The following is a 72,089-nucleotide window of genomic DNA, read 5'->3' on the forward strand; positions in this document are numbered from 1 at the left end:
AAGGTTCTTTTCTGACATCCTGAAAGGTCTTGTCTGGATGGCCCACACTGGTGACCACTGCAAGTAACCTCATGCTCTAAAGGGTGGGCATTCTCATTGATTTGTAAAAGTGACAGATGCAGCATATGATTGTAAATTAGCAATGTGAAGTTAGTCCCAAGAAATCTCCAAGCAGGCTCCACCAACCTCCTACCCCCAGAAATTATTTGGCTGCTTCTCAAGCTTTTAACATTTCCTCCGACTTACTGCAGTGAGTCCTTTGGGTTTTGGTATATCTCTTTCTTCCCTCTTTCTCCTTAATGTACAGTCATTCAAACCAAAAACAGTCTAACCATTGAAAATTATCTTACCATTATAAGTGTTCTTTTCTCTTTACCTTTTGTGGCCCTGAATAAATTTTTTGGATACTGTCCACATCATAAAGCTTCACAAATTTTAGTGTGTATAAAAATCATCTAGGGTACTTATTAAAAATGCAGATTTCTAAGTCTCCTGCCCAGAGATTCTGATCCAGCAGGTCTGGCAGGCAGCCTTGACTATCTGTACATTTCATGTACTCCCCATGTGACCTTTATGCAGGTGGTCTGTGGACTGCCTTTCAGAAGCATCTGATTCAATTCTTAATCTCTTTTCAAGCTTAAATTATGTGTTTCTTTCTATTTTTAGCTAGTTTACATTTTCCTTAGGCAACGATTTTAATAGTGAAGGGTGTCATCCTCACGTTCTGTGGTTCCACCATTTTGAAATAAGCTCCCCTGAAGTATGAAGCATTTCACAGTGTAATAGGGAGGAAACAAGAGTACAAGAGGCACAGACACTGATCACAGGCTCTGCACTTCATGCTCTCCCATTTTATGTCTATGGTGGAGTGTGTTTAGAATGCATTTCAGCCCACCCTTGATAACAGCAACATTTCACTCTTGAGAGATTTTCATTTAAATATTTCACATCAAATTAGATAGTACTCTACATAGGCACATTTTTTAAAAAGAGCATGTTCATATAAAATATTTAAATACTATTAAATTTATAAGGCAACTAATGTCATAGCACCTTAATCAAAAGCAAAATACCACATGATGAAATGTCATGACTCCAAAATGCATAGGGACAAACTTTGGCCCAGACTAAATGTCAGCAGTAAAATACTTGACAATGAAATGAGCAAGACCAAAGGTCAGGCTTCCATAAAAATTCCATTCTAGTTCCAGCTTCATTTTAAATCATTGCAGATTACGTATGGTAAGTTGTCTATATTTTCAAGTGAGATATTCTTCCTCTGAACTTCAGGCTGAGTGTTGCTTATGAGAGTGAAAGGCCCAGACTGGGAAGCTACACTTTGAGTGCTTTTCCTCTTCCTCTTCTTTTCAATCTATAAAAGTCTGCCTTGGTGACTATATCTCTTTTTTTTTTTTTAGATCTCTTTTTTTTTTTTTTTTTTTTTTTTTTTTTATATACACTATGTATTCAGCCACACATAGCTGTGTGTGTGTGTGTCTCTGTGTGTGTGCAGATACGGGCTGTGCACTCAGTCACAGTGGGAGGTGTGTTTCTTTGTGTGTGTTCTGGTATAGTCTGTGCTCTGAGTCACATTGAGTCGTGTGTGTGTGTGTGTGTGTGTGTGTGTGTGCTGTTTTAGGTGGTGTATTGTGTCGCAGTGAGCAAGTAGACTGTGTCTGTTTGTTTGTGTGCGTGTTGGTGTGCTGGCACAGGCTATGCACTAAGTCACATTGATCCATGTGTTTGGGGGGGGTGCTGCCCTATACTGAGCATTCACTCAGAGTGAGGTGTTTGTTCATGAGTGTGCTTGTATAGCCTGTGCATTGAAGCAGAATGAGCATTGTGTATATGTGTGTGTGTGTCTGCTGGTATAGTTTGTGCTTTGAGTGCCATTGAGCCTCATATGTGTGTGTGTGTGCTGGTATAGGATGTGCATTTAATCACAGTGAGCTGTGTGTATATTTGTGTGTGTGCTGATGTGGGCTCTGCTTTGAGTCAGAGTGAGACGTGTGTGTATGTGTGTGTGGTTTTACAGACGGTGCATTATGTCACAGTGACGTCTTTGTGTGTTTCGGTGTGCTGGAATGGGCTATAAATTTCCTGAAAGTGAGAGGTGGCTGTGTTTTTACTTGTGTGCTGGCATAGGCTGTGCACTGAGTCACAGGGATCCGTGTGAGTTTGTGTGTACTGTTATATGCAGTGCACTGAGTCAAACTGATGTGTGTATGTATGTGCTGGTATAGGCTGAGCATTGAGTCACAGTGAAGTGTGTGTGTGAGTGTGCTGCTCTAGACTCTACATAGAGTCCCAGTGAGCCATGGATGTGCGTGTCTGTCCTGATAAAGGTTGTGGACTGAGTTACAGTGAGCTGTGTTTATGTTTGTGTGTGCTTTTATGGTCTGTGCACCGAGTCTCAGTGCGCCGTGTGTGTGTGTGTTCTGGTATAGGCTGTGCACTGAGTCACACTGAGGCGTATGTGTGTGTGTGTGTGTGTTACATAGCCAGAGCAGGAGTCCCAGTGAAGTGTGTGTGTGCCCTGTTATAGGCTGGGCATTGAGTCTCCGTAAGATGTGTGTATATGTGTGTGTGTGTTTGTGTTCTGGTATAGGCTGTGCAATGAGTCACAGATAGATCTCTTTTTTATAAGAAGAGCCTATAATATCTTACAGGACAAATGAGTGGCTTATGGCCTCATATGTCCTGGTTTGTCCCAGAAAATCCCAAATTACAAACTGTTGTAGATAAATTATAACTGTTAATTATTTTAGTCCCCCTTTTAGTCTCAAAAATGCTCAAATTTAGAATATCATGTGGCCATTCTATTTATGGTTAATCTATAGAAGTCTTAAGATAAATGACCAAGTTAGATCATGACATCCTTTGGCTTAGAATCATCTAGTATAGTGCTTCTCCAACTTGAACGTGCATCCGAATCACTTGGAGCACTTATTAAAACAAAGTTTGCTGGTCTCCATCCCCAGAAATTTTGGGTTGGGGTGAGGCCTGAGAATTTGTATTTCTTACAATTTCCCAGATGATGCTGGTGCTGCTGGTCTGGGGACTATACTTTGAGAACCAATGACCTACTAGCTTCCTATTTTACTCAGAATAAAAGCCAAAATCCTTATAATGGCATAAAAACTTAAATGATCTGGCTGACAGCTACATTTTTGACCTACAACCCTCCAACCTGCTTTCCCCACTCCAGCCACACTGGCCTCCTTGCTGTAGCAGAAATAAGCAGGCAGTCTTCTGCCTTAGTGCTGTCCCTTCTGTCTGCAGAGATCTCCCCCAGATATTTCAGTGGTATACTTCCTCAATTCCTTCAAGTCTGAATCATGCTCTCAATAAGGCATGACCACTCTCATCAAAATTACAACCAACTGCCCCCCAGCTCTCTTACCCCAGCTCTCTCTTACCCCCAGGTTTTCCTTTTCTTTTGAGAGAGAACATAATAATTTATAACATTTTTATTCCACTCATTATCTGCATCTCCCACCCAGTGTAAGCTTTGCAAAGGGATCTTTTCTGCTTTATTGACTGATGTATCACAAATGCCTTGATGAGAACCTGGCATACAATGGGCATTTTACATGTTTATTGAATGAAAAAATGCATCATAATTTTTAATTGTGCTTTTTATGTAAACGAGTAAGGCTACAAGATTACCATAGAATCCTAAGACACTGTAAACACACATGTAAATAGTTGCATACATTTTTGTGTGTGTGTGTGTGGTATGCGGGCCTCTCACTGCTGTGGCCTCTCCCGCTGCGGAGCACAGGCTCCGGACGCGCAGGCTCAGCGGCCATGGCTCACGGGCCCAGCTGCTCCGCGGCATGCGGGATCCTCCCGGACCGGGGCACAAACCCGCGTCCCCTGCATCGGCAGGCGGACTCCCAACCACTGCGCCACCAGGGAAGCCCTGCATACATTTTTAAGATCAGAATGTAACGCCCAGACTTTTGACTTGCAACCTTATCATGTATAGTATAATCTATACTCATCAAGTTTATAAAACCTTATATGGCACCTATAAAATTTTTGTGCTTTTCACTTAGCAATTAAATGTCACACATCCTTAACTTTATTTTAACAGATTTGCTGGTCATTCATTCCCAAGCTATCTTCTTTGCTCTTCTACCCGTTACCACTAGTTTCAAAAGTCCAACATTAACTGTTTCTATGGAAACTATTAGAGATGTAACATCTATAATATACATGAAAAAGAGGTAATGGGACAAATTAGTGTCACTTGCATTATGTACTGTTTCATAGCTCTGCAAGAACTGATTCTACAAATAACACTCTTTCTGAAGACTGGACAGAATTAGGTTAGAAAGATCACTGTTGTATCAGAGGAAATGATTCACAAGTTTGTAACAAAATATACTCAATTCTTTTGTAAGATTCTTTGTAGTCACCATATTTTAAAAACCTGTTTTTTTGATTTGATTTTAAAAGTATTTCCTTTTTTTCTCAAAGTCTGTGTTTTGGTGGACACCCTCACAATCCCACCCTCACTCCCAAAAACCCTGAGCAAAAAGGGAATTTTCAATTTCTGACTCTCCTGTTGTGTACATGCATGAAGAGCAAAATTAAGGGTGTGATTTTTTGAAGTCAGTTTAGTTAATTTGGCAGCCTTTTAAAAGTATATAATTTTTTATCATTTCCATCAAAAATATGTCACTGGAGTTCCTCTTCATGTTTCTGAGGAAAGAAACTATTCCTGGGAGAATCTATATCCAATCAGAGAGAAAATAAGCTTAGCAATTAGAGGCATATAGGCTTCCTAGAGGAAAGAGACATTTTCCTTTAATAGTTCAGCTGCTGTCATCAATTATTCAAAGCCCAATTTAGATGTTGTTGTTCTTTAAACTCTACTGGTTAACTGATTTGGGATTAATGTGTTAACACTGGCCATAAGCTACTGCACCCTGTATTCACTGTAAACTGCTCTCTGCTCTATAGAACTCAGTTCCCCTGGCTCTTAATTAACTACTCTGACCATTCTGTAAGGCTAAGTAGACTGATTAGCCCCACAAGAGGAGCAGCAAACACACTGATGGCTCTTTCTTATTTGACACGAAGGTTTAGGGATCTCAGTGGGTATTTTTCTTCCAAGTCCATTTTGTAACAGTTAGAATACTTTCTAAATGACTATTTCTCCTAGAAGAATACTAGTACAAATATGTCAAAGCTGTCAAAATTGTTGATGCCTAAGACAATTATTCAATAGGAAGAAAATACATAAAGAGGAAAAATTTTAATTTAATCTTTTTAGAAAAGACTCATGAAATTCAGCAGCTCATGGCATCTATACAATTTTGTGGGATATTATGACTTCAGAACTAAAAAGACTTATTCATGATCTTTGAGCTGCACTAGGTGCCTGTCTAAAACCTTCCTTATTGTTTTACTGTCTGTTTTTGTCCTCAGCTTGGAAGTTAGCTCTTGTCTTATCTTAGCCTTTCCATATAGTTGTTTTGCTACAATCCCAAGTAGTAAACAAATTATTTAACTATAGTAATATTTTTAACTCATCCATCCATTATTAAAAGGTATTATTTTAACACATTCCAGTGGCCAGCCCAGTGCCTATCACGACATACTGCACAATAAATTTTCAGTGAATAAAGAATTCTTTATGTCTTTTTTCTTTCTTTGAAATTCCTTGTGACAATACAAAAAACTGAGTATGACTTTGGGGAATAAACCAGAGAAAATAATTAGTTTACTTCAAAATCAGTTATAGCGTGATTCTATGTAATACTGGAATGTTGTGGTATGAAATTATTTCAGTGATCCTTCTGATCAAAAAATCCTTTCAAAGAAATCATGAAGAAAACAAATTATAAGGAACTAAGTCAAGTCCCTCCTGTCCAGATATTTTCTGTAATATGTTCAGAGAAATGCTTCTTATTTTCTAGAGCAATTTGGAACTCACCGGCCCTTCACAGAAAAGGTCTGCACCTCTCTGGGTTTTCAGTTCCCCAGTACTTTGATTCTCTGGCTGGTTTCATACCAACATTCTTCCTTGAGTCTTTCCTAGTTGAATATTACCTCTTGACTGTTTTGGAGGGTTGGTAGTGATAAAGAGATGTTCACTATGCAGGAAGATAGGGGTGATTTGTTCGAAATTAAAGTATCTTTGAAAGTTTTAGGAGAAAAAGAATGATGCCATTCTTTCTCTCTGTTTTTTGTTTCTCTCACCAGGATGATATATTATCCTGGAAACAAAGAATCACCTTGTGCTCATCTGATTTTTTTTTTTATCATTTCTCCATTTTTGAGATTCATAAAGTAACTGTAAAGTGGATTTGTTCAGATGATTGGTTGCCATTATTGCATCTCCAACTCAGGACTCTGAAAGTTTTCTTCAAAACATGACTAGAATAAACTTCAGTTTTACTTAGTATCCATCCTTCTGAAGTCCACACCATAAGAACATCTGATAACATACTAAGAAACCACACATTTTCTGTCAATGAACTTTCCAAAGAGGCACTTGACGCTAACCAAATTCTTCTGCCCTCATTGTCTCTAATACTTTTGCTCTTTCCCTCCGTAAACTGATAAATGGCATTAAGGCCTAGGATTATTTTTTAATGATACTTTGTCTAAGACAAAAGGATTCAGTAAAATGAATTAAAACCCAATAAATGTTAAGTATTAATAAACTCTACAGAATCCCTGGATGGATATCTTATTTCATTTAGTAAGTTAGAGCTCAGAAGCCAAGCAACTCCTATATATAGCTAAAGAACTAAGCAGAAGTAGATAGTAATCTTAGCACAATTATGGACAGAGAATCAAAATTGATAGGAAATTGAGAGATATACTAATGTAGCATCTACTACATCCTTCATGTGAAGAGATAGAGATCAATTAGATTAACTTTAAATTCCTATCACTAAACATTACATGAGTCAAAGTTCCCCTAATTCATACACTAGTTAACTCTTGCTATTTTTTTCCTCAAATGGCTAACATTTATTGACCACTTATACTGTAGCAGGCACTATTCTCAGCTCTTTATATGAACTAATTAATTTAATCTTTATAACACTCAGTGCTACATATGTATACCTATTTTAAAGATAAGGTAACTTAGTCACAGAGAGTGTAAATAATTTGCTCAGGGTTACAGAACTGATAAACAGCTGAGCCAAGACTCAAACCCAGACAAGCCAGATCCAGAGTATGTGATCCTAACCTCTGCACTTCCTTTAATCATCATTAATGAATGTATTAGTCTCCCATTGCTACTGTAATAAATTACCCACAAATTTGGAGGCTTAAACAACACAGATTTATAATTTTATAGTGCTAGAGATCAGAAGTCCAAAAAGGCTTTCACTGGCTAAAATCAAATGTTGACAAGGCTGTGTTTCTTCTAGCGTTTCTGGGGGAGAAGTTGTTTCCTTGCCTTTTCCAGCTTCTGATGGTCATCTGCATTCTTTGGCTCATGGCCCCTTCCTCCATCTTCAAAGCCAGCAGGGTCTTTCTCTCTGTTTCAGTCATCACATCACCTGCTGTTTATCACTCTGATTCTGCTGTCTCACTTACAAGAGGGAGGACTCTTTTAATTATGTGGGGCCCACCCACAGAATCCAGGATAACTTCCCCATCACAAAATATTTAATTTAACCCCCACCTGAAAAGTCCCTTGTACCATGTTAGGCAACACATTCACAGGTCTTGGAGACTAGGACAGGGACATCTTTGGGGGACCATTATTCACCCTGCCAGAGTCAGTCACAGTTAATATGAAAGAGAAGTACCTGAATTGTATACGGGAATTAGAAGTGACTATCATGACTCTTCATTTCACTCTCTCAAACTTTTTCACATATGAATTATAAATTTTTTCTGAAATAAGACTAAATCAATATTATCTCTCTGCTTTATTCAGAAAAAAATTGCTTTGAGCTCTTCTTAGCTTGTATATACTTCTTGATTATGGCTGTAATTTTCAATAGACTATTTTTACTTGCTCTAGTCACACACAGACGCTAAATCAAAAGCTACACAGCCAAAAGGCCTGGCTGTACATGGAACGCTTCCAATGCAAAAATAATCTATTACCAGACCTGACTGCATTGATGTGGACTCAGGTGGCGCTGAACCTGCAAAGCCATAATTACAGATGGCAGGTGGATGGCGCTAAAGATAGCTTAAGATGGAAATTCCCCATTTATCTCCTTACCATTTTGTTCTATCAAAGGTAGAGAATTTGAAAGATAAGTTTGAGAGATGGGGTAGTATGTCAAATACTTAACAAACCTCTAATGAAATAAAAAACTAAATTCAAGTCTAAGCCAACAATTAGATATTATTAGAAATTTCTTCATACAAAAATTAAATGTGATAATCACCATCCTTCTTATTTCCCTCTGCAGGGAATGGAACTGTAACAGTTATCCAGGTTGGGGGGAGGGGATGGAGGTGATGAAGAGTCACACTGAGATATTGTCAGAAACATTTCCTGTCTGTGGCTTCTGCATAGACTTCTGTATTCTGAGCAGGGAGAACAAGAGAATTACAGCCAGCTCAATATTACCAGGTATTCTTCTTTACAAACATTTAAAAATGTGTACTGCACTTTAAAAGACTAACTTTGTATTTATATACTTGATATATGCACTGATCTCTTTGTTGTGCTTCAGGAACATATATCTGTTTTTCTCACATACTTAGCATTTCAAAACACTATTTTTTTAATTTTGGGGAGACTAGTCAATCATTTTAAGTAATGGTCAATTTGAGATTCCCCCTGATATTTTAACATGCCTCTTTAGAAAACTGTACACAATTGCAATCAGAGCAAACAAAGACAATTTGCCTTACAGTGAAGTAGCTTAATGCTTTCCCTTAAAGGTATAACTTGATTAATTTCTTTTATGAGGTTAAGCAGGATGATCCAAGAAGAAAGATGTCATGTAGCTGCAGACTATTATTATTCATTACAATAAAGGCCAGGATAATAACAACCCAATAATAGAATATGAATCGACTTCAGCAAAATGACACAATGGAATTTACAGAAGGCAGCAAGCAGCTTTAAAGAAAACAGGATTGGGACCTCTCATGACAAAAAAATGAATCTTGTTTATCCCAGTGAAAATGAAATAAAAACTGGTCATCTTTGGGTCTCTATTCTAGCTTTACATTTGCATTGGCAGAAGCAGCTCAGATCTACAGAAGAACACCCTTGCCCTTTTCCAATGGATGCAGGATGAAGTTCCTCCTATCAGCTTGTGTTTAATGCTATGAATCTGACTTCCCTGTCAGCATCATGATTCATGACAGCAAACAGAGAGAGTGTGAAGCCTGCATTTCTGTGGGTTGGGAATGGATTAGAGTATTTAGACAGCTTTCATGTCCAGTCTCAGCCAGTCATGCTGGACATAAAAGAAACTTCAGAAAATTCACCGTATCTACTACAGACTCAGAGTGAGATCCAGGGAGATGAATCATTACTTGCTGAAGGTTAAGTGTCATGATATATCATTGAAGCCTACACTAGCAACCTTAGGGGAAAATCCTGTTCTTGTGTGAGTAAAAAATGCACATTGATCCTAAATAAAATTAGCAATATGTGTTGAGAAAACTTCCTAGGTTTCTATCCTAATGGGCTAGTGAAAAACTACCTAAGGGAGAGAGCACATACACACTACGTGCATTACGCTTGCCAGTTGAATTAGGTGGCAATTTTTCTCTGTTCAACAGCAAATGTGTCCAGTGGTGGTTTGAATTCCACTCTTAGTGACTGTATATTATGACTTTGCCCCAGATTTGCTCCCTCTTTGGTTACTCAACACTTATTAGGAAGCTATTATGTACAAAGTACTGTACTATGTTATAGAAATATAAATTTAAATGACAATGTGAGCTCAAAAAAGCTCAGTCAAAAAAAAATATTTAGACATCCTCCCACAAAAGTGTTATCATAGGGACTTCCCTGGTGGTCCGGTGGTTAAGACTCCGTGCTTCCACTGCAGGAGGCATGGGTTTGATCCCTCTTTGGGGAACTAAGATCCCGCATGCCACATGGCATTGCCAAAAAATAATAAAATAAAATAAAATGCTGAGTTAAAAAGAAATGTTATCATAAAGTTGCATACAGAGTGCTTGGGAGAAAAGGAGGGCATTTCTGAGGAGGTCTGATGGTAAGAGGCACTGTTTCTTGAGGACATCACATATGAATTTGATTTTGTGGGACGATGATGTGCTTGACATTTGGAGAAAAGGGGGAAGGAAGAGGTATTTTGGTTAGAAGGAATAGTGTGTACAAAATCATGCAGCAAAAAATAAAGAATATGTTATGTTAGAAGAATAGCTTGTCTATCATAGTATTGGAATATAGGGCTTATTACTGCAGTCAGGGAGGAAGGGCAGATAAAAATGTGCTACATAGAAATTTCAATCTTTATTATATATTTTATTTTCTACTGTATTTAAGTTGATCTGTGAGTTAGAAATATAATGTTGATGAAAAGTGGCTTGAGGAGGTGTTAACAGAGGCAGGAAGAATCAATTGAGTGAGAGGCAGTAAGGGCAGTATGAGAGCAAAATGCAGAGGAAGAAATGAAATTGGTAAATATAGAGATGAAATGGAAAGAACTTGTAGACATGCAAACACATACCAAAAAAAGCTTGTGTTTATCTTGAGTTACTGTGCAAACATCAATGTTTATAGGGAGGAAGGTGGTGGAGTGGTGGAGAGAAGGTAAAGCACTTGGCCAGGAGCAGACTGAGAGGGTGTGTTCAGGAGATGTCCAGATCAAGCTGAGCTTGGATTGGATACATACTCTGAATGGAATGTAAGGATCTGGGAGTCAGCATGATGGTGGTGATCTCTCATATGCATGCGACAAAACAGACCACCTAGAAGCACACGCTGGCAGAGGAGAGAGTGGGACACAAAAACCAAGGCAATGCTAATGAGACATGTATTCATTTTGTTCCCCTCGTTAAGTTTCACCTCCAGCGAGTGTATCTGGAAAGAGAGAGGGCACAGATTTGGCCCACAGACAATGCAGAGTCCTCAAACTCTCTTAGGCTCCTCCAGATGTCTTCCCACTTATCAATTATACAAGTCACATGTGCATATCAGGCTTTACTGAATTGTTCCCCAATATAACAAGATCATAATATGTGAAGAAAAGATTGTGAACCTCTTCTCAGTCAAGTGAAAAGCAGTCTAGAACCTAAATCTTTCATGATGTGTGTTCCCATGACTGCACCCCAGATCCTAACTTTGCTTGTCATCCATTCCAAAAGATCCTCCTCTAAATCTGCTGTATGAATTGACAGACATCTTTTCATGATACATACCTACTTTCCAAAGGGTTTGATATTCTCCTAGGTTTCCTCATTCTCTAGCAAAACATGTCTGCACATTTATGTTACAGTCCATGGGGCTTTTATAAAAGAATCCAGGGTGGCTGTAACGATTTCAGATTTAGCCTCTTTAAGTTCTCCCTGTGAGTTTTGTGTGCAAATATATGTGTTTTATTTTTTGAGTGTCCATTGAATAACTGTTGGAGTACAAGTATACATCATTCTCTAGCATTCACACTATACCTGTGAAAAACTGATCTTGATTAAATACACCTGGGGTGCACACAGGGGTGATTCAGGTTAGGCTACCTGATGTTGGATTTGGGGGTTCAGTTATGCTTCCAACAGCTCTAATATGATGCTCCCTCACCCACAGACAAGATCATTAGCAACCGTACTCCACACAATGTGGAGCTAGAGGCTGAACCTGTGTCTATCCTGGTAAATGTTTCTGGTCTTGCCACACAGCCCAGCAGAACTGATTTCCTTCTGTTTCTTTAGAACAGATTTACCCACATGGAGTCTGTGCCAGATCTAGTTCTTCCATCCAAGCTTCTTGTTAAGACTTGTTAATCCAGTGAAAGCCAGATTATAATGGGGGTGAGGAGTGATCAAAACATGTAAATGTGGAGAAAGAAGTTGGCAGTGATGGGAAAGGGAGTGAAGGATTCATTGAGAGGAAGGATTTTTAGGATGAGAAAGATTTGAGAACATTTGTACTCTGAGAGAAAAGCATTAAGTGGGGAGGAAGAGATTGAAGACAGTAAAGAGATGGTATAACTAACAATTCAGGAGCTCAGAGGGGACAGGAGAGTTTGAAATAAAGGATTTAAGAAATGGAAGCATATAAAATTGTGGGTTCCTCTTTTCTGAGAATGGAAGAAATGGACAAGAACAATGAGAACATTGTTTGCCTATCAAAGATGTTTGTCTATCATAGGTCCCAGCGTGAGAGAAAAGCCATTTAAGGACAGAAGCCTATTTTATCCCCCCAGGGTCTGCCAGTCTGTCCCCTTGCTTGTATAAGTGCAAATCGAGGCTTGTGGGAAACAGAAGGCTTGTGGGAAACCTTTTTGGTGAAGTGCTTGCCAACAAGAAGCCAATGCTTCAGTGGGGAAGACAGAACAGTATGCAATTATGATAAATAAACACACATAATGTTGTAAGTTGTTAAAGCAATTCTGTAATATTTTCTAAATACGGTCATCTCTCTTTTGTACTAAAATAGGAAGGGACTGAGGGGTCACTTACAAATGTGTCAGCTTTTTACAAGAAAGAAAATGTTTAATGTAAAGAGATGGAACTAACCAGCAATCATCGTAGAATGGAAAACCTAATTTTGCAGGATTATAGAGTTAAAACTTTTTTGCTTCTGCTCTTATTTGGATCACTGCATATCAACTTTGTGAATCTGAGAGTTGTCAAAACCAGGAAAATAAACAATGCTAGAATGATTTTGGATTAAACTAACTTTGGAAATGAAAATTGATACTAGAATTAAACACAATGGTAAATATGGCAATTATACAAAAATCACAGGTATGAACCCATGAAACACCAACAGCGATTGGAGGATAGGAAGGGAGGAAAGAACAGTGGATTTGACACTAAAACTCAACAGATAAACCTTATTAAGAAATATTATATGTGGCCTATTCCTTCTCTCCCTATCTCTGTCTCTCTATCACTTATACACACACACACACACACACACACACACACACACAGAGCAAGAGGATTTGCTACAATTCCTCCCACAGAAGGAAACTGTGGGTTGTTTCCCATAGAACTGTGCGTTCAGTTCTAGTTCAGGCTGGAGAATCTGGGTTTCATTCCAGCCCCAACAGGACTCTGACTAGAAATTACCACACTGAGAAGTTGCCAAAATAAATATTATCTTTTAAAACTCTTAAAACTCTGTAAAGAAGTGTCTTAAAACTACTTAATGATATGTTACTCAAACTGGCAAACCAAAACAACAGCAATGCCATGAGGTGTATCATAGCAAAATAACAAGTGTTGGCCAAGAATGACATTGGGACATTTATGAGCATGAAACATTGTGATTATAGAACTTATTTGATAGGCAACCACACAACAGGTTTAAGACAAAATGAAGTAGATACGTGTTTCCTATTTTAACTGGGAAATATATATGTTTCCCATCTGTTTTTCAGATGGAAACAATCTCTATTCCTTCCTAAAAGAATTATGATTTTGTTCAGAGCAGCAAATTGCCTAGCCCTGGTGATGTATAAGCTATTCATGGCAATTAGGGGTGACCCTGTGACCTGTTTAGCCAATGAGATCTGAACAGAACTTAGCTGAGAAAGATAGCACCATAGAAAGCTTTCTTTGTAAAAGAGGATAGATGAGGAAGGTTTTATTCTTCACTGCTTCTTTCTGTCTCCCAAGCAGATACAATGGCTGGATCTGCAGCAGACACCTTGTGACTGTGAGATAACATTGGAGATGAAAATCAACATTCTGAGATGTCCAAGGAGAAAGAAAGATCCTAATTGAAAATAAACCAACACTACTAACAGTGAAACTCTGGATATCTTGTCATTCAAGAAAAAAATAAATCGCATTGTTTAAGCTATTTTTTGTTAGCATATTTTTGCTTGCAACCAAGTATATCCCTAACTGATACACCATTGGTTTCCCTGGTTAGTAAGACTTTTCTCACTGTCTGGCCACATTCTTTTCTTATTTTTCTCTGGCACTTAGTTTGCCAGAGAAGTCCAACCTAAAGTGCTTAAAACATTGTGCCTCCAAGTTTTCATCCATTTCCCTATCAATTGTTGTTATTAAATTCTATTGTCTACTGCTTGCCTACTGCTTCTGTCTTAGAAACCATTCTCATCCCCCTTAACCTCTAATTCACAAGTTGAAGTGTACTTAAATTAGTTCATCTTCATATTACCTCTGACTCCTACACAGTTCTCATCACAAAAAAGGCACTCCTTTATCCATGTCTACCACCACAGTCCCACCTCAGAGCCTTGTTCACACCCTAGGCCATGACTAATCCCACTTCCATTTAGTTATTCATCAATACTTACTGAGCCCATGCTGTATGCACATGTTGTGAGCAGGGCAGAAAAGATAATCGTTAAGTGTTTGGACTCTAAAAACAGACTACCTGGGTTCAAATCCTGTGATTTTGGACAGTTTATTAAACTCTCAGTACATCAATTTCCTCATCTATAAAATGGAGATAATAATATCACCTATACTTCTTAGGATTTTGTGAATATTAAGGGAGTTCATGCATGTAAAAGTATTTAGCACTGTGTCTGGCCCATCATAAGAACTCACTACACATTATTTATGAACCACAGCACTTACAAAGTTGTTTAACCTACCTTTACGCAATCAGGAACTTAAAATCACTATGGGGGAGGTAGGGTGGCTAGGAGATTGCAACATATATTACAATTTAAAATGAAATATTTATGCCAATAAAGGAGAGTTAAGACAAAGAAAAATTTATTTCTAGCTCAGGTGATAAAGGCTTCAGCAAAGGGAGATTTTGAGCTTCATTAGTCTTGAAACTAATGTATGCAGGACTCCTCCTTTCCCCATTCAGGCATCTTTCTTCAAGTCTTCCTTGGTCATAAATCCCCACAACTGAATCTGACTCCCTTTACTTAGGTAATATGAACACCACTCTACATAGTTTGGGGATGGAATGATGTTATGAGCCAGCGAAGATACTGGTGAATGTTGTGCACAGAGCACTAAGGAGGAGCTATGTCCTCTGCTCTGGCCAATTCCATGGGTCCCTGATGCAGCCAGGTCTCTGCAGCCCTTCAGGAGGAGTCTCTTTTAATTCCTTCTCCCAGACACTTCCTTGTCAACCAGGCTGATATACTTGATGGTAGAGATGGAATAATTTTGGTGTGAGTCATACAAAGGGTATGGGGCAGGGAAGAGCTGAGTTGCTATAAGTGTTCCACGTGCTGCTTGAGCACGAGGTGACCAGGAACTGGGCAGAGGCTGAGTCTGTCTGGGGAGGATTCACGCTACAGGGAAGGGCCATGATGCTCCAGCTGACTCGGGAAGGCTGGACCCACAGCTCCCTCAGTCTGACATGGTGCTCTGGCTCAGGATCCATGTGACAGCGAGCCCTTCTCTGATGGTGTCCCGAGAGGAGGAAATCCCTCTGTGTTGTGTTCTAGTATCTTGCCCCAGTGTTACAGTTCTGTCATTTTAATATATGGCCTCGAGCCAGGGAGCATCCCAAATCATGACTTGCTCCAGGATCCGTTACAGGCTCCCTTTGTTTTCTAGTCATTAATTCCCCCATTATGGCTAATTCCCCCATTTTGGAAATTTACATTAAATAAATGTATGTTTAATATGTAACATTTAATATTTAATATATTTTAATTTTTATTTTATATATTAAATATATTTAATATTTAATAATAACATATTTAATGTAAATTCCCCAAATATATGCATACCTATTATCTAGCTTCCACAATTATAATCAATAAAGCAGTTTCTAGAAAAGTCATTCAAAATACATATGTCTTGTTAGGCTACTTACCCAGGACAACTTGCTCTATATTTACATAACTATTTAAATATGCATATAAATAAACCTTATGAATATTATAAATATAAAAATGCAAATATTTATATAAATACTTGCTCTATACTTACATAAATAAGTATCCTAGTGGCCTTTCACAGAACAAGGAATGTTTATCTTAAGGTATTCTCTGTCTTCGTATCACCTAGAATCAGATAGTGACCTCTCTAGTTAAAGGAAACACACACACACACGCACACACAAATACACACACACACAAACAAAAATCTCACCTCTGGCAAAACACCCAGGTATGTTTTCATTTTTGTCTGATTGATCACATAGCTTTAGTATCTTTCCGTATCCATGGATTTATCTTACACTTAAAACTCCTAACCTCTTCCATCATGCTGCTCTCCTCCCCTCTCTACCCAAGCTGCTGTCAGGACCTGGAACTGAGAAGTTGTGCTTCGGCCCACATCAGAGCCCCAGGGCTGTACTGAGTAACTGTGAATGCTATTCCTTGCAGCTTCACCCTCCCTCTGCTCTTTTCCCTGCCCTCTGTCACCTTCTTGTGTTAGTTAAGTCCATATCTCTCACCCCCACAAGATTGGATGTAGGGGTCATGACCTGTTCATCGACAAATCACCTAGAATAAAATGCATACATACAGCAGCTAATCTATGTCCTAAAAAGCCTGATTCAAAAATTCACAATCTCTGCCACCCACGCTCCTACAGCACACTCTCGATAGACAGGCCACCCTTGCGGGCTGAATCATAATCGCTTCCTGTTGCCTAGGATATCAGATTGATACTGCTCAACTTGGTTATGGAGAGCTTCTGCCCAAACTCCTGCCTGTCTCTTAGCTGGTAGCACTTCTCTCACAGAGAATCTATGATCAACTGAAACTAGACCACTCCCTGCTCCTCATCCAGAACATGCCCCTTCCGCTGGGCCACAGCACATTCTATTCCCTCTCTCCTCTTCTCAACCAATAGTCTTGCAGCTTCTCCAAACATCCCTGCATAAAGAAGAAACCAATCACGTAACCTCTCATTCTCTGCTCCAGAGGGCTTTGGGCCTCACACACTTCCTTTAGCTTCCATCTCTCTTTTTTTAGCAAAGACTTCATTCAGGAAGGACTCACCTTCCTTGCCTGGGCTGTCTGTTTTCCTAACTGGACCCAGACCCTTGCAGGCTTATGCTTTTTCATCATCCCAGCTGGGCCTAGTGCAGAGTTCGTCATCAGGAACACACTCAATAAATGTCACTGATCAATATGCAGCAATTAAGATTTTGCTTTGTTTTTATGATAGCAACTTCTCCCACAAAAAGAAGATGGACTTCTTGACCACCAAGTTGTTGTTGTTATTGTTGTCGTTAAACATGCAGCACAATAATATATCCCTAAGCTTGTTTCCCTCCATGTTTCACACCACTTAGACTAATGAAAGAAATTCATCATTTCCGTGCTTGTTTCAATTGCGATGTACAATACTAGAAAGTGCTACAGGAAAAAAAAATCTATGGCTATAGACTGCTTCTTGAAATAAAAATATCTGCCCTTTCTTTATGATGGAAAAAAAAAGAAAAGAAAAATACTTTGCACTGGCAAGGGGCAAGTTCAGGCATCTAATGGATCTTTCTGTCATCTGTCATTTGTTTCTACCAAGTGCTATATACCCTTTACCAGAGATGAATACCACTTATGTCTACAGACAGACCTGGGGTGGCTTGGGGTGGGTTGTAGGCATTTCAAAGTCATTCTTCTCCTATATCTCTGCCTGTGTTGTTCCAATGCCTATTTTCAATTTGCAGTTGTGCTGGGAAAACGTTTTGATTCATGATTTAAAATGTGCTCTCCCAGAAGGTTCCAAAAGGGTTGCGGGCAGAGAGATAAAGCCTGTCTCTTTATGCTTCTATGCAGCGTGTGCTCTGTGGCAACAATACACACCCCACACTGTGCTCGAATCCCTGGTTTTATGAAAGTCACTCTGATTCCTATTTGGTGGGGTTTTTGACATGCAAGTACTGTTCCCTGATGCAGCACAGTGTCTCTCTCATCCTTTCTTTGTTTCCCATATTATACATGATTCTCAGGAAAATTGTAGCGTGAAAGGCACAGGAGAAACTGAAACTGCAATGAAAAAGCCAGCTGTAAACAGTATATCTGACACTGCTGACTACAGTTAAAAAACCCTGTTTTATGAAGATAATAAGGTTCAGGTCCTATGCTTTGAGCAGGGGTGAAACAAACATTCAGGCACCAACCAGACGAGTCCCAAACTACCTAGGCCAACTAAGGGCCCACAAACTCTCTTTCTCAGGTAATATAATCTGCAATTAGATCACATCCAAGAAGGCTGAGTGAAAGTTTAAATACATTATGAGCTAAGGCTGTTAAGCCAAGAACATACAATCAGACTCTGTCTGTAGCCAGAGGGGTTTGATCTCACCTCAGAAACATCCTTCCATCTAACAAAATACTAAAGAAGTTTCCAAAAATTTCACCATTGGAGCCAAAATGTATCTTTCATCGTGTTAGCAAAGTGCTATAAACTCCTTGGAGAGGAGATCCTATATTTATGCAGAATGTTGTCATCTAGATGCTGGTATTTACTAGATTTTATTTCATAACATTTTTTTCCCCCAATCAAACTAGCTGGATTGAATTTCAAAACTGAGCTTTCTTTTTGGTGGTAGTCATGGGGAATGGGGAGATTGAAGAGCATCAAATCAAAATCTAATGAAGTTTCTAATGATCAAATAAATAATCACTTGACATTTATTGCCATGCTTGGCAATCTGCAGAAATGGAATAGAGCAGAGATGCCTAAAGCCCCATTTCCCATAGATTTACATTATGCTACCACACAGAATTAAGCTGACATAAGCTCCTTAAGACCCACTAAAGCATCGGATTTTACACAACTTGTTTAGTTTTTTTTTTTTCCTTCTCCATGATCCCGTATTCCCTGAGTAACTCTTTCTATCCATTTTCGATTCCTTGTTCTTTTGCGAGGCCTGCTGGAGCCTTTTCTTCATGTCATTTTAGGCTATAACCCAGCAGTTTGAGTTTATCTTAGCTGTAAAATGCAACAGTAATTTATATGCTTCCTTACTCCAGCCTCCTCTGAGGAGCTGGCTGCCAGCTGTCTACCCAGCAGTTTGAAGAAAGAGCTGTAATGAGCGAGAGTGCATCGGGGAGGGGCGGCGCCACATCAGAGTGCTTTATTTCTGCTTCCTTAGTGAGCACTGGAGCCACATAAATGGCATTTTCTGGTGCTGAGTGACAGCGCCATAACCTCCTTCCTCCCCTCCAGCCCCCTCTCCCCATTCCTACCTCACACCAGCCTTATGGGGACAGGTTTTCTTGTTTCTTCCTCTCATTTCTGAGTCAAGGAGAACAGAGTGAAAAGATGAGAGGAAGCCTGGGGCAGCTGTGATGTGGTGTGCAGTGTGAGTTTCTAGTGCAAACCTTGCCCCTCTGTATCAAGAATATGCTCTCAGAGCTGTAAGACAAAGCTTCCCAGTAGCTTAATGCACTCCACACTGTTAGATTTTAGCTGGGCTATTGTGAGTATATTTTCTGATGTGATTCAATTGAGGTTTCTTTTCTTTTTAAAAATATTCCATCAGTTGGCTTATTTGCCTCATATTTTTTTAAAATAGGGCACACTCACTTTTGTCTCAAATCTAAAATATACTCCCTCGGCACACCATTTCTTCAATTTTGGGGGATAAAATATGTCCCCTTTCATGAACAGTAGCATATACAACAAGTTCAGGGAATGCAATTCAGCACAAAGCAGTCACAAAGGATTTTCCCCTTACACTGCTAAAATCATATGGCTCTTTTTTGCCAGTCCATTGAAAAAAATCCCACTGGACAAAAGGGAAAGAAACACACACACACACACACACACACACACACACACGTGTATCACTGGGCCAGATATAAAGACATGCCTTGGCAAGGGATCTGGTTCCTTCCCTGTGATATTTCTGAATCTGTTGACTATTAACATCTCCAAAGAAGACACTGTCACTTTAGGATTCATATTTCCCACATCTCCCTTTAGCTTTGTGTAATCTTGATTTTGTCCAAAACTGATATATTTCAGGAGACACTGGCAAAGCAAAAACAATGAGCTGTGTTGAGCAAGGTTGAGCTCCAGATCAGTGGAATGCAGTTTGAAGGAAGGGTGGAGCAGTAGTTAACTCTTCCAGGTACTGGTCCTTGATTCAGACACAACAGAAATGTCTTTTTGTATCATTTGCTTTACCTTAGTCAAGTCCATTGGCCACAACTGTACTTTCTACTGAGAAATGATTCCCCAGTCTGACAAAGACTTAAAATATCTTTTTGTGTGTGTGGTACTCATTACCTTTTCTTCTACAGCTGAAAAATGTAGGAAAGATTCCCATGTTTAGGAAATGTAAATTTACCGGAGGTTTCACAGTGCAGAGGGGAATAATAGCTTCTATCTGACTGCTTAACATGATAGCTTTGTGATGTTTCATTATAAGTGTAATTTGGGGGAATTTACAGAGAGAAAATAGGAGAAAGCTAACTGGAGGGTACGCTCTTTCTCTATTAATTGTTCTATGCTTTCAGTAAAAGATAAGTTAGAGTCTTTCCAACCTTTCTTCTCATTTCCCTTCCAATGGTACTAGATTTATGAAGAAGGAAAGTAGATCAGAAAGATCCATGCATTTCTGGTGTTTTCAAAATGCACAACATACAGCCATTTTACTGTTGCAGAATCGCAATGCAAATGTACTTCACTGGTTCTAAGGTCTTTGAAGGGTAGGGGAACAAAACTTGCCACCACAAAATGTCTATTTGGCATGAGGATTATTTCAAGCTGAAAACAATCAAGAGCCAAAAGACACAGGAAGAAACTTCAACTTTTCCCTTAGCTACCTGAAGAATTTAGATAGAGGGCCTATTCCCAGAATAGACCTATCACCCGAGGTATCTGCAAAGATCATGGGCTAGATGTGGTGGGGAAAGCTCTACGTAGTGCCTGGAGATAAGAGTTTACCGTGTGTCCTATTGTCTGTGCATGATGCAGCAAACATTTATTTACCAAACATTTGCTTTTCCATCTCCATGTCAATTGCCTTCTCCCCTACCCCTCTCAGTCCCAAACCACTATCCCTAACATCCTTTTTTGTCTTTACCTGAAGACAGTATTTAAGGTGAAGGCTTAGGCCATTTTGACGAGTTACTCAGTTTTCCTGGGTCTCTTCCGTGTATACATGTTATTAAACGTTGGTTTGATTTGCTCCTATTAATCTGTCTAATGTCAATTTAATTCTTATATCAGTCAGAAGAACCTAGAAGGGTGGGAAAAAATGTCTTCCTTCCCAACAGAAATATGAAGGTCCCAGAAGTTCTCTGAGAAATAAACACTTTGGAAAGCCCAAAGAAATATACCCTATCCTACTATATAAGCCTGAAATCAGAGCAGTTTTCCAGACCCAAAGCAACATAAAATACAGTTGACCCTTGAATAATGTGGGTTTGAACTGTGTGGGTCCACTTGCATGCAGATATTTTTCAATAGTAAATACTCAAGTACTGCACGGTCCATGGTTGGATGAACTCACAGATGTGGAGGAGCTGTAGATACAGAGGGCCAACTATAAATTATATGCAGATTAACCCCTGAGTTATTCAAAAGTCAACTGTACAGAGACTAGGAAAAGTGTAGGACAAGGCGAAGGCAGACTGGTCAGATCTACCACCTTTTGGAAAATTCTGAGCATAAACCATAAATCATGGGGCAATCACATCCCACTCTTTTGGTGTTGGTGGAAGTTTGGGGAAGTAAGACAATAACAGTTGTGGGCAATCATTTTTCATTTAAATGAAGGAAGCAGATGAATCAATGAAATCTATGTACATGATGATATATTGCAAGGGGCATTTTTAAAATGTGATGTTTTAAAACCTGGAATTGACTGTTCTTCCTTCTAAGTCAGCATTTGCTTTTCATTGATATTCAAGCATGGCTGATTTATTGTACTTCAAAGAAATTATCTTCATACTGAATTAATTGTGCTTTTCAGTATGTAAAAAAGTTTAATCCACTTTTATATTATAGATTTTGATACACTATAAAGTCTCTCCATTAAACAAAACCAAAACAAATAATCTTCAACCACCTCTAAAGGTGGAGATTAGCACAATCAGTGCTTTCTAGCAGGAGGACCTTGTGATAAGAGCAGAAGTTAAAAAATAAAAAAAAAAAGGAAAAATGATGCAGTAGGAATGATTTAAAAAGATGTCAGGTGTAGACTCCGCTGCAGAGTGACTAGCAGAATGCATGAATGTTAACATCTCTGAAGCATGTTCTCCCTTTTGGTTCAGAGCAGGATCCCTAGAGAAACTGAATAGATGAATCAAAGTAAATGGCATCAACGCTAGAAAATAATACATAAAGAATAATGGTGTAGAAGTTGGGCAATAATCAAGATGACTCATTTATGCACCTTTTAATTTAACGTCCTTTGCACTAACCGTGACTTGAGGCTACTCTTAGTGTTTAAAAAGAAACTCTACAGCAACGTGTAACAGGATATGAGCCAATTCTTTGCCCATTCTCAATCAGAAATTCCCCTTTAGATTAACAAGTCACTTTTTAGCACATTCTCACTATATTTAGTAGTGAATTCTCCATTGCAATTGCTGGCATAGTAAATGCTAGCATCTAGACCCTAGTTTCACATCACAGGGGTTGTTATCACCCTTCCCTAAATTACTAAGTACTAATTTGACCTGATGATGTGACATTCATTACAAGCACCTTTAAAAAAATCTACATTTTTAGGTTTTCTTAACCTAAATACATGTGCTCAGAATATTTACACACACACACGCACACACATAGACTACTTTGACTGAAAGTATTCTTCTTCAAGATGGAAATTTCATTTTGCACCTGAGTTAACTGAACAGCCACATGGAGCAATTGTTTTTCCTCCACACAGAAATGTAGCAGGTAATAAACCTGTCTTTGTAGTAAACTGAAACTCACTATGTAAAAAAGCACTAATTTGGTGACTATGTTAAACACATATTTGTATAAAACAGTTCTGGCCCTGGAGGAGCTTATAGCTAGTGAGATGGGGGCAGAAAGTATTTAAAAATTTGGAAAATCGCCAGCAACATTTAGCAGTAAGTGCCATGTGAGTGGTGCAGAGAATAAGGGCTCTCAAACTTCAGAGGAGGGAAGCATTGTTTGGGATTGGGGTGGCTCTGGAAACTTAGCTAGCTGCAAAGTTATGGGTTTAAACCTGGAAAAGGAAAGGGCTAGATATTTAAGAATAATGAAAAAGACATGCCAAGCAGGAGATGGGGATGAGAGTAGAGAATGCTATAGAAAAAAAACAGGAACATGAACATGGGAGAAAATACTTGAAGTGAAGGAGTGAATAAATGTTAATATATTAAGATACTACAGGTGCCAAGCACTGTCTTATTCACTGGGTATATAAAAGTGATAAGATCTTTGACATCTAAAGGTCCTTAATAACAAAGGCCAACCCTATTGGGCAGCATGATGTAATGGCCCTAGGTCCATCTTAGCTCTGTATAAAACAGAGCTATGGTTTCAACTCGTTGTGACTCACAAAATAATAAATACACACCCACATACATTAGAGGGACCAAAAAAACTCAACACAAATTCATTGAGGGCTTACTCTGTCCCAGGCACAATGCTACTTTAACTAGAGAATTGAGAACATGCCTGGTGATTAGAACACGGAGGCAGACCAGAAAGTGGCTAAGAGCATAAGCTTTAAAAAAATTTTTAACCTGGGTTCCAGCTCTTTCACTTAGTTTGCAACCATGGACAGTTGAACCTCTCTCAACCTCAGCTTCCTCATCTTTAAAATAACAGCAACACCTACTTCCTGGAGCTCTTGTGAGAAGTCTATCATAAAATTCATGGAAAGCGCATATAAGTGCTCAAAAAATGTTAGCTGTTATTAAGAATGCCCCATGAACCTAACCTCACTCTCTGCAACGCATACCCTCCTTTCTTCTCTCCCTTAAAGGTTAGGCAGACTGATTGCCAACTAGCTTTCCTCTTAAGTATGAGCAGGGGTTGGGGAGGGGGAGAAAATAACAAGAGTAACTCACATATTTTGAGAGCGTATTGTGTGTCAGGCCCCGTTCTGAGTACCTTACATGTATGAATTCATAATAAGGGATAAGTTATTTCAATAAAATATTTATTTGGACAGATTGTAATTTTAATAAATTGCTCTATGTCACTCAAAAAAATTTAACCCCAAATAATACCAGCAAAGAAAAAAATCTGGCTCTGGGCAGAAAGGGCAGGGCAAGAAAACGAAAAGTAGAATGTATCTGTTTTATGAAGTGATTTTGTTTCTCTTTAATCTGTGTGTGTGGTGGGGCAAAACAAGACTGCCACACATACCCTCACTGTGAGACAAACAGGAGCTGTATGACAATCTCAGCCAAGAGTTTACACATAGCGAACAGCACGGACATATAAACTGATAAATATACCCACAGTCCTAGTTTTAACACTTGGGCATTCTCCACATCATCATATGTAATTAGCTATAAATGAAACAACAACGAGGAGGGACATTTTGAAGCAACTGTGACATCTTTGAAGTTTAGGTGTTCGGTGTGCTGGGTAACGTTTACCTTCCTTAACAACTAATCAGAAATAAAAGAAAGCTTCATTCAGCAAACTGCATGACTGCTGTTCAAAACTAAATGTTTTTAAATTGAGGGGTTTTTTGCAAAATGGAAATAAGCACATTGAAGAAAATATTTCATTGCGTTGGTTAAGTATCTGGTTTTGCGGAAGAGTTTTCTGGACGACCATCATAATATTGCTTAGAAATAATGTAGCACTTTAGACATTTGGAATTATTCTCTTTTAAAAAGAACTTTATAAATTTAGACTCAGAATCCATACTGATTGTACAACTACTGTCCAAACTACAGGACAATTTCTTATTTCTTGAACCAGGATTTATGAAACCATCTGAAATATTTCTGGACTTCAAACAGTATTTACCAAAAAATCATATAAGAAGGTAAGAGCAAATACATGGGAAATACATGATGATATATTATAAACTTATAAAAGTAGTCCTTTTAACAACATGGAAAGCTTTTAAAAGAAGGGTCAATTTGTTTGGCAAAATAAGATTTGGTCCACACCAGCACCCTAAATCACAAAAGCCTGTTTTCTGATAATTGTGGGACTCAGAGAATAATTCTAATTCAATGCTTACCTTACTGTAGAGTGGCTTTTGGAAAATATACTCATTGAAAGATCTAAGTCTCACGGGCCCCAACACATTCTGTGTTTAACCATTTACTGCTGGCCACAAAAAAATGCAGTATCTATTCTCAGCAGGGAATTTTCTTTCTTGGCCAAAACTTAGAGCTCAGGGGCCAAACCAGAGATAATTCAATAAAAATCTGTTCATTAGAATTTCCTTGTTAGAGAGAAATAAATGGAGGCAAATGAGGTTTGGGATTTTCTTCCTTTTCTTCGTAACATTATCTTTTGATTTTTCTAGGCTGCCCCTTGCTTTTCTTCTTTTTCCTATTTTCCTAAATTTCCAAGTTCAACATCATGCCTAAAGCCTCTCCAATTTCATTAATTTTTGTTTCATCACGTTCTTCTTCAAATTCTCCTTTGAATCTTCTCCCTTTCTAGATTCCCAGATTCATTTGGGGACCTAATGGATATATGTAAGCATGTGTACATTTATACACATAAATACAGGTTTGCAATTAAGATAACTTCAAATGGCAGAAGTTTGAGGTAACCAGGGATAGGGAGGTCATAGTTATGGTGTCTAAGAGGCATAGTCTATTGATGAGAGACCTAGAGGGTCTGACTGGCCTCAAGTAATCCGGGGGCTAATTTCAAAGTCAGAAGCTGATCCCAGGCCTCTTGACTCCAAGGACCTGTCTGCTAAGTGATGCTACAGTCTTTTCAAAAAACGTCAGAAGAAGCATTAATAGAAAGCTCAAGATTAGTTTTCAATGCTGCACTTCTTCCAACACCAACTCACACATAGCATGAATGTCTAAAGGTAAATGAGTTTACGAAGTTTGACGCTCAAAAGAAAAACAAAGGAAAGGAAATGAATACTTCAGAAGGAAGTCAGATCATGTTACCCAGACTCTTAGCCTTAGGTTCAAGAAGTGAAATCAGGCAACACAGAGGAACCACTTGGTTTAGAATTCCTCTGAATTCCTTTAGTCCCTTAGGCCACTTAAAAGGAAATGATCTGACGGTTCTGCATCTGCTAGTGATTGAAGGCAAAGGGGAAGCATTGAGCTAGTTCCCCTTCAAGAAATATATAGTGCACATAGCTATTGTGAAAGTAAACACTGCAAATCGCAGCTGACCCAGTCTGACTAATAAACATGGAGACACCTCCGACATATGGGGAACGGATGCTTGAACAGACACAGAAGAAGTTACCAAAAACATACCAGAGAGAAAAAAACAAATAATTTATTGCAAAGATGTGTGTGTTAGTTCCCATATTATCCTCAATATTTAGTCTGTTATAGAGAGTTATATTCATGATGAAATGCTCTTGAGAACTTGCCTACCCTTCCCCCCGTTTCAGTTCTCTAAACATTCTTCCCAGGCAGTCTATGTGATGACATAATAGAAGTGTAATTAGCTAGGGAAACTTTACAGGCATTTAAACCAACATTACTGGCATGTAGCATTGAAAAGACTCCCATATGGACTTATAATGGGCTGTGATTAAGTAAAAAGAAAATTTGTGTTTATCAAGGGGTGCTATTCATAACAAAAGGAGGTAAAGTAAGGCCAAGCTACTTGCACTTACCCTGCTAGATTAAATCATAAGTTACTGCAAAATGGATGTTTACCCCTTCCCAGCACGCCCATTTTAATGATGCTTGCTCTTGACCTTTGTGAACTAGAAAGTCAGGCCCCTAAGAGGGGAACATAAGTGTGTAGGCGGCAGTGGTGTTTGTTTTGGTCCAGCAGGATTTCTATGATCCAAGGGCTGAATGGGAATATTCTTTCTAAGCCAAATGATTCGAAGCCAGAAATTTCTCAGGCTCAGTTCAAACCTAACTTCAAACTTGAGTTTTCCAGAGGAGTTAGAAAGACCCAGAAACAGGGAGAGGAGAGAGAGAGACCGAGAGAGGGAAAGGAAGAGGAAGAGGGAGAGGGAGAGAGAGAGAGAGAAACCTCCTTTAAGAAAAACAGGTTTAATGTAACAAGAATGAAGACATAAATTTCACTTTTTGCATTTCCCACATGCTCGGTAAAAATAGCAGATTTACTTACAATTTATTTTGGTATCCTCTCATTCACATGACTCTTCCCAAACCACCAAGGACCCAGCATACTCACACTGCCCTCTTAATGTCCAAAGACAGACCAAGTCCAATTTTCACTCTGATAGTCTATTGGTATTGTTATTATCTTCTCTGTGATTAACCCTGAAAAGCCTTTGTGCGTGGAAAAAATATTTGGCTCACCTTCAACTCTGAAATTAGGAACCTCTGAGAAATGACTTACGTGGCAAAATTCTATTGCAGGATGGCATTTTAGACTGTTAAGTGAATAATGCCAAAATCACGCTTTTTTCTGGAAAAATGCATATATTCTAATGTAAATCCAAGATAATAACAAATATTTGAATATTAACCATTGCAAACAGAGTTTTCAAAATGAATAAAGTGGCATCAACCTTAAAGAGAGCACAAAACTCTTACAGTATTCTGGAATATTTTTGCATTTGTTTCCTAAACAATTTGAAAAACCATGTCAAGCAAGTGAAGAAAGAGTATTAATAAAGGGATTTGTCACATTCATGTTCATGTCACATTCAAGAGCGTGTGAAATTATTTTGCACAGGAATCTAAAATGCTAGATCAGTTCTTGGCATAACTCAAAAATGAGCACTTACTTATTCACACTCCTTGGTCTCTTCTAGATATAAAAAGAGCAGCTTTGGAAACGCTTCTGCAAGCAAAATATCTTTGAGAGGAAAAATTCCTCAATTTAATTCTAGCTATAGGACTTAGATCAACTTGGAGATGTCTGTGTCTATTAATAACAGTATAGTTTTACATCTGAAATAGAAGTTTTATTTTGCGAAAAGCATCTGACAGAGAAGTTTTGTCTTATTTTTAAGAGAAAGCATAACTGAACAACCCTCTTTTACAGTTCAGGTTCTGCCATGTGTGAGCCGTGAAAAGAACCTCTGTAGCCAAGAAGGACCCAGGTGATGTGACCATGTCTTTCCTCCCTGTGAGTTTTAAGTTCCCCTTGGGGCTTCCCACCTTACTCACCCCTAGGAAGTCTGCTCTTCCCTAAGGCTCAGATAAAAGCCAACCATTTGTTTGACTTTTCTTAGCACAGTTGAGCCATGTTAGAAATCTCCAGTACCATATATTAAATATTAAGTGTTAAAAATAGTTAATTTAACAGTTAATAGTTAATAATAGCTAATTAGTAGTTAATAGTAAGGCTAGATAGGGCTTTGGTTACAGTACCCAAGGAAGCTGGGAAAGAGAGTTCTCAAGCTTCACACTTTGGCAGGTGGTACTTATAGGGCAGGAAGGGTACCAAACATAGGAAGCGTAGTCAGATGGTTCTGAGCAACTATATAGTCCATGCTTTGGCTTTGTCAACATTCATATATTCCCTTTTCTAGTCTTAAAAATCCCAATAACAACAACATGCTACTGCTTAACACAAATATACTCTTTCTTTCCCCATAGAGGAACAATCAAAAATCTTATCAGTTAATGTATCCAACATTCTTCCTCTAATTCTATCACTATATAATGATGGACTGTAAGTTGAGAGCTAAACTGTGATATTAATCATCTCTAATATACCCTACATAAGAGCAAGGGAACACATCAGTAAAGAAAACAATCTTTGTTTCTGAAATTGTTATGAGCTTACACCTGGCACTAATAAGTTCCTTCTTCCACTATCCAGTCTATACTCCATTTGTCTTCCTTCAGTAGCACCTCAGCTGATTCAGGGTTCTTTGCCTGGTTCTTTGCAAAACTTCACTCAAAAGCAGTATGCCTGAGTAGATATTATATAATCTTCTCTAGAAGAGGCAGTCCCATGGGCATCACCAGAAAATCTACAAACAACAAATGCTGGAGAGGGTGTGGAGAAAAGGGAACCCTCTTGCACTGTTGGTGGGAATGTAAATTAATACAGCCATTATGGAGAACAGTATGGAGGTTCCTTAAAAAACTAAAAATAGAACTACCATATGATCCAGCAATCCCACTACTGGGCATATACCCAGGGAAAACCATAATTCAAAAAGACACATGCACCCCAATGTTCATTGCAGCACTATTTACAATAGCCAGGTCATGGAAGCAACCTAAATGCCCACTGACAGATGAATGGATAAAGAAGTTGTGGTACATATATACAATGGAATGTTACTCAGCCATAAAAAGGAACGAAATTGGGTCATTTGTAGAGACATGGATGGATCTAGAGGCTGTCATACAGAGTGAAGTAACTCAGAAAGAGAAAAACAAATATCATATATTAACGCATGTATGTGGAACCTAGAAAAATGGTACAGATGAACTGGTTTGCAGGGCAGAAATTGAGACACAGATGTAGAGAACAAATGTATGAACACCAAGGGGGCAAAGCCAGGGGTGGGGTGGGATGAATTGGGAGATTGGGATTGACGTATATACATAATATGTATAAAATAGATAACCAATAACATGTTATATTAAAATAATTAATTAATTAAAATTTTTTAAAAAACAGAGGCAGTCCCCGTCCCAAGGGGATATTCCTCTCTGTTAACCATTGCTTAGCAGCAATCCTATTTCTCTTAATAACTAGGAAAAATAACCCCAGTAAGCATAAGGACCCTCTTTTTTGCTGATTTATTCAGGAACATGAGGTACCTATAATGGCCAAGAGCAGCTTCAGCTTCTAATTCAATGGAACAATTTTTATGTCCCCCCTGGTAAAAGCATTAATACACTGAGTCCTAATACCTCTAAATTCATAGAGTTTAGGGAAAAGTTCACGTGGAGCAAAAATTGGGGAAGTTGATCACGGGCTGCAAAAGTGAAGAAGCCATTCTCACTTCTGTCTCCTTATTGCCCAGACCCATGTTTTTGGCCATGGGAGAATGAACACAAAATAGTAGCCACTGGCTTGTTCTATACCCAATTCTATAGGACATATCCCAATCTCACAATGACCTCCAGCAATCGCAGAAGTTAAGGCTTCAATAGACCTATCATCTTTTCTTAATGCCAGATACTTCATATATGATGATGAACAAGGCATTTAATAAATCCACAGGTGGGGTCCTTGGCAGAAAATCATGGTAGACAAGGAGAGGGAATCTAAATACAGATAGTCATCTATTACAGAATAAGAAGGATATATTTGAACTCTCATTATAGGGTTGCTGACTCAGTAAGATATGGAACCATATCCCAGATTTGTCTCTGCTGCTAGAAACCTGGTTCCCTATGAGTGACGGTAATTAGGTTAGCCTTGGTGACAGTAAATATCTATTGGAAAGCTCATGCAAAATTTTATTCCTCATTCAATGACTACATTGCTCATGACCCCTGTGGAAAAGTATTGAGGTGGCTTCCATGCCAGGTAAGGAGGCTGACTGACATCCACACAGTAGGTCATATTATTTACCTGAGTGTTGAAAGTCTGTTCCACACCAGAGCCTCATTATGGTCACTCACATGGAAAACATATTTTCAAACTCTCAGAAGTTCATCCAAACAACTCTTACTGAATCTTCTTTGTCACAAAACATCAGCATCTCCCTCACCTAAAATCTTATTCCTTCCACAATTACACAATTAGCTGCTGCCTCTGTATCAGTGGAGATTGACAGCTTTAGACATCTCTTTGCCAAACAAAGTAGACAGTGAGATGTGCCATTTGGAATTATGACCAAAGAGAGTGGACACTATCCAGTGTTCTTCAGAACTCCAGAGCTACAAAGGTCACAGAAACCTACCTCTGGCTGATGTCAGCATATATTACAACACACTCTGTTATCCAGGTTTAAATGACATCCCCTTCAGGTCAGTGAAACTGCCCGTGAAGCCATAGGTGTTGACTGGAGCAGGAATGGTAATATGAGAGAACTGTGTCTAGTGGGAGTGCTCACATTACCTATTTGTGCTTTCTATAACTAACTATCTATCTATCTAGCTATCTATCTATCTACCTACCTACCTATCTATCCAGCTCTATATATTTATCACCTATAATTAATAATAAAGTGATGCCAGCCTTCTGACTTTATAGCTTCTTGAGAAGTTCAAAATGGACACCTCAGGTTACATGGTCAGCTGTTGCCTGATGACCAGGTATTCAGTATATATGTGTGTCCAGGGTAAAACCAGGAACCTTTCTCAAAAGGAAAAGAGCTATTAGGTGAAGAGGCATGGCTTTGCTACAAAATCCTAGGGTCTTCCTAATTCTACTGTTGTGTCTTTCCACCAATTCAGACAGTTTCCTAATCTGCTACCAACACTGCTGCACCGAGTACCCTGGTTCAGAGGAGATGGTGCCCTTGTTGCTACCTTGCAGCCCTGACCAGCAGGAAGTCTTTTCAAACTCTGATCATCTATCAAGTTTAAGCTGTTCCCAAACATCAAAGAGGTCTACCAAGCATTCTTTTGTGTGTTTGTTTTACAGGTAGGTGGTGTAAGATATAGCAACTAACTTTCAGTTTGAAAAGGCTATTTTGACATGAGTAGAGTCCAGAAACATCACTGAGGTTCCAGAACTCTATATTTTAATAGAATTTATTTTCTGGTCTCTGGCAGTCATGTTTTATGACTTCTAGAATACTCACTACTCTCTAGGTCTTATAAACATATCAGTATGTTTGTTGCAGCCTAGATGCAAGTTGATGAAGGTAAGTAGCTGTCTGTCAGGTAAAAGCAAATGGCTTCTGATGCTCTTTGCTTATTGACATAATAAAGAAAACAAAAAAGCATTTGTCAGCTCAATAGCTGCCTAACAGTTGCCGATACCTGAGCTGATTTGCACATATATGCAATAACAGCTGCAATGGAAGATGTTACTTAATTAAACCCACAATAATCACTGTCCTTGTTCCAGACCCACATGTCCTCTGTATATGTCCACCACATGAGTTAAAAGGGGTTGTGATAGAAATCTTCACTCAGGCATCTTCCATGCAAACCAATTCCACACACTCAAGCCAGGCCACTGATTCCATAATCTATTTTATGTGTACTTTCCAAAAACTTCAGACATAGAAATCATGTTCCTCCTTCCCTCACCTGACCCCTTCAGCAACACTTCTCACATACTTTTTCCAAATTTTTACTGATATGCAGAAAAGAAATCTCACAACTGTTTTGATGTGCAAGCCATCTTCTCCCAAGCTTGACCTTGTAATTGGCATTATAATTACAATCTCTTTTGAGCATTCTGTGTGATCTGACTTTTGATATAGGTCTGGAAGCAATGAGGACTGGTGGCAATGAGGACAAATACTGAGAAGTATTGGTTTCCTCTTCAAAGGTGATAACCCGGGGTAAGGTCAATCCAAGGGCTTCAGGCACAGAAAAGACAGCCTAAGCAATGTGGAGGAGGGGTGGAGGGCAAGAGGTTGCTGCTGCTTCTAACAAGGGATGATAATTAGGATATGGGGGCCTTGGGGTATTTTGAGATATCCAATACCCCCTCATATGGTTTCATTTCATTATTTAGGTTATACCATAGTTCATTAATCAATCAAAAGTAACACTGTAGAGAGAAGAAGGGAAGAGCTAGCCAACTGATCATTTACACGTATATCATTGAGGTGAGGGATAACAAAGAGTCACCAAATGTTATTTATAGGTGACAGAAAATCCAGTTCTACTGAATGGAAAATGATTCCTCTACACGTCAGACAAGTTTTCTAAAAACACATATGTAGTAGACAAAGCCCTCCTTTATTGTTCTGTTTGTATTTATGTAGCAAGTTTATAAATATATAACACATTCACAATAGGGAAGCTAAATTGTCCTGCTGACTTTTCACCCCTCATATGGCAAATTACTTTGAAAATTCTAACTGGGAAGAAACTATTTCATACAGAAGAAGAACAGAGAATATAAATTCATTGGCAAATAAGGTTTAAAAATAAAATTCCAAATTAAATAACCATTTTATAATGACACTAGGTGACTCTAGGGCATGCTTTACTGGGTTATTAATACATGACTCAAGCAGTTGAAGGCACCCAAGGCGAGCATTAATAGACACTAAAACACACCCTGTCATGCTTTAATGCTAAATTAATTAAGCAATAATGTGACCTGTGTGAAGGTCTTTCCTGGTCCAGCAATTACTGAATGGAAGAGATAAAGATATTTTCAGACATTGCTTGACCAAACAATTGTTAGTTTTCATAAACAAACAAACAAACAAAATTTTTATAAAGTACAGTTTGATTTTTTTTTGTCCAAAGTTAGTTTCAAAGTTAAGTTTAGGACAAAGAAAAGCAATTTTAGCACTTTTAGGCAATAGCCCTATCACTGTTTAAAGCATATTCCTTTTTAAGCTTACAAATATAAACACATATCTGATGACTTTGGTTTCATGCATTTTTCATTTGAATATTATTAGGCTGATCAGTGGGCCATAAAAGTAGACACAAGAAGGGCAAATTCAAAATACACATGTAGGGGCCTCCCTGGTGGCGCAGTGGTTAAGAGTCCGCCTGCCGATGCAGGGGATACGGGTTCGTGCCCCGGTCTGGGAGGATCCCATATGCCGCGGAGCAGCTGGGCCCGTGAGCCATGGCCGCTGGGCCTGCGCATCCGGAGCCTGTGCTCCGCAACGGGAGAGGCCACAACAGTGAGAGGCCCGCATACCGCAAAAAGAAAAAAAAAAAAATACACATGTACTTGCTACAGGAAGCAAGTTTGCACTCAACTGAGTTTCTCAATGCCCTTACAATCTCTCTATTAACTCTTGTGTTTATCTACTTCTTTTTTTTTTATTTATTTTTTCTTTTTTTTGCTGTATGCGGGCCTCTCACTGTTGTGGCCTCTCCCGTTGCGGAGCACAGGCTCCGGATGCGCAGGCCCAGCGGCCATGGCTCACAGGCCCAGCCGCTCCGCGGCATATGGGATCCTCCCAGACCGGGGCACGAACCCGTATCCCCTGCATCGGCAGGCGGACTCTTAACCACTGCGCCACCAGGGAGGCCCTATCTACTTCTTTTGAGGCTGAATTTTTCTAAATTTAACTTCAGAACTACTGCTGGTGTGAAAAGCTCTTAAAACATTTTCAGTGATAATTGCTTTGTAACTATAGACACCACTCTTCATGTGTAAAGAAGATAGGAAAAATACATTATGCATATGGTATAGATTATATAATTCAGCTTTTCCCGATTGTGAACCAGAATTTTGTCTATTTTGTACATTGATGTATCTCAAGTGCATAGAAAAATATTTGGTACACAGAAGATCTCAGTAAGCAATTGTTGTATGAATAAATAAATGAAAGAATACTTGCATGTACTGTGTATTAGGTTAAGAAAATCAAAGCAAAAATATGTGGTTCTTGCTCTCAAGTTGTTCACAACCTCCCAAGGAAAGAAATGAATGCTTTTGTAACTAGCTATGATACAATTTTGTTATTTATTTTTGTTTTTACTTTAAAATTCATTTTGAAGACTCTTTGGGAAGCATTCACTGTGCCCATTTTGAAAATGTGTTTTCCCTAGGCTGGATGGGGAACTCCGTTTCAGACAAAGAAAAAGATCACAAAGGAACAAATGCACAAAAGTATGTTGTGACAACAGTATTAGGGCTGCAATGTGAGTGGGGTGCCAGAGAAGGCAGGAGATGAAGACAGACCGGAAGTTTGGACACCAATGGTAGGGCCTTGAACACCTGCCAAGAGTTTTTTAAAAAGAAGAGAGAAGTTAACTTACATTCAATGTTGCTTAGGAATGCAATTTTAAAAATGTATAAAGCATCCACATTTCCTATTAGGGGTTTCTTGATGATTGCTTTAAAAACATGTTAAATAAAATGATAGCCAAAGAAGTCAGATCAGAGTGAATCAAAGAGTAAATGGAATGGCGAAGATAATTTTTAAGAAGGAAAAGCATGGAGGACCACTCCTCATAGTTAAAATCATAAATCTATACCAGTCAACTCACTGGGATATGGAAATTTGAGATGGAACTGAATTAAGAGCCAAGAAAAAGACACACATGTATCATGCATCAAAAGTGATATACGAAGGAAGTGGTATCACAAGTCACTTTGGAAAGAATGGACAATTAAGTAAGTGATGCTGGAATAATATAAAGCCATAACCATATCTCACTCTACAAATACATACACAAAAATATCAGAGGGGTTAAAAGCTTAATGCTAACAAGCAAAACTTTTAGAGAAAAATATATTTTTTATATCAGTAAAGAAAAAGATTTCTTAAACAAGACATACAAAGCACAAATTCATAGAAAAGACTATCATTTGACACAAAAAATTAAAATTAAAAAACTCTTCATGACAAAAGACACTATGAACCAAGTATAAAGATAAGTGATAGACTGGGAAAAGTTATTTTCAACCTAATTGACTTAGAGCTAGCATACAGAATACATAAACAAATCCTATACATCACCATAAAGAATCCAATAGAAAAGTGGGAATTATATGAAAAGGTAATTTATAGAAGAAACCTGGATATGCCAATAACCACATGAAGAGTTGCTCATCCTTACTGATTCTCAGTACAAATTAAAACAAGGAAATACCATTTCATATTGATCCAATTGGCAAAACTGAATGTGCTGACTGCTAACTAGAAGGTACAGCTACATCTGAGAGAAATTTGACAATACCTACTGAAGTAAAGATGTACAATCCACAGTACTCAGCAATTCCACTTGTAGATATATTCAATATGGAAAATCCAGCAAAAGTACACAATGAATCAAGTGTAAGGATGATCATTTTAGCACATGTTTAAATGAAAATTGGAAAGAACAGTTGTTACTGACAGAGGAATGAGTGAATAAACTACTGCTGATTCATCAAGGGGAATACCTTAAAGTAATTAAAACATATCAATATGGATAAACCCAAAACACAACACCAAAATAACAGAGTTAATTCATCAAAGACTATGTACAGTATGATAGTATTTAAGAAAAATTGTAACTGTAAACAAATACTATATATTTTTATGTCTACATATATGGAGTATAGAAAACTGTTTGAGTATAAAACTCTCTAAATTTAGGACAGTAGTTATCACTGGGGAGAGAGGGGATAGAAATGGGAATGTAGAAATATAGATGAGACTACCATTTTATGAAACAAAAATGTCAAAATGATAACATCTCTTAAACCTGTGGGAAGAATACATGAGAATCTGTCATAACATTTTTGGGTTAAATAATTCAAAAATAAAAATTAAAAATTAAATATACATAATTAGAGTTTAAAGTAATAAGTGCTATATCAGATGTCTGCAAAACATTTGTTGTAAGTAAACTTTTTTTTTTTTTACATCTTTATTGGAGTATAATTGCTTTACAATGGTGTGTTAGTTTCTGCTTTATAACAAACTGCATCGGTTATACATATACATATGTTCCCATATCTCCTCCCTCTTGGGTCTCCCTCCCACCCCTCTAGGTGGTCACAAAGCACCGAGCTGATCTCCCTGTGCTATGCGGCTGCTTCCCACTAGCTACCTACCTTACGTTTGGTAGTGTATGTGTGTCCATGCCACTCTCTCACTTTGTCTGTAAGTAAACATTTTATGATGTATATTACTTTGCAGGTATTTTAAACTCAATGAGGGAAAGGGCTACTCTCTTGGATTACTGAGTAGACAGGAGTTTTGCACAGTTATGTGTAGATAAGGGACCTGGCAAGATAACTACACTTGATCAATAGATATTTGGGGGAAAGACTCTGGATCTCATTCATTAATTCATTTAACAATTATTTGCTGAGTGTGTACCATGCTCTAGGCAACAATCTAGATGCTAAAGATCTAAGCAGACAAAAATCCTTGCTTTCATGGAACTTACCTATTAATAGGTGGAGATAGAAAACTGACATAATAAGTAAAATAGCAGATCATACACACATTCAGAAGAAAGAAAAGTTGGTCAAGGTTACCAATGTTGGGTGGTGGAAGAAGTTTGAGGTATAAAAGAGGGAGTGGTCTGGGTAGTCTCACTGAGAAGATGACTTCTGAGCAAAGACTTAAAGAGTTGAAGGGGAAAGCTACATAGGTACATGGAGAGGTAGCCAGGGGAAACAGTTAGTGCAAAGGTCCTGGAGCAGGAAGGTATCTAGTATATTCAAGGAACAGTAAGAAGGATAATGTAGCTGCAGAAAAGTGGAACAAAAACTAGGAGATGCAGATCATGTAGGGAGTTTTGGTTTAGTCTGGATGGTTTTGAGCAGAAAAATGATTAACTTTCACGTTAAAAGACATACTGGTCACTGTGTTGAAAAAAGACAGGATGGAGAGCAGGATGAAATCAGGTAGGAGGCTGTTGTAATAATACAGGCAAGAGGTGATGATGGTTCAGATCAATAGGAAGATAGATTATGGGTATATTCTGAAGTCAGAAGTGATAGGTAGGATTTGCTAAGGAAATACATGTGGAGAGTAAAAGCAAGATAGGATTCAAGAATGATTTTTGGCCTGAGCAACCAAAAGGAAGGACTGGCAATTTACTGAGTTGGAATTGACCAGGTAGAGCACATTTGTGAAGAGAGAAAAGGCATTCAGTGTGCAACACAGAAAGTTCAAAATGATACCAGGAGAAAGGGGCTAGTGGGGGGAAAGGAAATCCAAGAGCATGGTTGCCTAGAATCCAAAAGAAAGTCTGTCAAGGAGGACAGAGTGATAAACTTTATTAAATGCAAGAGCATTTCTATTCAACAGATGTGGGGAAAAGCCAGACCAGACTGGATTTAAGAGATCAATGGAAAAGGAGAATTAGAGAGGCTTAGCATAGAGAACTGTTTCAATGAGTTTTTTAAATTAATTTTTTAATTTTGTAAAGAGAAGCAGAGAAATGGAGTGATAGATGAAGTGGGGGTGGGAGGAGTTCCACCCTTAAGTGAATTCTACTTGCTCAAGTGAGGTCAAGAAAAGATTTTAAAGATGAGAGAAATACTGGTTTGCTCATATGTGGAAAGAATGATGGGTGTAGAGAGACAGAGAAAGGAGAAAGAGAAAGAGGTGAATGTGAATCCAAGTGGAGTGCCTGGCATTAGGTCAGAGAAAAGCTATTCAGTCTACAGTAGTATGAGGAAAGGTAGAATAGCTAGATGCAGATTCTGGTAGGAAAGTGTAGATGTGAGGATAGAATTTATGAATGTTCTCTTTCAACTGATTCCTTCTTAATGAAATAGAAAATGAGATCCTCAACTGTGAATAAGAATAGAGGGGGAAGAGTTAGAGATTTGAGGTGAGAGGAAATTGTAAGAATTATTTGTCTAGGATAGTAGGTGAGTGAATGGACTATGGAAAATATGACTGCTGGGCATTATTAAGGATTAACTTTTGAGTTAATGATCATGGATTTAAAGTGAAACCAGGCAACATGGTTCTTCAGTCATGCTTAGGTGTACAAGTACAGTTTATTTACTTAGGGTTGATGTTTGCTAAGAGATTATGATGAAACAAAATATAGAAAATGGAATTGTGGATGTTTGCAAGGAAGTAGTTAAAATGACTGAATTCAAGTTGGCTACATAGGAAAGATAGAAAATGAGATAGGCATGGGAGATGGAAAGGTGATAGGATCATGGGTTGTCAGGACTGGCAAGGGAGAAGGATTGTTAGAGTTAGGGTACCAGAGAAAGAGAGAGAGTGAAAGAAATATGGAGCATGTTCATGAGACAGTGGGTACTTGAAAATGAGATTGTGAAGGGGTATCAATTAATAGCAAAAACATGGCTAAGATATTGACTTGAGAATCACAAACATGTAGGTTGACTATGAAACTATGACAATAGGTTCCCAATAACAGCACAGATAAAGAGAATGGTAGAAAGATGTTTGTTTCCTTTAACATTTCCATCTGGAAAAATGTAAGCTACTCTACCCATCCTGATACTATTTCTAAGATCTCTCAGTTCACATTTTCTCCTCTTTTTGATGGTGGTAACAAAATAGATGCAATGAAGAAGACACTGTGATACTCAAAAGAATAACAGTTAAAGAATGAAAGAGAAGTAAAAAGACTACCATTGCCTTGTTTGTATTACCGCCTGCCCCTTCACTTTTAATCCTACAATTCTAGAAGACTGCTTTCAGAATCATTCTCTAACTTTATACTTAGAAAGAATCGGTAAAATTGGACTTGATACATAAAATTTCTCTTTACAGGTGTCTTTTTCAAGTACATTTATTAAAATGGTTATTAAAAAACCTTCGAATTCATGTACTGAGAAGAGACAATTGCTGCATCATTTGAACAATATTTGGTTTGGGGAGTTCAGACAAGCTTGTTTGAAACTATACAGCAATAATATTTCATTCTGGCTGATTAAATCCCCATTCTATTCTACACAGATATTGAGTAGCCTGAAGCATCTGAAAAGAAAGATTGTAGTCTTATCTGATATGACCACTACATTTGTGCACAAGCTTTAACCTTCCAATTTAAACTTTAGTTATAACTCCACTTTCTACAAGCATAGAAATGTCGGGTGCTGAGCTTTTGTTCATCTCTCTAGCATGCTCATTGAAGAGACACTTGGATATGTTTTGTTCAAAGTCAATGGGACTTCTGTCAGTGAAAGATTTCAGCAGTGTCTACAAACTGAACATTTGGTCTGATGTAGCATGCTGCGACCCACAGCTGTAACAACCAGCTGAGTCTGCTCAAACTTCAGCCATCAAGCAGCCCCATTCTGTAATGGAATCTTAGTCACAGAATGCCTACATAGCAATGGGCTTCACAAGGTCATTTTAGAGAAACTGGTTAGTATAAACAGTCCTAAAAATACAAAGTTTTAAGGGATTTTGAGTATAACAAAACCAAGAGATACTACTAAGGTTTTACACAGATTGAATGCAGATGAAGCATGAAAAAGTAACCTTACCTTACAGTTCAATCAAATACTAAATTTAACACACAAACCATGAACTAGCAAGTGGAATCACTACTGACCCAAGGACTAAAGATTGGGAATGTAAAGAACATTGATGATATGCATATAGACTCTATTGGTTGGGATCTCAATATTACACTAAGTGAATGAGATGTGTCACCCAAGGAAATGTCCAAGGATGTCACCAAAGAAGGGAAGATTCTGGAATACACTGGAAGATTTATTCATATTAGAAAATATGATTATGGAATCACTAAATGTTAAATGTATAATCTTTATATTTAGAGCTTATAATAAAGTATAAAGTAATTATGTTAATAACCAAAAAAAGGTTCTGATGTCAAATGGGTAAACCTAAAAAAGCATTGAATAGTACAAATTAATCAATATCCAAAGAAAGAGTGCTCCGATTCTAAATTACCAGTCTTGGTTTTTATAAAAAAATATTCCAGAAGTGGAGATACATTTTCTCATTGAAGTAGCACACCCAACCAGCCTATATATAATCAGATTGTTGAGAACTGACCAAAGCCAGTTTGTTCACATTTCGGCAGATACTGAATTCTTCAGTCGCAACAGATAAGTAAATACTACAGACCTCTTCTCCTAGAACCCTGATGCCAAGTAGAGAAATACAAGGAAATGAAGTCTTAGACCAAATGTGGCATTCATGTAAACATTTACTAGAAAAAAGACAACAGCATTTTTTTTAGACTCTCTGTTAGCAACTCTTAGGAAGGATTCACTGGAGGCAGATTTATCATGTATACCATCGATGTATTAGATCAATGTGTTCTGTAGGATATCCAAATGGTCCCAATCTCTTTGGATTATGTTATGGGAGAGAGCAGGAGAGTTAACACAGCACTGGAGCAAATTGTTGCCTCTTCCATGTGAACAGAAATTCTAATCCTACATTCTGATTAGAACAGATAAAAGTATTCACCAGTTATCAGCCTCAGACTTTGGACCTGAGGCCATGTTAATGGCCCTAGAAAAATACATCCAGAACAGAAGCTGCAATTAAGGATACTACTTAGTTTTTAGTAGCCTGCTACCATCTTTTAGCATTCAACAGGTTTCTGCAGAGGCCAAACCAGTGAGTTAAATGGAAACAAGATGGGGACCTCCACCCTTTAGATCTATGTTATCTACTAAGGTAGCCACTAGGTACATGCAGCTATTTAGATTTAAATATTTATTTGTTAAATAAAATTACACATCCATCTCCTCAGTCACACCAGCCATATTTTAAGTGCTTTGTAACCATTTCCATCATTACAGAAAGCTCTATCAGACAGCACTGCTTTAGATCCTTACAGATAGCACTATTTTCATCTACTCCCCCACTCTGGGATGCTTGTTTGATTTACTATTTTGACAGGAGGAGGGGATGTAGTTTCAGAGGCTTCTATTTGGACTTCCCCAGAATGAAAGCTCATAAACCACAGGCCAAAGACTCAATTTGGGGGTTAAGCCAATTATGACATGTGTCAACCCAACTGAACATTCAAACCAGGGAATTGACCACTGAGTTGGTTAGCTGACCCAGTGGACCCACTGTAAGCAAAATGTTGGTCAAGACTCCTTTTATTACTTGGTCCCTAAATGGGCTCCACTATAAGTGGGGAGTCATGACAACACTTTGCTTCTGAGGGTATTAATGTCAACTTGGACACCAAGTCCAACACTCCTAGACAAGCTTGGGTATTTCCCTTTCCTCCGTGTACAGCTACCCGAGTAAATTAATGTAGATTCTTTTAAGAAAGGATTAAAGGGATCACCACAGTGTATACTTTCTGTAATGTTGCAGCATCCTTTCTCAGGTTTCCTATCTGAAAACCAGTTTGATTCAGAAACTGGAGGCAGGATCATGATTCTTTATTAGGGCAAGAGCACTCAGCCTCTGCAACGTCCATCTTTGTGTTCTTCTGATGGCTCAGGGTGAGTAGTACCCATGTTGGCTACACAAATATTTTGCCTCTAGGAATACTTTATTACATCTACATAATTCTCTACAAGTCAGGCCCTCTTGTCTGTCACTCCAACCCTGCAACTCATTAAGATAATTGTATCCATGTTGTTTGCTGCATCTAAGAATTGCCATTTGGCCCTTATTGTTTCAGGGTTCTGTAGTACCTATCTGTTCCGTAATGCCTTTTCCTACCATCAGTCCTGGTTAACAGAAGAGAGCCACCATTCAGCTTTCTACTGATGTTTGTGCTTCTCTCACAAGTACATTCCTTATAGCCTTTCCATGGGACGCAACCACCTGGTGGGTCCTCTAGCTTTATGTACCACATATACTCTAGTGTGCCCACCATCTTGAGTCTTTCCATTTCTTTCTCTACCATATGTCAAGACACTCCTGACATTTCAGTGGCACTTACTGTGGGCCATCATTTCTCCATGCTTTTAGGAACCATCCTAGTCATTATTTCACCCATCTCCTGGGATCTTTCCCAGGATATTTCAATCCTGTGTATCTCAGGAAAGTGTTCCAATATAAACTCTTCTCTTTCCACTCTTACAGTATGCTCTCCTTAGCCAAGAACTCTCAGACTTTGGTCCTTTCCAATCCATGCCGACTACTTCTTACAGCTCCTTTGGAGAACTGTCCCCTTCTTTCCTTACTAGACTCATGTGAGCATTGCTGGATTATGCAGTGACTCAACCCAAGTTATAAACCTATTGGCCAAGAGGTAGTAAAGGGACAGATTCTGAGGTTGGTAAGGTCCTCAAGTAAGGAGGAGAGTGCTAGGACTTTCTCTCACCCAAAGACAACTCCCGTGCCCAAAGGAATGCCCTCCTGCATTTGATGGCTGGTTAAGTAAGGTATACCTGTAAGCGGTCAGCATAGTGCCTGAGCTCTCTGTGGATTGTCTCAATTCTCAGCTAAAGTTGCATTGCAGTTTAACTTCTCCTTCTGCCCAATCCTGGCTCCCTTATGCTCTCATAGGTGCTGTTCTCTAGGACATTCTCCAATAATCTTCCTGCAAGCACTTTTTTTGTCTCAGAGTCTATTTTCCAGGGAAATGTGAGCTAAGGAAACGTGTACATTTTATTTGTACCCTCATGTCCCATTGTGTACCCCTTTCATACAACCCACCCAAATTATAGGTGAAAATGCTGAAATTCATTTGCAAGTAATAATATCAAAGGCCAAATAGAATAATAAATTAATGCATCTGTAAAATACTGAAAATGAGAAGAAGAGTTATATAACGTTTCCAAGGAGAGTAACTAGCAGGGTGTATTTGTTTGCAGATGATGAAGGAGGGATTTCTAGGCAGACAGTGAAGGAAATAAAAAGAAGAGGGGAAGAAATTTGGCATCAGAAAGGTTTATGTGAAAGAACAATATTTAAAGTGATGAGAATGCAATGGGAAGCCTGATTAGGGGAGTAGCACCCTATTAGAGGTTACTCAGGTGGCAACATGTGAAGAGACTGCCAGTCAGGAAAGCTTATAAGTGCTGCTCTGCAGTATCCTCAGCCTATACCAGAACTGTTAGAACACCTGGTGCTTTATACTCTTGGCTAAGCCACATCGCACCTCATTAATGGTGTATCTATTCCCTTTCTTCCCTCAGCAAAACATTAAAAACTTGAGATGAAAGCATGTCATTCTAAAACATATTTGGCTCAAAGAAAAAGATGCTTCCCAGAACTACAAAAGATCTTTCTGTAATGAAACTTTAATTAAACTTCTCTTTAATTTGGATCACAATGAAGAAAATAAGGGACTTTTCATCTTGCCCCAAGTGGAAAGTGTCAGTGTGTGTCATGAATAAAATGCTGGCATTGAAATCTCTTGCAATCTTCTAGCTCTGTGAGTGCCACTGAAAACTATGACAACAAACCAATTGTTTGCAATTTCATCTACAAATAGGTATATCTTTAGGATGAATACACGTACCAGAAATATATTTTTTGCATGCTCTCTAATGTGCTAATAAGAACAATGGTAATTTGGAGGAACAAAGGCTGGGAAATATAATTTAGAGGCGCTCCATCCTTTAGGGTTAATGAAACAATAGTTGACATCATTTAGTCCCCCTCAAAAGAAGCAGCCAAATGGCAACATACAATTAGCAAGCAACATTACCATTCAGAACAATACTATTCAGAACAATTCTTAGGTGCTAAATATTTTAAATTATCTATAAAGAACACATATTTGGAAAATGTCAACCTTAGAAAAGACTCAAGTTCAGCATTTGAATGTGTCACGTTTAGAATCTGGTCTGTTTCAAAGAGAATGTTCTTGCTGTCAATAGTAGTGTCTGTTACTTCTTTACTGAGAAGTAGTCCATATGTCTCAGATTTGCCCTGGACTAGAGACACTTGCCAAGAAGAGGCAGGAAATGTGTCCTCATTTGTCAAGTAGGAGAAAAAAGTTCATCTTTTTTTTAAGGAACCGAAATGCGTCCTATGTACTGAACATCATGACAGACATGTGGGTTACAGAGTGGAACAAGAGAGATGCAGCCTGGCCTTGAGAATTGAGAGGTGTTGTTAATGGGTATATTTTCCTCAACGACACCTTTCTTAATCATTTCGTTCCAGCAGGACAAAAATTGGGAAAGGACTGCTTTCAAAACTAGGGAAAGGTCTGTAAATGATGATCACTGGGCCAAAGCCAGCCCCCTGTTTTTGGAAATAAAGTTTTATTGAAACAGAGTCATGTTCAATTTTTTATGTATTGTCTAGGGCTGCTTTTATGTTACAAAGGCAGAGCTGAATTGATGTGACAGAGACAGCATGTTTTACAAAGCCTAAAATATTTACTGTCTGGCCTTTTACAAAACAAGTTTGTAAACCCTTGATCTAGGGGAAGGAAAGCACATTTGAAAGCAGATTCTATCTGTCCAGCAGCCACTACCAGTAGCAAAGCAGGGTAATACCCAGAGCAGTCACTAAAAGGCCTAGGCACACATTTCTTGTAATACAGCTTAAATTTATGAATGCCTGTGCTACAGAGTAATTCCTTTAAATGCATGTCCCATTCCTTTTGGTTTGGTTGTTACATATATATGCTGAATAAATAATTATAACTTGTAGTGAGATTAGCACACAATTACCATACTCTCACCACACTATTAATTTCCCACACTTTCTATTGACTCTCTTAATGGTAGCCACATTAGTTCTCTCCTATGCACTAAGTAATTTGTTGAGCTTCAATACAATGAACATCCGGCTACATGGGAGAAAAAAGAAGTTTCTAATAAAAGAGCACAAGGTAAGGCAAGACATCACCCATCATCCTCATGGGTGATGTCTCTCAAGGTGTCTAGAGCTCATAAAGGAATGAGAGGGATCCTGTAAGACAAAGGGTCCTCACAATGGTAAGTAAATTTATGTCTATATTGCTTTTTAATAGGATATTATCTTGAGATATTTATCAGGAAAATGCAGAATGTGTGGACCTGAGACTTGAGAACTGGGAATTACAGCATGAAAATGAGGACCAGAAGAGGTGAGTTATATCTCAATGATGTCCAGGTCTCCAGAGGGTGACTAGGAGCAGCCCCTCACCTGGAGGTGGCGATACACATGCACCTTCTACTCTCCTTTCTGAACTCAGAGGCCACCACAGACAGAAGGAAGGGAGGGGGAAGAATTATGTTGTTGCTGAATATAAGCCCAGAAAAGCTTTTAAAATTCTGAATTGACTGCGTTTAAATGTGTGTTTAAATGAATTTGAATGAGTTTAAGCTTACTCCAAATTGAACAAAATTATGTTCTCCACCATTAGCTGAAACGACCTCAGAGCTAAATTAAATTAGAGAAATTTTAAAAGGTACAATTTTACACTTATGTTTGTGACTGGAAATTCATGCCAACCCAGAGATAATATATCTAAAATCCTCCCTTCACTTTTCCCCTCTTGTCATACTATGTGAGTTGCTCTAACACATGTCAGACTTAGAGCAGGTTATTTGAGAATAGATCTCGCGGTGACACTGTTGCAGTGGGGAACTGTTGACTGAGGCATATGAATCATGGTCCCAGTTGTAGTCTCCTCAACTAGCTGAGGTCCTGGGTTGCTGTACTCAAGGGGCTCTTCACTGCACACAGACAGTAAACATCTTCAAAGGTGCCCAGCCTTATCTTTTTTAAGCTTTCAGGTCCCCAAAGTCCATGACGAGAAAGAGAACCCAAAGTAACTTTTTAAAGTATGCAAGGTAACGCGGTTTGTCCGCAGTACCTGTGGGTTATGCATCCACGCATTCAACAAACCACGGATCTAATTTCCATTGGTTGAATGGTGAACTCAGGGATGCGGAGGGCTGGGCGTACTATGCCATTTTATGGCCTTGGGTATACCTGGATTTTGGTATCCACAGGGGTCCTGGAACTAATACCCCACAGATACCAAGGAAGACTGTATATTATTTTAGACAAAGGAAATAAGATGTCTTTTCTCCCATGCAATAGTTTTGTGCTTACTACTATAGTAACACCACTTAAACCTCATTTTAACTGTCTCTGTTTATCCCCCACCTCCAATGGAATATGAACTCCTTGAAGATAGAGGTAGAAGCAGGTTCTTTCATTGCTGTAGCCCCAGTACTAAACCAGCCCCTGGAACCATGCACACAAATAAATGACTCCTCATTACCCTTCATGAGTCCTCCAAAGTCAGTCAGCCTCTCTCTCTTAATCTCTCTCTCTCTCTATTTCATTCTCTCTGTGTAATTTTTCCAGGGCACTGGGTATTCCCACAATGCAATCTACTACTTTAATCAGTATAGTAACAGAAAAATATTGTTTTCCAATGGGGAAAAATCAAATTCACACCTCTACTTCCTTGTGTGAACAAGGTAAAATGGTTTGGCTAAGAAAGGACATAGTTCTGAGAGTGAATGAGCAGTTTCTCCTCACAGGGTTGGAGTTACCATACCAAAGAATATGAAGCAAGAGCTCCCAAACTTGTTAAGCTGCTAATATTTGGCAGATGTGCAACTTATAACCCTCTCAGCCCTTGGATGCCTGGGTAGTGAAGTAGGAGATAGGTGGGCCCCTGGGCCAGACAGCTGGTGTTTTTCAAATGAAGCAAAACTGAAGTTTTGTCCTCAGCCAGACAAGAACGATACCCCTTTCCCTTCCTCCATTGAAATGGAGGGAATGAACTAGCAGCGGGGAATCTGTTGCAGCAAAAATAGAAATGAGACTTTTCTTTTCTGATAAACGAGGAAAATAAGGAAACAATGAACAGGTTGGGAAAACAGCATGAACAGGCCTGAAAGAGTTAAGCAATCTTGGTTACACTTTAGCTGTCACTACTAACAAACACTTGTAGCTAGACCTGTCCTTCACAAAGCTAATTACTCTCTGACTCCATATGACTTATACTCTGCAGTTGGCATTCTTCTCTCCCTACACTCCCTTGTAGCACTCTTCATTTCAGAAAGAAGGACATGGGCCGATAACTTCAGGGACACCAGACCCAGTTGCTGAGCCACCTGATGCCAGCTTTGGCTGTGAATTTACAGAAGAAAAATAAATGCAAGACTTTCATTACTTTGAGCTTTATCACCTACCCCAGACCACAAGCTCTGGCTATAAAAACCTTTCCCTATTCCCCAGGGAAGGGGGGGGGGGGCGGTCATAGTCCTTGAGGCACTAGCCTGCTGTGTTCCCTCTTTGCCTGGCAAAGAATAAAGCTACTCTCTCTTTCCTCCAAGATTCTGTCTCCATATTTCTGTCCAGCATCAGTGCGCAGAAAGCCAGTATTTTGGCATCAGTAGGACACTTGAACTGGTGTCCTCTGGCTAAGAGTGGCCTTTTAGGTTCAGTGTGTTATATTCTACATGAGTTATGACATGAGAAAGGACAAGAAGCACTGAAAAGTGAGGAAGTTCCCACAAGCTTTGAAGCTGCTACATGGGTATTGATAGGAATCTGTGGCATTTGAGAAATGGGCTCCTGGTTCATGATAAAAGGCTGCAGACTCCAGCCTGGGTGGAGGCAATGGCCCCAGAGAAAATACTTCCCTCTGCTTCTCCTTCTCAGCACAGACTTCCTCTGTTGGGTATGTGGCTCCAGTGAAGAGAATTCTTGCTACACTGTTTCCTGATGTGGTCATTGCATGTTGTGAACTTGCTTGTAAAAGGCATTCCATCACTCTTAATATAACCTCATGGGCTTTATAACCCAAGGGCTCTGATACAAATCTTCTTGTGCAGGAAGAGTTAACAGGCTTGGGTTGTTCAAACCCTGTACATTCCCAAGACTGACCTGTTTTCGGGATCAGCTCTTGGCCAGCTTCTGGGAGATGAGCTCTGAGCCTTGGAATATTCTGCCTTGTAATAGTCTTTTTGTATGCCTTAGACTTGGGCCACAATTTACCAACTGGTTTGATAGTTTATACTAACAATTTTACGGGATTTACGGTGAATGCCTGCCTTTGCTGTGAGGGAGGGGCTGGAGTCTGAGTAGCTGAGGTCAGTCAATCCTGTGTGACTGACATCCAGTAAAAATCCTGAACACAAAGGCAAGCATTTCAGGGGAATATCCTTGGTTGGCAACATTTTGTTTTGCTACATTTTAACACAGATTGAACATCTAACTTGACATAACTTGAATTTTCTCCAAGCATCTCCTTTATTACCTTCAGCTTTGGAATTATAAATCTAATTTCCTAGATTTTTATTTTCATCCCTTAATTTTATGTTTAAAATTTTCGCCCCAATGTCCCCTAATCAGTTTGAGAGGTCTCATTTTCCTTTGGTTCTGCCCAGTCCCTCTTCATCAACCTTCTTTTCCCTTGAGCCTTTCACCTGCCCAGGCATTGTGTGCAAGCCCATGAGTCTTTCCTGATTAACTTGACTCTGACCTGTTAATATGCTCAGTCATCCCTTAAGCAAGTTCCATTGTCAAACCAGTACTTCAAATGTGTTCTTTTCATTTCTACCCCCTATATAATTCACGTATTATCAACCGGTGCACAGTGTTTGTTCTCAAGATATCTGCTTTTCTATCATAAGGAAACAAACAAAAACTCACCACAACATTCTAAGACCTCAAATATATTTCAGAATAAATTTTGTGGTTTTTTTCCCCAAGACTATGGCTACTTTATACTCAAAAGAAAATCCAACATGTTTTTTCCAATATTGCAGTATATTTGGGTATAAAACCAGTATTATATTCATCAAGACACTTTTGTTTAGAAAAACCCCAAATTCTCCTTAGTAGCTATATTAGTTTTCTATTGCTGCTATAGCTAGTTACCATGAACTTAGCAGCTTAAAGCAACACATATTTATTGTCTCACATTTATGTAGGTCAAAAGGCTGGATTGTCTTGACTAGTATCTCTGCTCTAGGTCTCACAAGGCCAAAATCAAGGTGTCAAGCAGCCTAACTGTCACTGGAAGGCACTTCAAAGCTGAGTCAGACTGTTAACAGAATATTCCTTGTGGTTATATGATTGAGGTCCTTAATTTTTTTGTTAGCTCTCAGCTAGGAGCCATCCTTAATTCCCAGCAGCCTCACTAGTTCTTGCATGTGGGCCCCTACATTAGCAACTGAATTCTTCTTGCTTTTGGAATGTCTCCAACTTCCCCCTCCTGTTGCATGAATCTTTGGACCCTAGCCAGAGAAGGTACTTGGCTTTCAAGGGCTCATGTGATTACATTAGATCCACATAAAATTCAGAATATCTTCCTATTTTAAGATCTGTTCTCTTAATTACACCTGCAAAGTCCCTTTTGCCACATCGGCATTTTTGAGGGGCCATTATTCTGCCTACCATGGTAATTGTAACTACAACTGTGGGATGGAAAATGTCTAGTAAGTAGATTAAGTTTTAGGGAGAGCTGAATCTATTAGCTCAAAATACCCACAGGACTCTGTGACTCTCCATCCTGGTAACACTTTTCTCTGATTTAGCTTCATTCTTAGGTACTCCCCATAAAGTGGGGAAGATGGCCACCGCAAGATATCAGCTTACACAGGTTCAGTTAAGAGGTACATGTGCTGAGTGTTTGTGAAATGAACATGGGGGTCATATTTTTAGTTCTATTCCCAGCAGGATGTGATTGCCTATCACAGGAGTTGAAATATCCATCTCATCACCAAACAACAGAACTGGATATATGATATTAGGGCTATAATTCTTTAAGAGGACAGGAATTGTAAGAGTCTAGAAAGTGACATGTGTAGTTGGAAACAAAACAGAGCACAGGTATGATATTGAAAATGATCTATCTTGTCGTTTACCTTCCACACAACCTAGGAAGTAAAAGCTTAGGATAAGCAAGTAATCTCAGTTCTTACACTGACACCAAATGATCAAGTAAAAATTAATTTCTTTTGAGTTCAAAATTGGGCTGATTTAATCTTAGTCATGACATTCATTATATTTTGAAAACTTAAATATCTTTAAAGAAAGATAGGTGAATTAGAATATATTTTGGCAACACGCCACAGAAAACATAGCAAGCAAAGTAAACAGTATGTATATGTATTATCTCACATAACAAATGCATGGAAGGAGGGTAACTCCAGGGCTGGGTAAGCAAACATGTCTTCAAAGACAGATTCTTTCTATGTCTTATATACTTCCCCAGAGTTTTGACTTGTTGCTTTAAGTTTCTTCTCTTCAGGGTCCTCAGATGGCTATCTCAGTTCCCAGAATCACACACTGAAACAACGTCAAGATGAAGAAAACGAAATATCTCTTCATTTGTCTCTTTTACAAGTGAGAAAAATCTTTCCAGAATTGCTCGAACATCTCATTGGCCAGAATTATGTCACATGATCACAACCTAACCAATTAACTATAATGGGAAATGAAGCTACTAAGTGTCTAGGACCAGTCAAGATTCTCCCTCAGAGCTGCTTTTCCAAAAGTACTTGGATACTCTTTAATGATGAACAAAGTCAGCATTTTGAAAGTGAGGAATAAGGGGGAAATAGCTACTGGTTAGATGACAACTTGTGTCTTTCACAGAGTGTGAGAAATATTTATGCTTTCAAAAGCTTCATGGATCATAAAATATTGAAAAACACTAGATTAGAGACCCAGAGCAGCCAGTATTCATCTGTCGGTAATCACTTAACCGGTTTTTTTTTTCGTGTATTTGAAGAGTTAATGTGTTTCTTTGCAATCAAATGACAAAGTCTTAGTTTTTTAAACAAATACAAAGAAGGCCTTGGAGCAAGAAGTGACCATCCTAACAAAATGTGATGGGATAAAAGGTGTGGACACATAAGATCCAAACAGCAGAGATATTATTGCCATACATGTTCTGCTAAGGGTTTATCACCAGGTCCACAGGGAGAATAAACTGCATATTAGTATCAGAATGCATGTGTGGGGGGTCTTTTTGAAAGGAAGAGTAATAAAATATATGTATTATTCTCATGGCAGAGTCTGGTTCAGTCATGTTCTATACATTTTTAGAGTCCATATAAACTTGGTGGTTAAAGAATCCTTCTAAGTAATGATTTTTATATGTATAACCACTTTCATTGTTGGTAAATACTTAGAAAATATGAGACCATAGGCTCAAGAAGCACAGAGATGTTATCTGTTTCATTCACTATTTTAATCCAGAGCTTAATACAGTGGAGATAGATAGATAGATAGATAGACCTCTGAGTCTATCTATCAAAAACCAGGAAGCATACCTGGTTTTTTACAACTGACTTAACAAGCATATTTCTGATAGGAAATGTTTTAACTTGCCCTTACAACAAACTGATGAGGTAGACATTTTCAAGACTAACATTCATTTTGCCGTAACTGATAATGAGTTATCTGATTTCAAACAGTTTCAGAATAAAATTTAAGCACTATTTTTATTACAAGGGCACAATTCTTAGATTTATATCTTTGCATATATCCCTGACTCGTTTCTTTTTTTTAAAGTAAAGTTATTTGACATAGAATCAAAAAAACAATACCTTCAATGTTCTACTTTCCTCAGTCATTGTATACTACCATTATTTTCCATGTGTTATGCCTGGATTACATTCAATAAAAGTTGAGATTAAAAAAACCATAAAGCATATGTAAGTTCCAACCAACATAATAAAATCAATGAAATTCCAAGCATGTCTGTGGCTGCATCCTGAATCCATCTCAGATCCCAAGTGATACAGTACAAATGAAATGGAACACTTCACCCCATTCTACAAATTCCCTCTGCAGCCTTTACAGCAGGATGAGTTATGGACCAGCTGAAAGAGTCAGAAGCTCAGTGCTTTGTACTGTGCTTGTTTTGTTACATGTGACACATTGGGTCTGTGAGAGTCTGGACTAAATTATGGTTAGCTCTAGGTTTGCAACAGCAAGCATTTACATAGATCAGTTCTTCCTTGGGTGGTGGGGGTGGGCAGACTGTGAATCTTTTCACGAGCAGTATCATCCTACCAGGACCCAGGCAGAGGCTACACTGTGCCTGTTGACATACTGGGCACATTGCCTGCATCCATTTCATAAATGTTCTCTTGGCCCACTTCCTCACAAGCTGAATGCTGGGAAGTTGACAGGTGCATGAGTAGACCAGGCTGGCGCAGTGTATGACTGTTTGAATGGCTGGGACTTTCCATCTGACAGGATTTACCCAATCATGATGGATAGTAGCTAGAGTACAGGAAAGAGAAGGGGAAGCTAGAAACTAACTGTACTACAGCACAGGGTTCTGTAAAATGCCCACCTATGAAACGATATGAGGAGCTCAATATCTGACAAGAGTTGAGGGAATTAAGAGTAATTTGATTACAGGTGCTCAACTGGCATTCATTTTCCTCTTATTATCTGAGAACCCTCCCTCGAGGGAGAGTACTAACCTTCAAAAGGAGCAGATGAATGGCTCTATTAAAAGCTCTGTAGTTCTTTCGTGGCTCTGTAGCATCTGACCATTTTATGAGCCCAGTGGTATTGTAAATAGGAAACAGAAGAGAGGAAATGTCCTCCTCAAAGAGTGTACAGATGACTCTCTCTTTAGTGATTTGTAATCCTGAAAGAGAGTCTGCACATGGACAGAATGATGTGAAATAGTGATATCTTCTCCCACTCCACAGAGCCCCCAACCCTGAGTATATCTCTTAAAGGTCAGATATTGCAATACTGTGTTACGTCAAGCTGTGATGGTTTCTTATAGAAAACAAATGAATAAAATACCTAAGTTAGATGTGCTTGGTTTTAAATAATTTGTTGTTGGTATTTTATATATTTGGTTCATTTTAATCTCGGTTAAAAATAAATCTCTAGGGGGCTTCCCTGGTGGCGCAGTGGTTGAAGTCCACCTGCTGATGCAGGGGACACAGGTTCGTGCCCTGGTCCGGGAGGGTCTCACATGCGGCGGAGCGGCTAGGCCCATGAGCCATGGCCGCTGAGCCTGCGCTTCGGAGCCTGTGCTCCGCAACGGAGAGGCCACAACAGTGGGAGGCCTGTGTACCGCAAAAAAAAAAAAAAAAAAAAAATACTCTAGATATTTTTTGATATCTACTTTCAAATACAATTTCTGCAATAGTGACAACTATGAATGGAAAATATCTTACCTGAATGATTCATAAATAAATAAACCTCACCATAAATATGGTTTACCTATAATGAAACCATATGACAACACCTACTTTCCCCCCTCTAGTAAAAAGCAGAATAAATGAAATTTATTTAAAACCTTGTTTCCAATATTGGTATTACTCTTAGCTTATGTAATCTTAATTTAGAAAAAAAAGTAAATATTTCATTGGTGTTACAACTTGTTTAATAGCTTCCTTCTGGTGTGTCACTGAGGAAGATAAACATCTATATCTATATAGATAAGATATAATATCTATATCTTATCAACAGGAATAAGAACTTGGACACTAATCTGTAACATATAGAAGAGTGCTCTAAGATTCAAGAAATCCAGGGCTAATAATTTATGTGAGATATAAATAACTGTGTAAGTTCATTTACTCTCTTAAATCTGGGATGGGGATAAAATCTAATATCTTGAAGTCCTGGTAATAGAAGTATGAAAGCAAAGTTTCCCTCTTTTAACAAAATGCATTAACTGTACCTAAACTATAAAATATTATTTAAATACATGAACCATATAACCTGCTATAAAATTCTTCACATCTTCAGTCCCTAAAAGGTTGGTGGCACATATAAAAGTTAGATGACTCCTCATAAGCTCAGGGCTGAAACTACAGTAGAAATATCCAAATGTTGCATTATATTTTTTTAGGTGGCAAATAAAGTTTTGGTGTTCTGAAACGTCCACTTAATTGCTCATTTAAAGGACAGAACGTTCAACTTTGCCCCGCAAATGGAATCATTCTTGCCTTTGCCCGGTACCTAAAAATTCAAAGTCATCAACAAGTTGAAGGGCACACTCGGATGTGAGTTTCCCTTGTGTGACTCCAGGACCACACTTTCCATACCTGTGCTCCACTGACTCTTTTATGACAGTATGATCAGTTAGTCATTTCTGGTCCAACTTCAGAGTAAAGATAACACCTAGAAAGAGCAAATAACTGGCCATTTTTATCCACTTATGAAGTGATGATACATGGATTTCAGCCCAGCTCTTGAGGACTCTTACTACCCTACCACCACCTCTGATTACCAATCTGATTATTAGGGAATTGACAGTCATTTGGTGTCTATTATGTACTAAGCTTTGTGTTATATATTTTACACAGAGTGTTTGTATCTGTTAAAAAAACAAAACAAAAACCCTTGGGGAAGTTATTGTCAAGGAGAAAGAAAATTTTCTCTACTATTCTAGTTTCTTTTGGTTGGTCTAAGAATTAGATTGACATGAGACAGATGAACAGGAAAAAATGAAACGAAAGTTTAATAACATGTATACGTGGGAGACACCAGGAAAGCTGTGTAACTTCCCAAAACAGCTGAAACACTCACCTTAAACATTATCTCCAGCTAATGACAAAGAAGGATGTTGGGATCGGGATTTGGGACTTCAAAAAGGAGCAAGGCAATTCACATGGAGATGGAAAAGCAAATGTTTGGTAAACAAATGTGTGTTAGGCCATGCAAAGACAAAGAGACACAGAGAGGAATTTTAACAAACAGACTTTGCTAAGTGCCTCCCTGTCTGCAGACCTAGTTCACACCTCATACTATAGTAATCTATGGTAATAGTTCTCTTGCTGGAACAGGTCCTCTATCTTCATTCATTTAGGCAGTTAGGGAGAAGATGAAAGTTTCTTCCTGTGTCTTTTGGGCCTTGATTGTTCTCAGCTCAAAATAATCCACATGTCAATGAGACATTTTGGGGTGGCAAGTTTTTCTCTCCTACATTATTATAAACTTCATTTTACATTAAAGGAAACTGAGAATCAGAGATAAGTTAAGAAATTTTTCAAGGTCACTTAGCTAAAATAATAAAGCCATATTATGAAAACAATTCAGAGGACAAAACAGGTTACTGTCTAACTACCCAAAATTTTTGCTTTGCCTTACAACACACCACAACTCCTAGCACAGTACCTCCAGAATGAAAAGCAAAATTAAACAAAACTAAACAAAAATGTATACAAAATGAAAAGCTAAAATAGCAGTAAAATCTCAAAACAATAGAAAACTCATGACTAAGAAAGTATAAATAAGAAAAATCTATGGAATTTTCAAGAATGCCTCAATTTTAAAATTCAGGGAAATGTAACAAGATATCAAACAATAGATAACATTATGATCACTCTGACACATCCCTTGGAAAATCTCAGAAAATCTAAGAGACTTAAGTTTGAGACTTAGTTTTATCTATGCTTTAGTAACTTGTTCTGGAAGGTAAATGAATAAGTAGAGAATTAGTCTGGGATATTACACACACAGATACAGAGCAGATGTGCACACAAATTCATGCATGCATTTGGTTATATTTTGCTCAATATTTACTTGAAATATCTAAATGTAAAGGATTAGTGAATAATTTACTTTAAGAAAGATTACTATGGCAGAGACATTTTTGACTCAACAAATATCCATGTGCTCCTTAAGACTGCCTAAATCTCCAGCAGTTGTATGGACTCATGTGACCAGTTTCAGCCGATGAACTATGAGCAGAATTGATGAGTGTCATTTCTAAGTCAAAGCATGGAAGAGCAGGTACAATAGCTCCATGTTCTCTCTTCTGCTATAGCCAGAGGAAAGGTTCCCGATGGCAGAGTCTCAGTCAGTCTGAATTCCTTACTAACTATGTGGAGCAGAGCCTCCTCCATCAAACAGCATTAGAAATACAGCACGAGTGAAAAATGAACTTTTTAGCTTTAGGCCATTGACATTCTGGCGTCAATATGTTATTGCAGCATAACTTGGCCTGTGTTGACCTAGAGATTTAAGAGCTGCCAATGAACATAAAACTTCTTACTTATGGTGATTCCAAATAAATTCCAAAAATGTCCATGTTGTGGTGAAAATGTAAAATGAGGTGTATGCCAAAATTAAACCTTGTCTTTTTCAGCACATTCTGAATTGCCAAAATAATCTTATAGGTACTTCCTCTTTGAGATCATGAAAATAGAGGTCACTAGTTCAGTATGAGGTGTATTGAATGAGACACAGGACTATTAAGAAGGAATCCATTTATGTAAAAATATTGATTAAATACCTACTATATGGCAAGCACTCATCTCAGTATTGTAAATACAATGATGAGCAAAACCAGACATGGTCCCTTCTCTCAGTCTACTGGTTAAGAGACATAAATAAAAATAAGCTACACAGAGGTTTCGAGGTTTGGATCAAGGTGGCAAAGAGGATGTGGAGCTCACCTTCCTCCACGGACACATCAAAAATATACCTAAATGTGGAACAATTCTCACTGAAAACTAACTGGAAGCTAGCAGAAGGACTCCTATATAACCAAGGCTATAACAAAGTTACACACTTTACTGGGTAGGAAGGAAAGAAAAGCACTCAGGTTGGGAGCTGTGCCCCTGGGAGGGGATTCAGAGAAAAAGGGAGATTACACCTATGGACACTTGCCCTGGATAGTGAGCAGTTTGAGCTACAGTCCTGGGGTCCCATGCAAGAGAGATTAGCCCCCTTGGCTGGTTGGAAGAGAGCTGGGTCTAATAGAAGGGCTGTGGGAAGCCAGGACTCTGTTCATGAGGAGCACATATGAGTGAGCTTGTCCCCAAGGCAGGGTGGAGAGGGTGGACAGAGGTCTGCTCTAGTGGATGGCGGGTCTTCTGCAACTCCCTCACCACATGCCCCAGCCCTAATCAAGCAAATGCTCTGGCCCTGCTCACTCCACATCACAGTGTGGCAATGGATCTGGGGCAGTCATGACCAGTGAAAAGATGTGACCATGGGACACAGAAGTGACCCAGTCCTGGGGTGGAGTCTGGGTGGAGCAGTGGTGTCCATTATAGTGCTTACTCAAGCAGCAACTCAGAAGCAGCCCAGATCACTGATGGTGGCCACTCCACCACAGCTCACCCTGACATATGTCCAGAGTCCACACATGTCCTGCCAGCCGTACTGAGTGGTTCCACAACAGGACAGGGGCAGCGGAGGCTGGGGGCAGTGATCAGCTGTGAGGGACAAAGGGGACTTGCACACAAGGCAGTGTCTGACCAGAGCCGTGTGTGCCTGCACAGGTAGTGCACTGAACCGCTGGTCCACAGCCGACATAAGCCAAGAGCCTGCATGGACCCCACTTACTTCAGCACTCCTCCCACTCTGAGGCAAGGTTCCTTGTGCTAAAGGAGAAAAAAACACACACTTAAAGGGAAAAGAGCCAGCTCGAGTCTGACCTTCAGGGCTTCTGCCCTAGCAGCTTAGGATAAGATCTTGTCCCTACTAGATCAGTGACAGCCACTGAGCAGAAGGAAATTCCTGCCTCACACTCAGCACCAGCTCTAGCCCCTCCATCTCCAGCCCCAATCCCTACCAAGGTGATAGCTGCCAGCACACCCTGAGGAGAGACATGATTTGCATCCATATCGAATCCTCCTTTTCCATCAAAGGCATTAGGCACCCAGTCTACATAGGAAACCTCCCATATAAGAACACCCCTTCAAGGCTGCAATAGGCAACTATTTCACCAAAATTCACAGAGGCAGAGAAAGTTAAGCAAAAAGAAAAGACAGAGAGGCTACTCTCAATCGAAAGAGCAAGAAAACCCCTGAAAAAAATAAGGAAACAGAAATAAACAATTTACCATGTAAAGAATTCAAAGCATTGAGAATAAAAATGTTAATTGGATTAGGGAAAAGAATTGATGCACACAGTGAAAATTTTAACAAGGCACTAGAAAATATAAAAAGCACCCAATCAAAAATGAAGAATTCAATAATTGAAATAAAAACCACACTAGAAGGAATGAATAGCAGACTAAATGATACAAAAGAATGCATAGGTGTTCTGGAAGACAGAATAATGGAAATCACCCAATCAGAACAGGAAAAATAAAAATTTTTTTAAAATGAAAACAATTTAAGAAATCACTGAGATAACACTAAGCATACCAACATTCACGTTATAGGGGTCTATAAGGAGAAGAGAGGGAGAAAGGGATCAAAAATGTGTTTGAGGAAACTATGGCTAAAAACTTCTCAAACCTGAAGAAAGAAACAGATACCCAGGTACAGGAAGCAAAAAGGTTCCCCAAAAAGAGGCAGCCAAACAGACCCACACCAAGATATATCATAATTAAAATAGCAAAAGTTAAAGAGAGAATTCTAAAGATAGTAAGAGAAAAATAAAGTAATATAGAAGGTAACCCCCATGAGGCTATGAGATGATTTCTCTGCAGAAACTGTGAAGGCCAGAAGGGAACAACATGGTATATTTGAAGAGCTGAAAGGGAAAAACCTGCAACCTAGGATAGTCTACCCAGGAAGACTATCATTTAGAATTGAAGGAAAGATAAAGAACTCCTCAGACAAGCAATAACTAAAAGAGTTCATCAATACCAAGCCTATCCTAAAAGAAATGTTAAAGGATCTTCTCTAAGTGGAAAAAAAAGTAAGAATCTACAGGAAAGAGAAAATCCCACTAAGAAAGAAAAATATATAGTAAGGACTTAGGATCAACAAATTAAATAAGTCTGTACAAAGATTAAAAGACAAAAACTTGTAAAAGCAACCTCAAAAAATAGTTGAAGGACAAGCATGAAGATGTAAAAAAGGACATGAAAAACATAAAATGTGAGAAAGGAGAGTAAAAACTGTAGATATTTTAGAATGTCTTTGGACTTAAATGACTACCAGTTTAAAACAAGTAGATATAGTAATAGGCCAACACATATGAACCCTATGGTAACCACAAATCAAAAACCTACAATGGGTGCACAAAAACTAAAAAAAAAAGGAACACAAGCATACTACTAGAGATAATCATCAAACTACAAAGGGAAGAAACAAAAGGAAGGAATGAACAGAGAAGAACTACACAAGCAACCAGAAAACAAGTAATAAAATGGCAATTAGTACATAACTATCAATAATTACTTTAAATGTCAATGGACTAAATGTTCCAATCAAAAGACATAGGGTTGGGCTTCCCTGGTGGCACAGTGGTTGAGAGTCTGCCTGCCGATACAGGGGACACGGGTTCATGCCCTGGTCCAGGAAGATCCCATATGCCGCAGAGCGGCTGGGCCTGTGAGCCATGGCCGCTGAGCCTGTGTGTCCGGAGCCTGTGCTCTGCAATGGGAGAGGCCACAACAGTGAGAGGCCTGCGTACCAGAAAAAAAAAAAAAAAAAGACATAGGGTAGCTCACTGGATCAAAAAACAAGACCCTTCTATATGCTGCCTAAAAGAGACAAATTTCATAGCTAAAGACACACACAGACTGAAAGTGAAAAGACAGAAAAAGATATTTCATGCAAATGGAAATGACAAGTAAGCAGGGATGGCAACATTTATATCAGCCATAATAGACTTTAACACAAAATTCATAGCAAAAAACTAAGAAGGGCTTATATAATGATAAAGGGATCAGTACAAGAAGGGGATATTACACTCATTAACATACATGCACCCAATACAGAAACACCTAAATATATAAAGCAAATACTAACAGATGTAAAAGGAGAAATTAACAATAATACAATAATAGTAAGGGACTTTAACACTCCACTTACATCAATAAGAAGATCATCCAGACAGAAAATCAGTAAGGCAATAGTTGTCTTAAATGACACAATAGATGGGTTGCACTTTACTGATTATCTACAAGACATTCCATCCAAAAAACAGTAGAATACACATTCTTTTCAAGTATACATGTAATGTTCGCTAGAACAGAACTGGAATTTGTACATTGAGTTAGAGTAAGTTGACCATAAGGGTACAAATGGGATCATCAAAAAATGTACTTATGAAAGTAGGCAGGGCGGAGACATGGAGTACTTTAAGGGGATGAAATTCTCCCACTCCTTTCTGGAATGTAATTTTTTAAACTAAGAAATTACATTTTGCATTTTATTTCAAATTATGGAAGTGAGCTGAAACATTACAAACAGAAATGGTTAAGATTGTTTATGGGAAATAGACTAGAGCTGGGAAATGGCAGGACAGAAATTGCTATCTTTCATTCATGGTCCTTTCATATAATTTGGTTTCTGTCATGTGCTGCATATATATTTTGATTAAATAACAAAACAATAAATATAAACTCCACTAATTCTGACTTTCAGTCCCTGGTTAAGGGATGTTTCACATGTCAAAAGAAAATAAGTCAAATACTATGCAACAGATATGAGTGTATTAAACTATTTCATGGTCTATACTTGTGCCCATGGTTCCTTAAGAGCTGTGAGGCTATTTCTATCATATTATAGCTAAAGAAATTGTAGCCCAGATAAGGTCATACCTATAGCCAGGGAAACAGTGAGGAGTATAGCCCCGGTTTCCTAAGCTCCCAAATTGACCACATGCTATATATGAATACACTTCAATCTCACAAATTGTCACTGTACATGTTAATGAAGAAAACCATACTGTTGGTAACTGCCTTGGTTTGGGTTCCCCAGAATGCAGAGCCTGGGATAGTTAGTTTATCCTGGAAGCAGGAGTAAGGGAGGGGGAAGGGTAGAGAAAGGAGGAGAGGTCACCATTAGCGTGCACTTCAGAGATTAACCTTGTGGGCAACAAGGGCTCAGTTCTAGCAGTTCTTCCCTGGAAGTGGACCACATACTTTCCAGAATTGTCAGCTTAAAGTGTAGGGGACTGAAGACTTTGGCCTCAGCTGAGCTTCCCCTTGGCAGAGGGTTGCCGTGGAGGCACTAACTCCCTTACACCTAGAGCTGCTACAGAGAAGGCCATACTCAGAAATCAGAAGAACAGATGATAAATATTTGGTGGGGCTCTGTCAGGGCACTGAGGAGTCCAGTGTAGCTCTGGCTAAAATAAGAGGCTCAAGAGGGGATGTGATGTGACATGGGGCAACAGAGGCATTTGCTAGAGTATCTTAGTAAATAAAGGCACTTGCCGTTGGCATATTTTTAAATGATTTATAGCCAATTCTGCTACATTTCTGTTCCAGCATATATTTCACAAAATAAACATTTAAGTTGCTTTTACATATAAGTACTCCATTACAAAAAAGGGGGGCATCAGTCTAATGTTTGTCTACTAGTAATTTGAAATCTTCCTGAGATATTAATTTTTAATATATATTGTGAACTGAATTTTATTTCCATGCCCATTACAAACATATGGCTATCTTGAAGACAAGCACAAAAATTTCACAAGCCCGTATTTCTTTTTTGACATTCTGCTCTTCCCACAGGCTATGTTAGTCTAGTAACAAAGCAAACAGTCCTTTACTAAATTTTATTTACACTGATTATATAGCTATCCACTAAGTGGCCTTTGACACACAATTCTCACATATTTTATATTCATTGCATAAAATGTCATATGTACACATGACATATTTTGAGACATTTTAATATGCTTGTGTCAATGGATGCTTATATGTAAGGTAAGCCAATCTGCAGATACAACGTAAAGATATAACACAAAGAGAGTACCACATTTTTTTAAGTTTTTAAAAATATTTCATAAAGTTTAAGAGTGAATATGCTCTTCTTTATTACAAGTAAATTCCTATTAAAGAAAATATTATTTCAACAAATATTTCTGTATTTAAAAAGTTATTTTTGTCCCTATAGCAGGGGCAGGAGGGAGGCTACAATTACTGTGCTTTAGAAATGTAATTAACAACTTCCGGGTAAGATGGCGGAAGAGTAAGACGCGGAGATCACCTTCCTCCCCACAGATACACCAGAAATACAGCTACACGTGGAACAACTGCTACAGAACACCTACTGAATGCTGGCAGAAGACCCCAGACTTCCCAAAAGGCAAGAAACTCCCCACATACCTGGGAAGGGCAAAGCAGAGAGATTCCCACACAGAGGATCGGTGCCGAGCGGCACTCACCAGCCCGAGAGGCTTGCCTGCTCCCCCGCCGGGGCGGGCGGCGCTAGAGCTGAGGCTCGGGCTTCGGTCAGAGTGCAGCGAGAGGACTGGGGCTGGCGGCGAGAACTCAGCCTGAAGGGGGCTAATGTGCCACAGCTAGCCGGCAGGGAGTCCGGGAAAACTCTGGAGCTGCCGAAGAGGCAGGAGACTTTTTCTTCCCTCTTGGTTTCCTGGTGCGCGAGGAGAGGGGATTAAGAGCGCTGCTTAAAGGGGCTCCACAGACGGGCGCGAGTCACGACTGAAAGCGCGGAGCCCAGTGACGGGCGTGGGACGCTGGGGCTGCTGCTGCCGCCGCCAAGAAGCCTGTGTGCAAGCGCAGGTCACTGTCCACACCGGCCTTCCGGGAGCCTGTGCAGCCTGCCACTGCCGGGGTCCCGGGATCCAGGGGCGGCCTCCCTGCGAGAACGCACGGCGCGCCTCGGGGTGGTGCAACGTCACGCCGACCTCTGCCACTGCAGGCTCGCCCCGCACTCCGTGCCCCTCCCTCCCGCCCGGCCTGAGTGAGCCAGAGTCCCCGAAGAGGCTGCTCCTTTAGCCCTGTCCTATCTGAGTGAAGAACAGATGCCCTCCGGCGACCTACACGCAGAGGCGGGGCCAAATCCAAAGCTGAGACCCAGGAGCTGTGAGAACAAAGAAGAGAAAGGGAAACCTCTCCCAGCAGCCTCAGAAGCAGCGGATTAAAGCTCCACAATCAACTTGATGTACCCTGCATCTGTGGAATACATGAATAGACAACAAATCATCCCAAATTGAGGAGCCAGGAGTCAGTGCTGGGCCTCTGAGGTGGGAGAGCCAACTTCAGGACACTGGTCCACAAGAGACCTCCCAGCTCCACATAATATCAAACGGCGAAAATCTTCCAGAGATCTCCATCTCAACAGCAGCACCCAGCTTCACTCAACGACCAGCAAGCTACAGTGCTGGACACCCTATGCCAAACAACTAGCAAGACAGGAACACAACGCCACCCATTAGCAGAGAGGTGGCCTAAAATCATAAAAAGTCCGCAGACACCCCAAAACACACCACCAGACGTGGACCTGCCCACCAGAAAGACAAGATCCAGCCTCATCCACCAGAACACAGGCACTAGTCCCCTCCACCAGGAATCCTACACAACCCACTAAACCAACCTTAGCCACTGGGGACAGACACCAAAAACAACGGGAACTACGAACCTGCAGCCTGCAAAAAGGAGACCCCAAACACAGTAACATAAGCAAAATGAGAAGACAGGAAAACACACAGCAGGAGAAGGAGCAAGATAAAAACCCACCAGACCTAACAAATGAAGAGGTAATAGGCAGTCTACCTGAAAAAGAATTCAGAATAATGATGGTAAAGATGATCCAAGATTCTATTTCCCAGATCCAAAATCTTGGAAATAGAATAGACAAAATGCAAGAAACAGTTAACAAGGACCTAGAAGAACTAAAGATGAATCAAGCATCGATTAAAAACACAATAAATGAAATAAAAAATACTCTAGATGGGATCAATAGCAGAATAACTGAGGCAGAAGAACGGATAAGTGACCTGGAAGATAAAATAGTGGAAATAACTGCTGCAGAGCAAAATAAAGAAAAAAGAATGAAAAGAACAGAGGACAGTCTCAGAGACCTCTGGGACAACATTAAACGCACCAACATTCGAATTATAGGGGTTCCAGAAGAAGAAGAGAAAAAGAAAGGGACTGAGAAAATATTTGAAGAGATTATAGTTGAAAACTTCCCTAATATGGGAAAGGAAATAGTGAATCAAGTCCAGGAGGCACAGAGAGTCCCATACAGAATAAATCCAAGGAGAAATACGCCAAGACACATATTACTCAAACTGTCAAAAATTAAACACAAAGAAATCATATTAAAAGCAGCAAGGCAAAAACAACAAATAACACACAAGGGAATCCCCATCAGGATAACAGCTGATCTCTCAGCAGAAACTCTACAAGCCAGAAGGGAGTGGCAGGACATAATTAAAGTAATGAAAGAGAAAAACCTGAAACCAAGATTACTCTACCCAGCAAGGATCTCATTCAGATTTGATGGAGAAATTAAAACGTTTACAGACAAGCAAAAGCTGAGAGAGTTCAGCACCACCAAACCAGCTTTACAACAAATGCTAAAGGAACTTCTCTAGGCAAGAAACACAACAGAAGGAAAAGACCTACAATAACGAACCCAAAACAATTAAGAAAATGGGAATAGGAACATACATATCGATAATTACCTTAAATGTAAATGGACTAAATGCTCCCACCAAAAGACACAGATTGGCTGAATGGATACAAAAACAAGACCCATATATATGCTGTCTACAAGAGACCCACTTCAGACCTAGAGACACATACAGACTGAAAGTAAAGGGATGGAAAAAGATATTCCATGCAAATGGAAACCAAAAGAAAGCTGGAGTAGCAATTCTCATATCAGACAAAATAGACTTTAAAATAAAGACTACTAGAAGAGATAAAGAAGGACACTACATAATGATCAAGGGATCGGGCCTCCCTGGTGGCGCAGTGGTTGAGAGTCCGCCTGCCGATGCAGGGGATACGGGTTCGTGCCCCGATCTGGGAGGATCCCATATGCCGCGGAGCGGCTGGGCCCGTGAGCCATGGCCGCTGGGCCTGCGCATCCGGAGCCTGTGCTCCGCAACGGGGGAGGCCACAGCAGTGAGAGGCCCGCATACCGCAAAAAGGAAAAAAAAAAAAAAAAAATGATCAAGGGATCGATCCAAGAAGAAGATATAACAATTGTAAATATTTATGCACCCAACATAGGAGCACCTCAATACATAAGGCAAATACTAACAGCGATAAAAGGAGAAATCGACAGTAACACAATCATAGTAGGGGACTTTAACACCCCACTTTCACCAATGGACAGATCATCCAAAATGAAAATAAATAAGGAAACACAAGCTTTAAATGATACATTAAACAAGACGGACTTAATTGATATTTATAGGACATTCCATCCAAAAACAACAGAATACACATTTTTCTCAAGTGCTCATGGAACATTCTCCAGGATAGATCATATCTTGGGTCACAAATCAAGCCTTGGTAAATTTAAGAAAATTGAAATTGTATCAAGTATCTTTTCTGACCACAATGCTATGAGACTAGATATCAATTACAGGAAAAGAGCTGTAAAAAATACAAACACATGGAGGCTAAACAATACACTACTTAATAACGAAGTGATCACTGAAGAAATCAGAGAGGAAATTAAAAAATACCTAGAAACAAATGACAATGGAGACACGACGACCCAAAACCTATGGGAGGCAGCAAAAGCAGTTCTAAGAGGGAAGTTTATAGCACTACAATCCCACCTTAAGAAACAGGAACCATCTCGAATAAACAACCTAACCTTGCACTTAAAGCAATTAGAGAAAGAAGAACAAAAACATCCCAAAGTTAGCAGAAAGAAAGAAATCATAAAAATCAGATCAGAAATAAATGAAAAAGAAATGAAGGAAACGATAGCAAAGATCAATAAAACTAAAAGCTGGTTCTTTGAGAAGGTAAACAAAATTGATAAACCATTAGCCAGACTCATCAAGAAAAAAAGGGAGAAGACTCAAATCAATAGAATTAGAAATGAAAAAGGAGAAGTAACAACTGACACTGAAGAAATACAAAACATCATGAGAGATTACTACAAGCAACTCTATGCCAATAAAATGGACAACCTGGAAGAAATGGACAAATTCTTAGAAATGCACAACCTGCCAAGACTGAGTCAGGAAGAAATAGAAAATATGAACAGACCAATCACAAGCACTGAAATTGAAACTGTGATAAAAAATCTTCCAACAAACAAAAGCCCAGGACCAGATGGCTTCACAGGTGAATTCTATCAAACATTTAGAGAAGAGCCAACACCTATCCTTCTCAAACTCTTCCAAAATATAGCAGAGGGGGGAACACTCCCAAACTCATTCTACGAGACCACCATCACCTTGATACCAAAACCAGACAAGGATGTCACAAAGAAAGAAAACTACAGGCCAATATCACTGATGAACTTAGATGCAAAAATCCTCAACAAAATACTAGCAAACAGAATCCAACAGCACATTAAAAGGATCATACACCATGATCAAGTGGGGTTTATCCCAGGAATGCAAGGATTCTTCAATATATGCAAATCAATCAACGTGATACACCATATTAACAAATTGAAGGAGAAAAACCATATGATCATCTCAATAGATGCAGAGAAAGCTTTCGACAAAATTCAACACCCATTTATGATAAAAACCTTGCAGAAAGTAGGCATAGAGGGAACTTTCCTCAACATAATAAAGGCCATATATGACAAACCTACAGCCAGCATCGTCTTCAATGGTGAAAAACTGAAACCATTTCCACTAAGATCAGGAACAAGACAAGGTTGCCCACTCTCACCACTCTTATTCAACATAGTTTTGGAAGTTTTAGCCACAGCAATCAGAGAAGAAAAGGAAATAAAAGGAATCCAAATCGGAAAAGAAGAAGTAAAGCTGTCACTGTTTGCAGATGACATGATACTATATATAGAGAATCCTAAAGATGCTACCAGAAAACTACTAGAGCTAATCAATGAATTTGGTAAAGTTGCCGGATACAAAATTAATGCACAGAAATCTCTGGCATTCCTATATACTAATGATGAAAAATCTGAAAGTGAAATCAAGGAAACACTCCCACTTACCATTGCAACAAAAAGAATAAAATATCTAGGAATAAACCTACCTAAGGAGACAAAAGACCTGAATGTAGAAAATTATAAGACACTGATGAAAGAAATTAAAGATGATACAAATAGATGGAGAGATGTACCATGGTCTTGGATTGGAAGAATCAACATTGTGAAAATGACTCTACTACCCAAAGCAATCTACAGATTCAATGCAATCCCTATCAAACTACCACTGGCATTTTTCACAGAACTAGAGCAAAAAATTTCACAATTTGTATGGAAACACAAAAGACCCCGAATAGCCAAAGCAATCTTGAGAATGAAAAATGGAGCTGGAGGAATCAGGCTCCCTGACTTCAGACTATACTACAAAGCTACAGTAATCAAGACAGTATGGTACTGGCACAAAAACAGAAAGATAGATCAATGGAACAGGATAGAAAGCCCAGAGATAAACCCACGGACATATGGTCACCTTATCTTTGATAAAGGAGGCAGGAATGTACAGTGGAGAAAGGACAGTCTCTTCAATAAGTGGTGCTGGGAAAACTGGATAGGGACATGTAAAAGTATGAGATTAGATCACTCCCTAACACCATACACAAAAATAAGCTCAAAATGGATTAAAGACCTAAATGTAAGGCCAGACACTATCAAACTCTTAGAGGAAAACATAGGCAGAACACTCTATGACATAAATCACAGCAAGATCCTTTTTGACCCACCTCCTAGAGAAATGGAAATAAAGACAAAAATAAACACATGGGACCTAATGAAACTTCAAAGCTTTTGCACAGCAAAGGAAACCATAAACAAGACCAAAAGACAACCCTCAGAATGGGAGAAAATATTTGCAAGTGAAGCAACTGACAAAGGATTAATCTCCAAAATTTATAAGCAGCTCAGGCAGCTCAATAACAAAAAAACAAACAACCCAATCCAAAAATGGGCAGAAGACCTAAATATACATTTCTCCACAGAAGATATACAGACTGCCAACAAACACATGAAAGGATGCTCAACATCTTTACTCATCAGAGAAATGCAAATCAAAACTACAATGAGATATCATCTCACACCAGTCAGAATGGCCATCATCAAAAAATCTAGAAACAATAAATGCTGGAGAGGGTGTGGAAAAAAGGGAACACTCTTGCACTGCTGGTGGGAATGTGATTTGGTACAGCCACTATGGAGAACGGTATGGAGGTTCCTTAAAAAACTACAAATAGAACTACCATATGACCCAGCAATCCCACTACTGGGCATATACCCTGAGAAAACCATAATTCAAAAAGAGACATGTACCAAAATGTTCATAGCAGCCCTATTTACAATAACCCGGAGCTGGAAACAACCTAAGTGTCCATCATCGGATGAATGGGTAAAGAAGATGTGGCACATATATACAATGGAATATTACTCAGCCATAAAAATAAATGAAATTGAGCTATTTGTAATGAGGTGGATGGACCTAGAGTCTGTCATACAGAGTGAAGTAAGTCAGAAAGAGAAAGACAAATACTGTATGCTGACACATATATATGGAATTTAAGAAAAAAAAAATGTCATGAAGAACATAGGGGTAAGACAGGAATAAAGACACAGACCTACTAGAGAATGGACTTGAGAATATGGGGAGGGGGAAGGGTAAGCTGTGACAAAGTGAAAGAGCAGCATGGACATATATACACTACCATACGTAAGGTAGATAGCTAGTGGGAAGCAGCCGCAGAGCACAGGGAGATCAGCTCGGTGCTTTGTGACCACCTGGAGGGGTGGGATAGGGAGGGTGGGAGGGAGACGCAAAAGGGAGGGGATATGGGAACATATGTATAACTGATTTAATTTGTTATAAAGCAAAAATTAAAAAAAAAATCCCTCCCCCCCCCCCAAAAAAAGAAATGTAATTAACAAATAAACCTGCTCTCTTGTATATATGAAGCATCGGTCACCACAAGGTTTACCATGTTTTCTTTTTTTCCTTCCTCACTAGTGCTGACAGATTGGCCAGATTTATCCAACTGAGCTTCATTTCCTATGATTAGTGGCAAAGCCACTGTCAGATGAGTTGGACCCTAAGCTCCTTTCCAGGTCTAAAATTCTACTCTTATTCTAGTTTAGATTTATGAGGTGGTTGGCTAGAGTTGGAGGCATAAGCTATCCTCACTGAATAGAGAAAAATTAGTAGCCTATAGAGTAACTGTATTTACTATCTCACTAGCAACATATCACCAACAAAACAATATCACAATAAAAATTTTCAGTGGCTTTCCTGATTAAAGTAACTTACTGTGTACAAAAGAGGAAAAATGCAGTGTTTATTGATAGATCATTTGTTCTGCCACAAATCCATCAAGACTCTTTATCCAAGATGATTCGGGCAGATATAAGTTTCAAGTAGAGCAATATCTCATGCTCATTTATCCTACTTAACTATTATCCTACTTAATAGTTCCTCTAATTTTGACTCTATAGTTTTAGTTACTTTTCTTAGTTCTGTTTTAAAATTATCACTTATATTTTATGTTATGTTATTAAATGCAGTCTAACTGTAAGCCACAGATCAACTGATTTGACTGATTTGAAAATAAATAAATAAATGAGAAAAAGAAATCTAGTGGAAAAGAAAGGATGGAAGGAAGGGAAGAAAGAAAGAATGAGAGAAGAAAAGAAAGAAGAAAAAGAAAGAGGCAGGGAGGAAGGAAGGAAAGAAAAAGAAAAAGAAAGAAAGAGAGAGAGAAGGAAAGAAAGAGAGAGAGAAGGAAGGAAGGAAGGAAGGAAAGACAAAGAAAGAAAGGAAGGAAGGAAGGAAGAAAGAAATGAAGGAAGGAAAGAGAGAGAGAAAGAAAGAGGGAGGGAGGAAAGAAGGAAGAAAAGAAAGACACCTCACCAAAATTACTGCAAACTGTCCAAGAGCTTAGGAAATGTTATAACTTTCCATTAATGTGAGGAAAGATAAAGATAGTCAGGGGAAGAAACAGACAAAGACCCAGAAAGATGGATGTCTAAGAAAGATTTTAGAACTAAGACAAGGGACCCTTTCTGCTCTTGTTGACTGGAATGGTGGGTCCTTTCTGAGAAAATATGTACAATGAACAAATTCCACTTTAACAAAGTATTATGTCTCTGTGAAGGCCATTATCATAAGACTGACATATATTACCAAAACTAACCTAGAGAAATGATGCTCACTTTTAAACTCAGTTTTTAAAAAGGGCACAAAGAAGAGGCTAGAAGAGACAGACCAGGGAAGACTCTTCCATTTCATGGGAAGTGGCCACAAATAGCACTGATTTCCTACACAACTCAGGAAGGTGTCATGTAATCTTGAGTTTTCAAAAGGTCATTTGTCATTTCAGGGAAAACACTTCTCCACACTCTGTTTAGAAATCACTTGCTTGGACGCTTCCAACCAGAGCTGCTTGAAGTGAGGGAGCGCTGGCCCACCTACCCCCACTGCATCATATTTGGGAGTGCATGGCTGCATTACAGGTGTCCACACAGCTGCATACTCCTTTAAAACTACTTTCCTATCTATTGCCAGTGACTGTAAATTTAATGAGAACACCTGCTGCCCTCTTGCTTAGTTAATTCATAGTGATCTGCCTGAACTAAAGAAAATTTCAGAAAAGCCTCTGTTCTTCAGTAATAAATTACCAGTCTCTACTTTGGCCTGAAGGGTATTTGATTCATGTCATATTACACTTACACTAAGCACTGATGACAGTGGACATATTTAGTTTCTCCAAGTAGTGTTGGAGCTGGGGGAAAGAAATGGCCTCTAAGATTAAATGAAATGAGAAGATCAATTGTCTGCCTGAATATTGACAGCTGGGGAACTAGTCATCCTTGACCTCACACTGGAAGCATTTATTCAGTGAGGAGTAAAAGCACCAGCTAATAAAATTTTTTGCAATGGTGATTGACAGAGTGCAAAAAGAAACAATTTAACATCATTTATTTTTTAAAAATAATTTAAGGCTATACTATAGAGCAAAGATAGTCTTTTTTTTTTTTTTTTACAAATGGTGCTGGAACAAGTAGACATTCACATGCAAAAAAACGAATCTAGACACAGCTCTTATACACTTCAGAAAAATGAACTCAAAATGGATCATAGACTTAAATGCAAAACCATAAAACTCCTAGAGGATAACATAGAAGAAAATCTAGATGACCTTGGGTTTGGCAATAACATTTTAGACAAAACATCAAAGGCATATAGTCCATGAAAAAATAATTGATAAACTAGACCTCATTAAAATAAAAAATTCTGTTCTATGAAAGATACTGTCAAGAAAATGAAAAGAAAAACCACAGACTGTGAGAAAATATATCAAGAAATATTTCTCCTAAAGGGCAGTTTTCCAAAATACACAAAGAACTCTTAAAACTCAACAATAAGAAAATGAACAACCTGATTAAAGAATGTGTCAAAGTCCCTAGCAGACACCTCACCAAAGAAGATATACAGATGGTAAATAAGCATATGGAAAGATGCTCCACATCATATGTCAGCAGAGAAATACAAATTAAAACAATAATGAGATACTGCTACCTATTAGAATGACCAAAATGCAGAACACTGACATCAAATGCTGTCAAGGATGTGGAGCATCAGGAACACTCATTTATTGGTGATGAGAATGAAAATGGTACAACTACTTTGGAAAAACAATTTGGTAAACTACTTATACTCTTACCATACAATCCAACAATTACGCTCCTTGGTATTTACCCAAAGAGGTTGAAAACTTAAGTTTACACAAAAACGTGCTCACTGATGTTTATAGCACCTTCAGTCATAATTGTCAAAAGTTGGAAGCAACCAAGATGTCCTTCAGTAGGTGAATGGATTAATAAACCATGGGACATCCAGGCAATAGAAAAAGAAA

Source organism: Mesoplodon densirostris, chromosome 3 (genome assembly GCF_025265405.1).
Source record: "Mesoplodon densirostris isolate mMesDen1 chromosome 3, mMesDen1 primary haplotype, whole genome shotgun sequence".
NCBI classification, from domain to species: Eukaryota; Metazoa; Chordata; class Mammalia; order Artiodactyla; family Ziphiidae; genus Mesoplodon; species Mesoplodon densirostris.